The sequence below is a fragment of the Pelodiscus sinensis genome, chromosome 2 (assembly GCF_052426305.1).
Source record: "Pelodiscus sinensis isolate ZL-2025 chromosome 2, ASM5242630v1, whole genome shotgun sequence".
NCBI lineage: Eukaryota > Metazoa > Chordata > Testudines > Trionychidae > Pelodiscus > Pelodiscus sinensis.
In genome coordinates, this window is record NC_143053.1 from 261457266 (window position 1) to 261528774 (window position 71509).

A 71509-nucleotide genomic window follows, 5' to 3' on the forward strand; every position below is an offset into this window, starting at 1 on the left:
TAGGCCAGCTTGGGAAGTAAAACAGTTCAACAGTTACTGTGACCCTGGTTCCCCTGGCAACCACATTCCAAAGGGCCTCACTTTGATAAGGCTGGTACCAAACAACTAAACAACCACGCGGGATTGTTTTTACAATTTGCTTTATTCCTAGGAAATAACCTTGGTTCCAAAGGAGCCAGCTGGCTTTTAGCTCAGAGAATAGAGACTCGTATGTCCATCAGCGAAAGACCACTCTAGAAAGACCTTTACCAAGTTTTGCTAACCACCAACACCGCTGTGAAGTGCCAAGAACTGACTGTTGGCCAATGCTTCTCACTGCAAAAAGATCCCTCCATCTCGAAATGATCCTACCCCGATTGCTGATAAGCCTCTCTCTTCTGGTCCTGCTTTCCTACCTGCTGGACACCAGAAGAACCAAAATATTACAGGGTGATGTGCTGGTAACCTCTCCCCTGCATGATGCTGAACCACGACTGTTTCAAGAAAAAAAAAGAGGAAAAGTCCACTCCTCTGACACCGCCAAAGCCCAAAGATTTCTGACTACAAAAGGACATTAAGAACTGACCTTGGTGAAAGAAGCGAAGTATTGTATATTGCCAAGGAGAAACTTGTGGGAGTGGTTTGGGTTTCTCCCTTTGATCTGGACTCTGTGCTTATGGACAGGTACTATCAGCATGTACCTGCCCTCCCTAATTTGGTTACTAATTATGATATGTTGTATGATGTTACTAAAATTATAGAACAGCCCCCATCATATATTGGGGATATTAATGATTATATTGCTTTTGCTTATTAAAAGTTTCATATTTGATTGTTGTTGTAAGGGATGTGGTGGTAGAGATAGCTTTTGTGTTTGTGCTAATTGTGTAATGTTTAATGAAGGTAAAGGTTTGGAGGGATAGTTGTGCTGTGGGCACAAAAGGGGGGATTGTGGAGGCAGGAAAAGGGAATAAGGGAATTTGTGTGCAGCCATCTTGGTCTTGTTAACAAGAGAGCAAAAGTCAGGCTAAGTCTGTGGCCTGACAACGCGAGATCTGTAATTAGACGCTGCCTTCGCCTCTCGCCTCCATACGGAGATAAGGATAGAACGCTGACTCTGGCAGGGACCTTGAGATAAGGAGCATCTGGGTGGAACTAAATAACTGTTAGCCATTGGTGTTTGTAATGGGAAGGAGACATTGTTATTGTTATTATATCTAATGGACAGTATAGAAACTGCTTCACAATTGCTTGTATTCGAAGATCTGCCTCGGGGGGGGGGCTTCCCCCTCTGTCCGAACCAGTTTTTCCCTTGCTGCAGCTCGTAATGAAACTGCCTCTGGCTACTTGTTGCTTACAAACTCAGAGTGAGGACAATGTTTTCTTCCACAGCTGCAAGGAGGGGATGGGCTACCCCAGGGAAAATGGGGGCGGGGGTGGAGGCGACTGTGCCCCGCACAGGAGGGTTTGCTCTTTCCCAACCGTACTATATGCTGCCCACGGCGGCCAGGATCACAGCAGGGGTTGCTTCTGGGAGTGGGGCACGGGGCAGAGCCAGGGAACGAACATTCCCAGCCACCCGGGCGCCTCAGTGATTCACGGTTTGCTGTGTCTCTTTGCAGGTGGTCAAGTCCATTAACCGGGTGCTGCTTCGCAGGGTGGTCCACCTCGACAACCTGGACGCCTTCATCCAGGGGTTCAGCACCCTCGGCTTCCCCAGCTGTGGGGGGGCCATCAACGGGACACACATCCCCATCCGTGCCCAGGAACACCAGGCCTCCCAGTACATTAACTGCAATGGGTACTTCTCCGTGCTCCTGCAGGACGTGTGTGACCCCCAGGGCCAGTTCACGGGCATTAATGTGGGCTGGTCCGGCAAGGCACATGACGCCAGGGTTTTCTGGAACTCCTCCATGTGCCAGATGCTGCATGCCAGGAACTTCTTCCCCGACCGCCACATCAGGATCGGGGACGTGGACAAGCCTGTCTGCCTGGTGGGGGATGTGGCCTACCCCCTACAGCCCTGACTCATAAAGCCGTACATGGGGCACCTCAACCCCTCCCTCCAGGCCTTCAATGTCAGGCTCACCAGGGTCTGCATTGTGGTCGAAGGAGCCTTTGGATGATTGAAAGCCTCCTCACCTGCCTCGACCTCACTAACCACAATATCCCTGCCATGGTGGCAGCAGGTTGCGTGCTGCACAATTTGTGTGAGCCGAGGGAGGAGGCTTTCCTGCCAGCCTGGGTGGCTTAGGGTGAATGCATGGCTGGCCACTACGCTCATCCCAACACCGCCACCATCCGGGAGGCCCAGCGGTGGGCCATCTGGATCCAGGAAGCCCTGTGGGAGAGCTTCCAGGTGAAGGAGGACTCTCCCTGCATGCCCCACTGGGGCCTTCTTCCACCCTCCCCTCCTTTTCCTTTCCCCTCCCTAACATCCCTTACTAATATTAAGTAAAGACACCTGTTTTGGAAAAAACAATCTCATTTTATTGTACATAACTGGGATTGGGGAAGAGAGGAAAGAGCGTGGGAGAGGGGAGGAGGAAACCTGGGAGGAGGGAGCTAGAAGAGGGAGGAAGGGAAGGGAAAGTTCAGGTTTGGGGGTCCTGCTGACTTTCCTGTCTCACAGTACTGCGGGTGCAGGGGCATCATGGGAGAGTGGATGTGGAGGGTGGGGCAGGAGGGACGGAGGGTGCAGAGGAAGCGGGAGGGGGAGCAGTGGTGGGAGGAGGAGCAAGAGCTGGGGTGGCTGCAGAGGTCGGAGCAGGAGGAGGGGGGAACCTGTCCACCAGAGTCTGGAGGTGACCTCTGAGGGCACGGCCCTGCTCCTCCAGCACCTCCAAACTCCGCTGCCGCAGCCTCAGGTCATCCCAGACCCAGTGGTTCTGGGTGCAGAGCTGGTGCTGCAGTAGCCGCAAGTGCCACCGGTGGTTGTCTTCCAGGTTGTGGGTGTGCCTGCTGGCCTGGGTGCAGGCAGCTGTTGCAGGTGGCGTGGTGTGACTTGCAGTCCCAGGTGATGCGGCTGTGGTGAAACAAGAGCAGTGGCCAATTCTCCCTGGGGACACAGTGGGTGAAACCCAGCCCCCCTCTGCAAGGTGATGTCGGCATGTGAGGAACAGGCCAGGGCACCTGCATGACACCCAGCTGCTGCTCCATGGTGGGCAAGGCCCAGGTTCACGGTCCCTGGGCTCCCTCTCCCCCCACCCTCCCGAACACATAAGGGGAGCATGATGGCACTCACATTTGGAGCCCTCCTCGGCATCGGACGACACAGGCGATGTGCTCTGTAGGGTGCCTTGGAAGTCCTGAGTCCTGGGCAGGCTCCCTAGAGGCTTCTGGCTCTCGGCCTCCTCCTCCTCCTCATTGGTGTAAGGGACGGGTCCCTCTGCCCTGGGGCTGATCACCACCCGGAGGGCATGGACGGCGTGAGCCCCCAGGATGTGGTCCAGGGCCTCAAAGTGGGGGCAGGGCTCCGGGTCGGCCCCTAGCTGGGAGGCCCTGGAGTAGGCCTGCCTCAGGTCCTTGACCTTGGAGAGGACCTGCTCCAGGGTCCGCATGTGGCCTCTGGTGGCCAGGCTGGCAGCCATGCGGCTATAGACAGCTGTGTTCCAGCGGCTAGTGTGGAGATTATGGATGTTGGAGGCTTCCTCCCAAACCTCGATGAGGTCCATGATCTCCCCACTAGAGCAGGAGGGTGCCCACCTCTTGCAGCTCTGGGCAAGCTCCTGGAAGCCGCTACCCTGGTCTTGGGAAGAGGCGGAGGGCTGGGTGAATGAGGAGTACAGCTAGTTTGGATTAGGAAGCGGATTAGCCGCGCGGCACAGGGTTCGAACTAGCCGGCATTTAAAAATGGCGCCGGCCGGGTTTATGCAAATGAAGCCCGGGAAATCAAATCCTGGGCTTCATTTGCAATTGAGGATGACTACATTACCCCCGCTAGTTCGAACTAGCGGGGTAGTGTAGACATACCCCCTCTTTCCACAGCCAAGCTTAGCACCATGCCAGCACCTCCCCTCTCTCACAGACCAGCTGAGCCTGTCCATAGCACGTCCCCCATCCCATAGCCCAGCTGAGCCCATTGCCTGGTGTGACGGACCAGGCTGTGTCTGGCCACCGGTGAGGGCGTGCCCTCAGGGCGAAATCCTCAAATTCCATGGTGGCTCCTTACAGCCTCCAGACTGGTGACCTTTCCACACAGGCCACAAACCAGTCCCACAGAGCGCTTCAGCAGCCTGCCTGAAGCCTCAGGAGCAAAACCCCTCCGACACCCCAGCAATATCCGTGCCGCAGATGGCCCCGGGCCTCATACGCAGGTGGGGGGTCCTAGCACCCAATCCCACCTACCCCGAACAAGTTCTGTCCGGTTCCAAGAAACCAGCCACAGATCCCTGGTCAATTTACCCTTTGGACCTTACCCACAAATCACGCTGAGCCAATCCTTTAGCATATAACATCTGAGAGTATGTCTTCACTACAATGTTAATTCAAACTAACAACCGTTAGTTTGAATTAACTTTGATAGGCGCTACACAGGCAAACCGCTAGTTCGAACTTAATTCGAACTAGCAGAACACCTAATTCGAAGTAGGTAAACCACATTCTACGAGGACTAACGCCTAGTTTGAATTAAGTAGTTCGAATTAAGGGCTGTGTAGCCACTTAATTCGAACTAGTGGGAGGGTAGCCCTCCCCAGCTTTCCCTGGTGGCCACTCTGGGCACAACCAGGGAAAATCTTCTGTCCCCCTCCCGGACCCGGAGCCTTTAAAGGGGCACGGGCTGGCTATGGTGCCCGTGCCAGGTGCAAGCCTGCCAGCACCCAGCCAGCAGACCCTGCACCTGGCACGGCACGAGCCAGCCACCCGCTACCACCCAGCCCTCCCCCTCTTCCCGGGACCAGGCTGGCGGCTCCCGGGAGCCTGCCCGGGGCCACAAGAGGCGGGCGCCCACCTGGTCTAGTGCGAACCTCATCCACGACGTCCGCACTAGGCACAGTAAAGTGGCCGTCTAGGGCAGGAGAGCTGCCAGCCTGGCCACCTAGGAGCAGGTTTGCATGAAAATCAAAGTGGTCCAGTGAGACCCCCGAGCCTGAGCCCTGAGCTTAGAACATAAAAACATAAGAACAGCCATACTGGGTCAGACCCTTATTCCTCTTAAAATCAGGAATAAGGGATCTTCCGGAAAAGGGTTTATTTTCCGAAAGCTCCTGTCTAGTCTGGCGCTTTTCTCCGGCAAAGCCCCGAGCTGGAAAAAAGCGGCCGCCATGCTCATGCAAATGCCGTGGGGGATATTTAAATCCCCCGCAGCATTTGCAATTCCAACTTGTCTTATTAGCATCCCTTTTCTGGAAAAGGGTGCCAATGTAGACACAACCTAAAGGTTTATTGCTACAAGAAAGAAAAGCATGAGAGAGAGGTTGCTAAAGTATCATACATTACATGCATCGAATCTCCCATTTCTCGATGCAGGCTCTAGCAGAGATGTTACAGCTACTGGCTTAAAAGTCCTTGTTGTGCATCCTAGGTCAGCATGGGTCCACAGTTCTTTTCATCTCTTTAGTCCCTGCTCTGCTGCCTTTGGGATGAAGTGCTGAGCTGAGTACAAAGATGGAGTCGACCACGTGGACCCTTTATACAATAAGGTGGGTGCATAATTGGCTGGATAACCGTAGTCAGAGAGTTGTTGTTAACGGTGCTAAATCCTGCTGGAAAGGGATAACAAGTGGAATTCCGCAAGGGTCTGTTTGGGACCCATACTGTTCAATATCTTCATCAATGACGTAGATATTGGGATAGAGAGTACGCTTATTAAGTTTGCAGATGATACCAAACTGTGTGGGGTTGCAACTTCTTTGGAGGATAGGGACATAATTCAAAATGACCTTAACAAGTTAGAGAAATGGTCAGAGGTAAACAGGATGAGGTTTAATAAAGAGAAATGCAAAGTGCTCCACTTAGGAAGGAACAATCAGTTCCATACATACAAGATGGGAAGTGACTTTCTAGGAAGGAGCATGGCGGAAAGGGATCTAGGGGTCATAGTGGACCACAAGTTGAATATGAGTCAACAGTGTGATGCTGTTGCAAAAAAAGCAAATATGATTCTAGGTTGTATCAACAGGTGTGTTGTAAGCAAAACTCGTGAAGTCATTCTGCCGCTCTACTCTGCACTAGTTAGGCCTCAGCTGGAGTACTGTGTCCAGTTCTGGGTGCCACATTTCAAGAAAGATGTGGAGAAATTGGAAAGGGTACAGAGAAGAGTGACAAGAAAGATTAAAGGTTTAGAGAAGATGACCTATGAAGCCAGGCTTCATGAACTGGGCTTGTTTAGTTTGGAAAAAAGAAGATTAAGGGGGGACATGATAGCGGTTTTCAAATATCTAAAAGGGTGTCACAAGGAAGAAGGCGAAAATTTGTTCCTCTTGGTTTCTGAGGACAGGACAAGGAGTAATGGGCTTAAAGTGCAGCAGGGGAGGTTTAGATTGGACATTAGGAAAAAATTCCTAACTGTCAGGGTGGTCAAATATTGGAATAAATTGCCAAGGGAGGTGGTGGAATCTCCCTCTCTGGAGATATTTAAGAACAGGTTAGATAGACATCTGTCAGGGATGGTGTAGACGGAGCTTGGTCCTGCCTTGAGGGCAGGGGGCTGGACTCGATGACCTCTCGAGGTCCCTTCCAGTCCTATTATTCTATGATTCTATGATTCTATACATCCTTCCTGGTCTCTTCTTGGCTGCAGCAGGTCACCTGGCCCACGGCCTATCCCTGTGTTCCCTGCTGGTAGCCCTTAGGTATTGGTCACCATTTCCGAGGTGTGTCCTTGGCCCATTGAGTGCTATTGTCCCACAGGGGCTCGGTCATTAGCATGTCCATAGGCCAGGCCCTGCCCAATGCTTGACCACATTCAGAGAGACTTCCAGTCTCCATACAGATTACAGATTCCTAACCACACACACAGACATTATACAGATATATGAAGAGCAGATACAGAATCTGAGGAAAGTAAGCTTTTGTATGACCCCTCACATGGCCCCCTTTGTACCTCTTCTGGGGCAAACACCCCCCCATGGGTGCAGTAGTGACCTGGCTGTTCCCCTCACAATCCAATAACGTGACACCTGGAACCTCCCATCTCCTACAGACCAGCTGATCCCAGTGCCTGGCACCTCCCCCCTCTCCCACAGCCCAGCTGAGCACCACTCCAGCACCTCCCCCATCCCATAGCCCAGCTTAGCCTAGTGGATGGCACCTCCCCCATCTCATAGTGTGGATTCTTCCATACCAAGTGCCAGACTCTGCACTTGTCCTTGTTGAATCTCTCCAGATTTCTTTTGGCCTAATTCTCCAATGTATCTAGGTCACTCTGGTCCTACCCCAATTTGTCTGAGTAGAACCTAAGAAATAGTCACTAGCTGTAGCTTCCTGAATTGGGCAACTGTGTCCTTTTGAACCTTTCAGCTAAACCATTTGGCGCTGAATGATATGGGGCAGCCTTCAGCTGTTTTACAGCCTCCATATATTCACTGAATGCTTGAATTGCATCATGTGCAGCTGCAACATTTTGGCACGCTTGCGCCAGGCCTCTGTCTGCCTAGGGCAGGGCACACTAAGAGTAACCCCAGGCCTCTGTATGCAGTACCCACCCTCCCTGCCCAGGGCAAGTGACAGGTGCATGGCTCCCCACAGACGCTTGGGCTCTTACAATGACCTGATTCTGGTTTGTGGCCTGGATAAAGTACAGGAGTTCAGGGGATGAGGAGCCACAGCCAAGTCACATCAAGAGCCTCACAGGAGGCTGTGGGGAGCTGCATACCCTCCATCTGTCCTCAATGATAGGGCCAGGAGCACAGGGTGCTTTCAGGCCTCCCACATCGGGCAGGTGGTGAATTCCCAGTTCCCTGAAGCAGCCCAGACTCCCTGGCCACTCTTACCTGAGCTGGGCTGCAGCTTCCGGTCTGGAAATGGGGCTCAGACTCAGAGGAGGATGAGGAGGCTGGAGGCCAAGCCCAAGGTGAAAAGTGGAGGCCAGGCTCTTCCATACTGAAAAATTGCAGGGCCATGGCACCTTGTCCTCCCCCGATTCTGGTGACCCTGAATGTGTGTTCCCCTTGCTCAGGACAATCACTTTTCTGTCATGTGGAGTCACTTGTGAAACTGCTTGGACTGTCTGCCTTAGACTGAGGTGTGTGACTATGATGCCAGTTTTAGTTTCCAATCACCCTCAAATTTGTCAGTGATAAAACAGCCCCTTTACACTGGGATTTTGCCCTACTGTGATAGGGCATATGGATCACACATTTTATAGCAGGTGCTCACCCTCCCCTCAGGACTCTCGGCCAGGCAGAACCCACAGTCTAGATCTAGGCCTAACTTGCTTGGATTGGGCCTGTGAAGCTTGGGACTCCAATCACGGTGCCAGTTGTGTGGCTGTAGCACCAGCACTAGCTTTCACCTCAGTGGGGGAGAGCCCTGAGCCTGCCAGGCTGTATCAAAGAAAGCTGTGACCCGTAGGTCCCCTATCCCTGCTCTAGTAAATCTCTGCTGTTTCCTTACAATATTTCCAAAAACAAGTAGTCCTGTAGAACCTCGGGGTTTGTCTGCACTATGGGATGAGGTCAACCTAAGATATTCAACTTCACCTACATTAATTGCAAAGCTGAAGTTGAAATAGCTTAACTCAAATTTCAGTGCTGTCCACACTACAGGAAGTCGAAGGGAGCACTCTCTTCTATTGACTTCCTCTACTCCTCATGGAAACAGGACAGCTGGCATCAACCAGAGTGCTCGGTCAGGTTGAATTAGCTGTCATCACTAGACTCACTAGTTTGAACCCTGGAAGATTGACAACAGTAGCTTCAATCTTCTTGTAGCATAGACATACCTTGAGGGTATATCTAGACCAGTGTTTCTTAATGGAGGTGCACTGCAGAGAGCAGAGTTCAAACTGGCTACCCTTAAAAGGGGCAAGCCTATTTTTTTCCAACTATACCCTGGGGTCTTTTTTCTTTTTTTGCTCAACCAAAAAATCCTTGGTGCTCCCCATAAAAAACACTGGACTGCATCCTCTTTTAAAAGAAGCGTTTTTGGAAGACCTACTCTGAAAAATCATCTTTCAAAAGAGAGCATTCAGACTGCACAAGTGCATAGAAAAGGCAAACTTCTTTTGGAACGAGAGAGTCCGGACCCACTGGATGCACTCTCACATTAAAGGCCACCCAGAATCACTTCAGCCAAAGCATTAGGTCAGCAGTTACTTCTGGGTGCAGTTGCCTTAGACAAATGCTTAAAGGGACCCTCCCATACAGATGTTTCTCAGGTTCTGATGTGAGCTTCCCTACCTCCCTGAAGAACAGAAGAGGCTAAAAGAGGTAAAAAACAAGGGTGGTGTCATGCTAGGAGTCTACTACAGCCCACTTACCCGGGTGGAAGAGGTGGATGAGATTTTTTTAAACAACTAACAAAGTCATCCAAAGCCGAAGATTTGGTGGTGATGGGGGACTTCGACTATCCAGATATATGTTGGAAAAATAACACAGTGGGGCACAGACTATCCAATAAGTTCTTGGACTGCATTGGAGACAACTTTTTATTTCAGAATGTTGACAAACCTACCGGGGCGAAGCTGTTCTAGATTTGATTTTAACAAATAGGGAGGAACTGGTTGAGAATTTGAAAGAGGAAGGCAGCTTGGGTGAAAGTGATCATGAAATCACAGAGTTCACAATTCTAAGGAAGGGTAGAAAGAAGAACGGAAAAATAGAGACAATGGATTTCAGGAAGGCAGATTTTGATAAGCTCAAAGAGCTGACAGGTAAGGTCCCATGAAAAGCAAGACAGACAGGAAAAACAACTGAGGAGAGTTGGCAGTTTTTCAAAGGGACATTATTAAGGGCCCAAAAGCAAGCTATTCTGCTGCACTGGAAAGTTAGAAAATATGGCAAAAGACCACCTTGGCTTAATCACGAGGTCTTGCATGATAAAAAATAAAATAAAAAGGAGTCCTATAAAAAATGGAAAGTAGGACAAATTCCAATGGATGAATATAGGCAAACAACACTGGAATGCAGGGGGCAAGGTTGGAAAGGCAAAGGTACAGAATGAGCTCAAACTAGCTGCAGGAATAAAGGGAAACAAGAAGACTTTTTAGAAATACAGTAGAAGCAAGAGGAAGACCAAGGACAGGGTAGGCCCACTGGTCAGTGAGGAGGGAGAAACAGTAACAGGAAACTTGGAAATGGCAGAGATGCTCAATGACTTCTTTGTTTCGGTCTTCACTGAGAATTCTGAAGGAATGCCTAAAACAGTGAATGCTGGTGGAAAGAGGGTAGGTTTAGAAGATAAAATTTTTAAAAAGAACAAGCTAAAAATCCCTTAGAAAAGTTAGATGCCTGCAAGTCATCAGGGCCTGATGAAATGCATCCTAGAATGTTCGAAAAGCTGATAGAGGAGGTGTCTGAGCCTCTAGCTATCATTTTTGGAAAATCATGGGAAACAGGAGAGAGTCCAGAAAACTGGAAAAGGGTATATATAGTGCCCATTTAAAGAAAGGGAAATAAGAACAAACCAGTAAACTAAAGATCAGTTAGTTTAACTTCAGTGTAGGGAAGATAATGGAGCATGTAATTAAGAAAATCATCTGCAAACACTTGTAAGGTGGTAAGGTGATAGGTAACAGCCAGCATGGAGTCCTCAGCCTGGGGTTTTATAGCTCTGGCCTTGCATTCTGATTTCCTGTCAGGTGGCTGGCTCAAAATGGCTCCTGGACGGGTTCTTCCTCCTTGGGGTGAGTGGGAACTCCCTCAGCTGTTCCTTCCCCTCCTGTGCTCCAGAGTAGCCTTTTTCCTCTCTCCCCTGTCCTGCCTCTTTGCTTCTCCTGCTGTCTGGCCAGCTCTTCGGGAGGGTGGTGGGCTGCTGGCTCTCTCCCCCATCTGGAGGGAGAGCTGAAGAAGACCCGCCACCACCAGCACCACCACCCTTCCTTGGCTGGCTGCCACCCTGCTCCTGCTGCTGCTGCTGCTGCACCTGTGCCCCGTCGAGGAAGCGGATTTGTGGAGGGGGTTTGTTTGTTAGGACTGAGCCTGTAATTCTGTGCTCCTGGGATGGTGAGTTGCTGTGAGGGGTGCTGGGTGAGAGGCAGAGGATGTCACATGGCCCCTATATACCTCCTTCCTCCTCTCTCTTTGGCTGCAGAAGGTCACCTGGACAGTGGCCTATCCCTGAGTTCCCTGCTGGTAGCCCTTAGGTATCTGTCCCCATTCTTGAGGTGTCTCCTTGCCCTATAGAGGGCTATTGTTCCATGGAGACTTGCTCATTAGCATGTCCATAGGCTGAGCTTCTTCACCCATTGCTCAACCACATACAGAGAAACATTCAGTATCCACGCAGAATACATGCTTTTAACTCCACACACAGACATTATACAAGTACATGAATAGCATATGTAGAATCAGTATAAGATAAGCTTTCATTTGACACCTCGCATGTCCCCTTTGTACCAACTTTTGGGGCAACCCCCCCCAGGGGTGCAGCAGTGATCTGGCTGCTCCCCTTAAAATCCAGTAATGTGACAGACCCACGTATGCCATGACCCCAAAGGGAGGTACACATGTTTTCACCCTGCTGCACCATCTGGCCCACATGTGATTGCATCACTCAGCATCCTTGTGGATCTTCAGAGTGAGAGTTTGCTGTATGTCTCTCAGGATTCAGATTAACTGTCGTATGAGGTCATGATGGACCCTCCAGTGCTTGCGGCTCCCCTTGCTTCGATCAGCTGCCTGGGCTGGTGTGGATTGCCTCTCAGCAATGGCTGGTCTGACTGTGGAGGACACGAGGGAGAGGCGGTCAGTCATCCATGCAGACACTGTCCCTGAGGGTGCGCCCTCCTTTGTGAGCAGTGAGCAATTGTTCTAGGAACAGGGGATGGTTATGTCCCCAGAGTAAGGTCATATGTGGAGCCCCAAGGTACCCAGGGGACCATCCTGCCTGCTTCCCTCTCCTCCCCCATGGACAAGCAGGCCAGGGAAGTGTCAGGCCAGAGTGGGCTCCCACAGATGGGAGAGGGGCATGGAGCGGCCTGGCTCTCCCTGGGGCCCACAGATACACACATGTGCACTGAGCAGCGCTGTCTGTGGGAGTGGGTGGTGCCTTGTGTGTGCAGGCATGGCCGTGTGCTACGTGTGACACTCATCAGTCTGTGTGGGGTCATGTGTGTGCCCTTGTGCTCAGTCTGCTTCCGGCAGTGCCTGGTGGGGGGAGGACATCCCTCCAGGGGTCAGACGTGTGTGGGGCCTCCCCCCAGACTGTGAGCAGCAACCCGTGTGTGCTCCGGAACTGGCTCCTGGGACCACGTGGTGCACACTGCCGCTGCACATGCTTGCACATGCATGGTCAGCTGCATGAGTAGTTAATGCCTCGATACCTTTCGTCACCATGCAATTTTGACAGGTGCCCCGCCACCTGATGTCACCTACACCCGCCCTCCCCCTGACGTCAGGGCCTGACGTCCCCCTTCCTGACCCCTCCCATGGATGACATTACCTATCCCCGCCCCTTTATACAGAGTGGGGTTCCAAGATGGCGGGGCCGTCATTTTTCCAGGGTTCGGGGGTGGGGGGCCTCCTATGAAAAGAAAAAGAAAAGAAAAGAAAAAAGAAGGGAGCTCTCGGACGGACCGCCTCGACCCGCGGGGGCCGAAAGAGGGAATGGCCGGAAGGCGGCCGGAGAGGCCTAGCCATTCGTTAGGCGGAGCCAATAGAATTTTATCACCGTCCTCAAAGCCGGACCAATAGATAGATGTTAGAGGGTGGCGTTAGCGTGTTTTTTATTTTGTATAAAAGCGGGTTAGTTTTAAAACCAAACGACACGGACCTATGGGCGGGCCCCAATACAGATCTATGGCCGGGCTAAAGGATTTTGCAGACATTAAGGAAACCGAGCGCTTTTGGGGTGCCCTGAAGGCTACGCCGCTGGCTCATATAAACATTCCTAAAGACAGAGAGTCGAAAATGTGGGGCGGTTTGACGCCCGTGAAAAAGAAGAAGAGCTGCGGGGAGGAAAGCCCTAGGACGCCTACGGCAGATGAAGAGCTGAAAACGGCGGTAAGCGGCTTGGCGGGGTTTTGCAGCAAAAGGTGGACAAAAGCGGTCGCGCGATACTAACGTTATATTTTTATAGGTTAGCGCTCCAAAAGCAGAGAACACGCGCGAGGCGATGGTCCCCGAGGAAGAAGAAGAAGAAGAAGAAGACGTCGTGTACGAGGACATGGGCCCCAAAACACGGACCGCTGTAAAAGAAGGAGAAAGCGCAGACATGGCAACGGGTCCCGAGGAAACAGAAAAAGTATACGGGGCCATGGGTCCCGAGCCAGGGGCCGGGGCGAGCGATAAGGAAAATCACCCGCCGCCGCCGTCCGAGGGGCCGATAAATTCCCCGAATTCGGGGGCAGAGGCAGAAGAGCGAGAGACGGTAAAAGCAAAATTTATTTTATTAAAAAGAAATAAAATACGGCTCTAAACAACAAAAGTTAAATCTCGTGTTTAATAACAGGAAGCCAACGCGGGATATGACACGGACGACGGGGTGATTGAGGTAAAAGGCTTTATTTTTATGGTAAAACGAGGGTCGCAAAAAAAAAAGATGTAATTTTTGGTGTGTTTGTTTGTAACAGCCGACCTCTTCAGAGGATGACGAGAGCGGGGCTCGGACGGGGGTAGCCGTGATATGCACTTGCTGCTTTTGCGTGAGCACAGAGGAGAAAAAAAAAAGCAACGGAGAAAACAACCAGGATGAGAGAAAGCTGGTTATGGACGATATCGTTACTGCCGTGATAGTAAAAGTGTTTTACCATTGTTTGAAAAAGGTGATGTTTGAAACCTGCGCGCCGTGTGCGGAAAAATACCCCGATCCGTTTAATTTTAACATTTTGTTTTGGAACTGCTCAGAGGAGTTTTACCAACTTAGACGTATCGCTTCTAAGTTGGATGTCGCGTGGGTTTTGTACATTATTATGGCCGAAGGGCACAAATGGGATAAGCTAAACGTAACCTCCGAAATGGTAGCACACGTTATTAAAATGCTCAGGGAGGTAGCAGAGAGCGCAGACCCCACGACCTATTTGATAAACCTGTCAAAAAAGGTGATGATAAAGGCAGGCCGCTCGGCATGCAGGAGGATCGGCAGAATTAACCCCAACAGTTTTTACGCGTCGCGTCGCGGGATTGAGGGGGTTCAAAAAAAATTGTTTTTTGATTAAAGCATTATGTGTAGGCGTGTAGGCCAAAGGCTTATGTATTCAATAAAGCAAAAGAAAAATGTTGTAAAGTGACGACACTGTATTCAATAAACGATGAGAAATATCCTGGTGCCTGTGTGCTTATTAAAGCAAGCGGAGGGGCGGTGCGGGGGTTAGACATGGCCGCCGGGCTAAAAGCGGTGTATTATTCTCCCGGGGAAGCCGGTAGTTTTGGGGGCGTGACGCCCCTATATCAAGCCGCTAAAAGGTGACACACCGCTTTAAGTAAAAAACAGGTCGCCGACTGGCTCGCGGACCAAGATGCTTACGCTTTACACAAGCTGGCAAGAATTACGTTTAAAAGAAATAAAACCGTGGTGTCCGACGTGGACGCGCAATGGCAAGCGGATTTGGTCGACATGACACCCTACGCCGGTCACAACGACGACCGTAAATATATTTTAACGGCGATAGACATTTTGTCTAAGCACGCCTGGGCGGTGTCGCTAAAAAACAAAACGGGGCCCGAAGTAGCTAAGGCGTTTAAAGCGGTCTTTGAACAAGGCTGCGTGCCTCAAAAATTACAAACAGATAGAGGAAAAGAATTTTTAAACCGGGCTTTAAAAACTTTACTAAAACAACACGGAGTGCGCCACTTTGTTACCAATAACGAGGTGAAGGCCGGGGTGGTGGAGAGGTTTAACAGGACCCTGAAATCCAAGATGTGGAGGTATTTTACCGCCCATAACACCTCCTCCTCCACCAGGAAGCTCTCCCGCAGGGCTTCCCGGATCCGGACGGCCCCCTGCTGGGCTTCTCGGACGGCGGCAGTGCGGGGCTGACCGTAGTGGCCAGCCATGCGGTCAGCCTCAGTCATCCAGGCAGGCAGGCAGGAAAGCCTCCCCCTTTCTCTCACACAAATTGTGGAGAACACAACGTGCCGCCACCATGGGAGGGATGTTGTGCTCAGCGAAGGCATCGAAATCTGGCTTTCAATCATCCAAAGGCCCCCTCCACCACGATGCGGGCCCTGGTCAGCCTCGCATTGAAGGCCTGGTGGGAGGGGTTAATGTGCCCCGTGTAGGACTTCATGAACCACATCCCCGACCCTGATGTGGCAGTCGGGAAAAAAGGGTCCCGTCCTGCAGCTGCTGGCACACGTAGGAGTTGCAGTACACCCGTGCATCGTGTACTTTGCCGGACCAGGCCACATTAATGTCTGTGAACTGGCCCCGGTGGTCACACATGGCCTGCAGGATCACGGAGAAGTACCCCTTGCGGTTGACGTACCGGGATGCCTGGTGTTCCGGGGCACGGATGGGTATGTGCATCCCCTCGATGGACCCCCCCGCAGTTGGGGAAGCCCAGGATGCCGAAGCATCCGGGTCAGCGAGGCGGACCACCCTGCGGAGCAGCACCCGGTTGATGGCCGTGACCACCTGCGGAGAGAGACACAGCAAAGCACGAATCAGTGGGGCGCCCAGGTGGCTGGGAGCGTTCGTGCCCTGGCAGTGCCCTGTGCCCCACTCCTGGAAGCAACCGCCCCGGGCGGCGTGTAGTACAGCCGGGAGAGACCAGCCCCTCCGCTGCGGGGCACTTTCGCCTCCTTCCCCTCTCCCCCCGTTTTCCCTGGGGCGGCCCATCCCTTCCTTGCAACCCCCCTCCCACCCGGTACAGTGGCCGACGAGTGCCGTACCTCCATGAGCACCGCTCCGACGGTGGATCTCCCCACGCCGAACTGGTTCCCGACGGATCGGTAGCTGTCCGGCGTGGAGAGCTTCCAGAGGGCGATGGCCACCCGCTTCTGGAGGGGGATGGCGGGCCTCATGCGAGTGTCCCTTCTGCGCAGAGCAGGGGCGAGCCACTCACAGAGCTCCAGGAAGGTGTCCCTCTTCATCCCGAAATTCTGGGTCCACTGTTGGTCTTCCCAGCGCTCCAGGACGATGCGGTCCCACCAGTCACTGCTGGTGTCCAGACGCCAGATGCGGCAGGGCACACCAGCCTCCGGCCGCCGCCGCGGCTCCTCCATGGCCACCAGGGCTACCAGGCGGAGAGGCAGGGGGCTGACGTGCACCACGTGGTGCCAGGCAGCCTCTAGCCATTGCTGGCAGGCTTGCAGCAGCAAGTCCAGAACGTGCACCAGAAGGTGCAGGGCGAGCCGTGGCTCCATGTTGCCACCTGCGGCGGCCCCCCCGAAGGGAAGCACCGACACAGACGGGCACAGAGACCAACGCTTTGCTGTCCCTCGGCGAGGTTGGCAAGCAAGCAGGAAAAGCTGAGAACCGCTGTCCAGGGGGGTCCCTTTAAGCTTGAGCCTCAGGTAGCCTCAGACAGCAGCCACACAACGCAACTACTGACCTGATGCCCTGCCAGAACCGGTTTCAGCTGCCCTTAAATGTGCCCCTGCGTCCAATCAGTGTGGACGTGCTAGTTCGAATTAGCAAAATGCTAATTTGAACTAGTTTTTAGTTCTAGATGCACTAGTTCGAATTAGCTTAGTTCGAATTAGCGCTGTAGTGTAGACATACCCTCAATCATTTAGATATTGGCATAGAAAGTACACTTATTAAGTTTGCAGATGATACCAAGCTGGGAGGAGTTGCGACTGCTCTGGAAGATAGTGTCATAATTCAAAATGATCTGGACAAATTGGGAAATGGTCTGAGGTAAATAGGATGAAGTTTAATAAAGACAAATGTAAAATGCTCCACTTAGGAAGGAACAATCAGTTTCACACATACAGAATGGGAAGCGACTGTCTAGGAAGGAGTACGGCAGAAAGGGATCTAGGGGTCATAGTGGACCACAAACTGAATAGGAGTCAGCAGTGTGATGCTGTTGCAAAAAAAGCAAACATGATTCTGGGATGCATTAACAGGTGTATTGTGAGCAAGACAAGAGAAGTTATTCTTCTGCTCTACTCTACGCTGGTTAGGTCTCAGTTGGAGTATTGTGTCTAGTTCTGGGCATCGCATTTCAGGAAGGATGTGGAGAAACTGGAGAGAGTCCAGAGAAGAGCAACAAGAATGTTTAAAGGTATAGAAAACATGACTTATGAAGGAAGCCTGAAATAATAGTGTTTGTTTAGTTTAGAAAAGAGAAGATTGACGGAGGACATAATAGCTGTTTTCAGGTATCTCAAAGGGTGTAATAAGGAGGAGGGAGAAAACTTGTTCATCTTGGCCTTTGGGGATAGAACAAGAAGCAATGGGCTTAAACTGCAGCAAGGGAGGTTTAGGGTGCACATTAGGAAAAAGTTCCTAACTGCCACAGTTGTCAAACACTGGAACTTTTATTATCACCACAATACTCCTTTTACAAACATAATGACTAGATAGAAAAGGAACATAAACACTGTCAAATTAAGTGTAAAAATGTACAGGTAGTCCCCGACTTATGCGGATCCGACTTATGTCGGATCCGCACTTACGAACTGGGCTTTCTCGCCCCGGAGCATGCAGGCAGCGATTCGCCACCTCAACCTCCGGGACAAGAAAAGCTGCTCCTGGTGCCCCTGGTCTGCTGGGGACCGCCTCCAGCAGACCAGGGACACCAGGAGCGAAGCCGCAGCCATGGTGGGGTCCCGCACCTCTGAGGCTTTGCCAGAGCAAAGCCTCAGAGGCGTGGCACCCTGCTGCCACTGCGGCTTTGCTCCCCATGTCCCTGGTCTGCTGGGGGGGGGGCGCAACTAGGGTTCCCCCCCCCAGCAGACCAGGCTTTTGTTGTGGACCCTGGGGCAGAGCAGCTGGGGCGCTGCCGGTTTGTCCCGCAGCGCCGCTCTGGGCACTACTGGACCAATCCTGCAGCACCCCAGCTGCTCTGCCCCAGGCATCCCCAAGTCAGCCGCTGCTGAAACTGACCAGCGCTGACTACAGGAAGGCGGAGGCAGAGTTGCTCTGTCCCAGGCTTCCTGGAATCAGCCGCTGATCAGTTTCAGCAGCAGCTGATTTGGGGACGCTTGGGGTTCTTAAGTTGAATCTGTATGTAAATCAGAACTGGCGGTCAGTTTCAGCAGCGGCTAAATCTGGACGCCAGTTCCGACTTACATACAGATTCAACTTAAGAACAAACCTACAGTCCCTATCTTGTACATAACCCGGGGACTGCCTGTAATAAGAAAAGCAAAACAAGATTTTGAGGAACAGCTAGCCAAAAACTCAAAAAGCAATAGCAAGATGTTTTTAAGTACATTAGAAGCAGGAAGCCTACTAAAAAAACAGTGGATCTCCTAGATGATCGAGATACAAAAGGAGCAATCAAGGACTATTAAGAAACTAAATGATTTCTTTGCTTCAGTCTTCATTCCCAAATCTGCACCATCCTTTGTGGGTGATAAATCTGAGGAACTGTCCTGGATTGAAGTATCATTAGAGGAGGTTTTGGAACAAATAGAAAAACTTAATGTTAACAAATCTCCGGGACCGGATGGCATTCATCCAAGGGTTCTAAAAGAACTCAAATGGGAAATTGCAAAACTATTACCTGTGGTTTGTAACCTAGCCTTTAAATCATCTTCTGTATGTAATGACTGGAAGATGACTGGTCTTTTCAGCTTAGAAAAGAGGAGACTGAGGGGGGATATGATAGAGGTCTATAAAATCATGAGTGGTATGGAGAAGGTGAATAAAGAAAAGTTATTTATGAGTTCCCATAATAGACTAACTAGATGACACCAAATGAAATTAATGGGTAGCACGTTTAAAACGAATAAGCGAAAGTTCTTTTTCACACAGCGCATAGTCAATCTGTGGAACTCCTTGCCAGAGGAGGCCATGAAGGCTAGGACTATAACATAGTTTAAAGAATCAGAGGGGTAGCCGTGTTAGTCTGAATCTGCAAAAGCGGCGAGGGGTATTATGGCACCTTATAGACTAACTGAAGTGTAGGAGCATAAGCTTTCGTGGGCAAAGACCCACTTCGTCAGATGTAAAGTTTAAAGAGAAGCTAGTTAATTTCATGGAGGTTAGGTCCATAAAAGGCTATTAGGCAGGGAATAGAAATGGTGTCCCTGGCCTCTGTTTGTCAGAGGCTGGAGAAGGATGGCAGGAGACAAATCATTTGATCATTGTCTTCAGTCCACCCTCTCTGGGTCACCTCGTGCTGGCCACTGTCGGCAGACAGGATACTGGGATAGATGGACCTTTGGTCTGACCCAGTGCGGTCGTTCTTATGTTATGTTGTTCTTATGCTACCTGGTTAGATATAGGGATATAGTTAACCCGTTAGTCCCCAGGCTGCTGGCCATCCCTCATGATCATGATAGAGGCCCTAAGGGAGAGATTCTCTGAAGAAGCCCAGTAACTCTCCCAAGGGCCTCCCCACTGGGTGCCTGTGCCTTGCTCCCAAATACTTTTCCCACCACAACCCCTCCCTGCCCCCACTATGTGTACAATTAATGAAGACATACGTTTTGCTTTCAAAATAAACTTTGTCTTTTGTTCTTTATAATCAAAGTAACTGGGGCAGAGAACCCGGAAGGGAGCTCAGGGTTGGGAGTGGCACATGGAGCCCCTGCAAAGGAGAGAGGGAACGGGGACAGGAACCTCGTATTCCATTACATCCCAGAGGGTCCCTGCCACACCATCCGGCCCACATGTGATTGTGTCACTCAGCATCATTGTGGACTTTTGGGGCCAGAGTATGCTGCATATCTCGCTGGACTGCGGTGTGCTGTCACATGAGGTCGTGGTGAAACCTCCAGTGCTTGCGACAATGCTGGCTTTGGTCGGCTGCCTGGGCTGGTGTGGATTGCCTCTCAGCAATGGCTGGTCTGACTGTGGAGGACACGAGGGAGAGGCGGTCAGTCATCCATGCAGACACTGTCCCCGAGGTCGTGGCCTCCTCTGTGAGCAGGGAGCAAATGTCCTAGGAACAGGGAATGGTGATGTCCTGAGATCAAGGACACGTGAGGTGCCCAGTGGACCATCCTGCCCACTTCACTTCCCCCACCATGGACAAGCAGGCCAGGGAAATGTCAGGCTAGAATGAGCTCCCACAGATGGGAGAGGGGCGTGGAGCGGCCTGGCTCTCCCTGGGGCCCACAGAAACACACACCTGCACCAGGCAGCGCTGTCTGTGGGAGTGGGTGGTGCCTCGTGTGTGCAGGCATGGCCATGTGCTACATGTGACACTCATCAGTCTGCGTGGGGTCATGTGTGTGCCCTTGTGCCCAGTCTGCTTCCGGCAGTGCCTGGCGAGGGGAGGACATCCCTCCAGGGGTCAGACGTGTGTGGGGCCTCCCCCCAGGCTGTGAGCAGCAGCCTGTGTGTGCTCCAGGACTGGCTCCTGGGACCACGTGGTGCACACTGCCGCTGCACATGCTTGCACACCCAAGGCCAGCTGCATGATGTCTGGGCCGAGCATGTCCAGCAAGGACTGTGCCCCATTCCTGTGCTCCTGCCTTCCCTGCCCTGTGTGTGTGCCAGCCCGACAGCACTCACCTGATGTTGCCTCCCCAGCATAAGATGATGCTTGGGAGATGTCCAGTGCCTGGGGTACTGGCTCCAGGCTGAGGGTGATGACACTGCCGGTGTCCTTCTCGTCCGGCAACTGCTGTTCCTCCTCATCCTCCTCCTGCAGGAGCTCCTGCCAGGCAACCTGGGTGTCTCATGGCCTGAGTCCAGCAGGGCAGCTGGGGACAGGTCTTGCCCACCACCCAGAATCTGGTAGAGCTCTTTGTAATGGGGCAGGAGTGGGGTCCTTCCCCGGAGTGGGAGCTGCGCTCCTTGGCCTGTGTGTGGCCTTGTCACAGCTCCTGCACCTTGCTCCTCACTTGGTCAAGGGTGCAAGGCTGGTGTTCACTCTGGCATTTCTGTGGTGTGACTGGAGTTCCTGGAGGGACGACTCCTCTCCCCACAGCCCTCACGGGGCCTGGATCTCAGCCCCTGGCCAGGATGGTGCCCAGTGTTTGGTGCCCGGGGTGGGTTTTAAGGCCTGTCTGGAGACAGGAGCTATAGAGCTGTGATTAGTGTGGACACAGTGTCCGCCGGAACACCTGTGCCTTTTCCTGGAGGCCTCTTTTTTCCAAAGAACTGCCTTTTCCACAACCACACACGCCTTTTCCAAAAGAGCTCTTTTAGAAAAGGCATTATTCCTCATAGAATGAGGTTTACCAATATTTGAAAAATCCCCGCATCCTTTTTATTTTCTTTGGAAAGAATGTGATTGGAGAGTGAACGTAGGTGAAGTTTTTTCAGAAAAGCTTCTGTTTTTCAAAAAAAACAAACAAACCCAAAACCCTGTAGTCTAGACACACCCAGAGGGTATGTCTACACTGCAAAGTTAGTTCGAACTAACTTTCTTACGCGCTACACTAGCTCTCCGTTAGTTCGAACTTAATTTGAACTAACGGAGCGCTTAGTTCGAACTAGGTAAACCTCATTTTACGAGGACTAACGCCTAGTTCGAACTAGCTAGTTCGAATTAAGGGCTGTGTAGACCCTTAATTCGAACTAGTGGGAGGCTAAGGCTTCCCAGGTTTCCCTGGTGGCCACTCTGGCCAACACCAGGGAAACTCTATTGCCCCCCTCCCGGCCCCGGAGCCCTTACAGGGCCACGGGCTGGCTACTCACTTTGTGCCAGTTGCAAGGCTGCAAGCACCCGTGCCTGCACAGACTGCACCTGCCACAGGATGAGCCAGCCATCCGAGGGCTCCCAGCCCTCCACTGCTCCCCAGGACCAGCCTGGCGGCTCCCAGGAGCCTGCCCGGGGGTGCAAAAGGCGGGCGCCCGCCTGGTCAAGTGCGGAGATCGTGGACCTCATCAAGGTTTGGGGGGAAGACTCCAATGTCCATGATCTCCGCACTAGCCACCGGAACGCGGCCGTCTACGGCCGCATGGCTGCCAGCCTGGCCGCTAGGGGCCACCAGCACAGCCGGGAGCAGGTGCGCTGCAAAATAAAGGACTTGCGGCAGTCCTACTCCCGGGCCTGCCTGCCAGGGGCCGACCCGGAAGCCTGCCCCCACTTCCATGCCCTGGACCGCCTCCTGGGGGCTCATGTCGTCCCTGCCCCCCGGGACGTGATTGACCCTGGGGCAGAGGGACCGCTCCTGGACACGGAGGAGGAGGAAGAGGGCTCTGAGAGCCAGGAGCCTGCCGCCAGCTTGCCCAGGATCCGGGACCCCCGAGGCACGCCACAGACCCGCTCGCCTGCATCGTCTGAGGCCGGGGAGGCATCCACCTGTGAGTACCATCGTGTTCCCCTTATGTGTACGGGGGGCTGGGGCGAGAGGGAGCACCGTGACCGTGCGCCTGGGCCTTGCCCACCACGGAGCAGCAGCTGGGGATCCTGCAGGGGCCCTGGCCTTGCAGAGGGGAGCTGGGTTTCACACACCTGGGCCCCTGGGGTAATTGACTGCTGGTCTTCTTGCACCACAGCCGCAGCACCTGGGCCTGCAGGGCGCACCACCCCGCCTGCAGCAGCCGCCCGCGCCCGGGCAAGCAGGACAGCCAGGAACCAGGAGGACTACCGGAGGCGGCACCTCCGGTTCCTGGATCGACAGCTCCGTCTCCAGGACCACTGGGTCCAGGAGGACCTGAGGCTGCGCCGGAGGAGTCTGGAGGCCCTGGAGGAGCAGGGCCGTGCTCTGCGAGGCCACTTCCAGAGCCTGCTGGACCTCTTTCCATTTCCTCCTCCCCCTGATCCCCCTCTTGCTCCCCCTCTTGCTCCCCCTCTTGCTCCCCCTGCTCCCCCTGCTCCACCTGCTCCCACTCCTGCTTCCGCTCCTGCTTCCTCCACACCCCCTGTCCCTCCTGCCCCCCCTCCACAACCATTCCCCACCGACGACCCCGGACCCACAGTGTGGCAAGACGGGAGAGGCAGCTGGACTCCCACCCCTGAGCTTTCCTTTCCCTTCCTCCCTTCTCTCCCCTTCCCTTCCAGCTCCCTCATCCCAGGTTTCCCCTTCCCCTCTCTCACCCTCATTCCTCCCTTCCCGCACCCAGTTATGTTCAATAAACAGACGTTTTTGTTTCAAAAACAGGTGTCTTTATTGTACAGTAGATAGGGAGGGGAAAGGGGAAGGGGGGTAGGGTGGAAGAAGGCCCCAGTGGGGCATGCAGGGAGAGGTCAGTCCTCCTCCTCCTCCACCAGGAAGCTCTCCCGCAGGGCTTCCCGGATCCGGATGGCCCCCCGCTGGGCTTCCCGGATGGCGGTGGTGCGGGGCTGACCGTAGTGTCTAGCCATGCGGTCAGCCTCAGCCATCCAGGCTGGCAGGAAAGCCTCCCCCTTCCGCTCACAAAAATTGTGGAGCACACAACATGCCGCCACCACGGGAGGGATGTTGTGCTCGGCCAGGTCCAGACAGGTGAGGAGGCATCGAAAGCAGGCTTTCAGTCGCCTGAAGGCCCCCTCCACCACGATGCGGGCCCTGGTCAGCCTGGCATTGAAGGTCTGGCGGGAGGGATTGAGGTGCCCCGTGTAGGGCTTCATGAGCCAGGGCTGCAGTGGGTAGGCGGCATCCCCCACGAGGCACACGGGCATGTCCACGTCCCCGACCCTGATGTGGCGGTCGGGGAAGAAGGTCCAGTCCTGCAGCCGCTGGCACACGGAGGAGTTGCGGTACACCCGTGCGTCGTGTGCTTTGCCGGACCAGCCCACATTAATGTCCGTGAACTGTCCCCGGTGGTCACACACGGCCTGCAGGATCACGGAGAAGTACCCCTTTCTGTTGACGTACCGGGACGCCTGGTTTTCCGGGGCACGGATGGGGATGTGCATCCCGTCGATGGCCCCCCCGCAGTTGGGGAAGCCGAGGGCGCCGAATCCCCGGATGACGGCGTCCGGGTCGGCGAGGCGGACCACCCTGCGGAGCAGCACCCGGTTGATGGCCTTGACCACCTGCAGAGAGAGACACAGCAAAGCGCCAATCAGTGGGGCACCCGGGTGGCTGGGAGCGTGCGTGTCCTGGCAGTGCCCCGCGCCCCACTCCCGGAAGCAACCCCCCTGGTGGCGTGTAGTACGGCCGGGACAGCCCGACCCCTCCGGTGCGGGGCGCTTTCGCCTCCTCCCGACCCCCCTTTGTCCCTGGGGCGGCCCATCCCCTCCTCGCAGCCCCCTCCCCCCCGGCTCGGTGGCCGACGAGTGCCATACCTGCATGAGCGCCGCTCCGACGGTGGATCTCCCCACGCCGAACTGGTTCCCGACGGATCGGTAGCTGTCCGGCGTGGAGAGCTTCCAGAGGGCGATGGCCACCCGCTTCTGGAGGGGGATGGCGGGTCTCATGCAAGTGTCCCTTCTTTGCAGGGCAGGGGCGAGCCACTCACAGAGCTCCAGGAAGGTGTCCCTCCTCATCCTGAAGTTCTGGGTCCACTGTCGGTCCTCCCAGCGCTCCAGGATGATGCGGTCCCACCGGCTCCTTCACGGCCCCCAGGGTGGCCAGGCGGAGAGGCAGGGGGCTGACGTTCCCCAGGTGGTGCCAGGCAGCCTCGAGCCATTGCTGGCAGGCTTGCAGCAGCAAGTACAGAACGTGCACCAGAAGGTGCAGGGCGAGTCGTGGCTCCATGTTGCCACCTGCGGCGGCCCCCCCGAAGGGAAGCACCGACACAGACGGGCACAGAGACCGACGCTTTGCTGTCCCTCGGCGAGGTTGGCAAGCAAGCAGGAAAAGCTGAGAACCGGCTGTCCAGGGGGGTCCCTTTAAGCTTGAGCCTCAGGTAGCCTCAGACAGCAGCCACACAAAGCAACTACTGACCTGATGCCCTGCTGGAACCGGTTTCAGCTGCCCTTAAATGCCCCCCTGCGTCCAATCAGTGTGGACGCGCTAGTTTGAATTAGCAAAATGCTAATTCGAACTAGTTTTTAGTTCTAGACGTGTTAGTTCGAATTAGCTTAGTTCGAATTAACTAATTCGAACTAAGTAAGTTCGAACTAGCGCTGTAGTGTAGACATACCCAGAGAGACTAACAAATATGCATATAGAATCATGAGCTTTTGTAGGAACAGCCCACTTCCTCAGATGAGTAGTAAGGGAGGAAAGGGGAAGGTCCCTCATAATTTATAACAGAAGAAGAAGGGAGAGTGGGGAAAAGGGACCTGTCAATTGTAGTGCCAGTGCTAATGAGGCTAATTGAGTGGGCTGGGAGGGCCCATACTTAGCTTTTGGTGTTAATTGGGTGTTGAATGGAAGGAAAGCAGATTTTATAATGGCCTATCCATTTCATGTCTTTGTTCTAGTCAGGAGGGATAGGGTCAAATTTGCATATGAAGGCCAGTTCCAAAGTCTCCCTCTGTAGTTGGTTTTGGAAATTCCTTTGTAGAAGGATGGCTACTTTCAAACCCATGACTGAGTGTCCAAGCAGATTAATATGTTTCCCCGCAGGTTTCTGTGTATGGCCTTTTTGAATATTGGATTTGTTTCCATTAATTCTTTCCCATGGAGGCTGACCCGTTTGGCCAGAGGGGCATGGCCAGCATTTGATGGCATAGATCACATAGGTGGATATGTAGTTATTTCAGCCTCTGATGTGGTGGCTGAGGTGAGTTAGATTGGTGCACTGCCAGTGTAAACACCACATTGCTTCTATCCACTATTGCTGGCTTTCAGAAGCCATCCCATAATGCCCCATATTCATAGCAGAATCAGTGCAAGTGATCCTGGTGACAACAGCCACCTGCAACACAAGAAGCAAAGTTTAGTTGCTCACAAGAGATCTAATTCTATGCCCCCCATCACTGAACTTTGTTACCTCTTAAATCAACCATAGAACCGTAGAACCTCAGGAGGTCATCAAGTCCAGCCCCCTGCCCAAGGCAGGACCAATCCCAACTAAATGATAATACTATTGTGTTCTACAGATTTGTGTTACTATAAGCAATTGTAACTGAGAAAATGCAGAAACTTTGGAGAAAAAGTGAACATCAGTACATGGGAGCTGCCATTCTGGGTCAGCCCAGACGCCCATCTCACCCAGTGTCCTGTCTGACCACAGCTGCCAATGCCAGGTGTCCCAGAGGGAGTGAACCAAACAGGGAACCACCAAGTGATCCCTCCCTGTCATCCATTTCCAGACAAACAGCAGAACAGGACTGTGACGGGACAGACCCTCTCAGCACGGGGGTGCAACCCCCGGCCGCGCTATACAGCGGGTTGCCGGGTGTCAGTGGGCTTTGCCCAGGCTGCTCAGAGGCCGCACAGCCCACTCCGACCAACGACGCATCGGTCGGCGCCGGCTGGAGGCAGCTGGGGTGCAGGACGCATCACCACGGCAACGCAGGGCTGGCCGGACACGAGGGGCGGAGCCGCCGGGAGCCACCGGGGTCACAGCCCCGGCGCTGGATTTAAAATGGCCCCGGGGTGGGATAAGTGGGGAGGCGAAGGTAATCGCCTCTGCAGAGACCTGCGGGAGGGTAAGCGATCGGCGGACCCAAAACCCGACTTCCCTGGACCAGGCACTGGGTGCGGACCGTACATTGGCGGTAAGCTAGCCGCCCGGAGATGCCAGGTATAAAGGTACACTGGCGTGGGCGGGGAAGGAAGCAGCCCAGGGCAGAGTCTGGATTGACTGGTGGGCTGACGTGTTAAGGGTATACACCCCATCAGCCGGGTCGGGTCAGGTTAGATCCGAACCCTTAGGGCCCTGGGCTGGGGTCCATGAGAGGGGGCGGGCCCGGGCCCCCTTTTCCCTCCCGCCTTGCTAGGGAGCCAGAAACCAAAGACAAACTCGTCCGAGGAAAAACGTAGGGAGTATTCACTTACTGGAGAGGAGTGACGCCCGGGGGGGGGGGGGGGGGGGGGAGATGTCCAGGGTGTCACAAGGACATAACAAAATATTGCATGAGCTGAGCATCATGGTTTCTTACAGAGAATTTGGAAGGCATAGTGTTGTATTTTTACAGCTACGGTATATCTGTGATATCTGTAAGTCCCATTTTTTGGTACTTACAAGTATCACAAGCAGCTAAGGCTTACTGGGTAAAGAGAAGAAATGAAAAACACCCAACTGCTGCTGTGAAAGCCACTCTACCATCAAAAGGAGGGTGTGTTAACAATCCAGGAAATTAAGTTGCCTAAACATAGTCAAACAAACTTTTCAAAAAGAAAGTTACTTACAAAAAGATGCCAATGACTCAGCCCCTGCCTCGATTTATAGACCCTAATCCAAATTCTTTGGTCCGTCAGACTCATAGACAATGTGCTTTTAATTTCTAAGTCAACAGGATAAAAGGTCACTGAATAGTTAACTGGCAGTTAATGGATCGTGGTAAACTAAATAATTAAATGAATTGCATCTGAGCATTCTGAAGAAAAGAGGAAGTGGAAAAATGAATTGCTTTTACCAGAATAATATTAAAGTTAAAACTAAACCTTTTTAAAAAGTTAAAATCTCATCTGACTACATTGAGTGCTAGAGTAGAAGGAAAAGCAAATTCTTGCTTACCACTAACCCCACCCCCACAAAACTTGTAAGTGGGAGGCAGTAGGAAAGGAAATGAGATTATCATCTGGAGGTGAAATTCAAGAACAGTAAAACCTGTGTTATCCGGCACGCCCGGAGATTACACGTGACGGTAACCTAAACATTCTGGTTATATGGGGGCATAAGAACATAAGAATGGCCATATTGGGTCAGACCAAAGGTCCATCTAGTCCATCTAGTCCAGTAGCCTGTCTGCCGACGGTGGCCAGCACAAGGTGCCCCAGAAGGGGTGGACCAAAGACAATGATCAAACGATTTGTCTCCTGCCATCCCTCTCCAGCCTCTGACAAACAGAGGCCAGGGACACCATTTTATCCCCTGGATAATATCTTTTTATGGACCTAACCTCCAGGAAATTATCTAGCTTCTCTTTAAACTCTATTATAGTCCTAGCCTTCACAGCCTCCTCTGGCAAGGAGTTCCACAGGTTGACTACACGCTGTGTGAAGAAGAACTTTCACTTATTACTTTTAAATGTGCTACCCATTAATTTAATTCAGTGTCCTCTAGATCTTATATTATGGGAATTAATAAAGAACTTTTCTTTATTTACCCTCTCCACACCACTCATGATTTTATAGACCTCTATCATATCCCCCCTCAGCCTCCTCTTTTCTAAACTGAAAAGTCCCAGTCGCTTTAACCTCTCCTCATATGGGACCCGTTCCAAACCCCTAATCATTTTAGTAGGCCTTCTTTGAACCCTTTCCAAGGCCAAAATATATGTTTTGAGGTGAGGAGACCACGTCTGTACACAGGATTCATAGAATCATAGAATCATAGGACTGGAAGGGACCTCGAGAGGTCATCGAGTCCAGCCCCTCGCCCTCAAGGCAGGACCAAGCTCCATCTACACCATCCCTGACAGATGTCTGTCTAACCTGTTCTTAAATATCTCCAGAGAGGGAGATTCCACCACCTCCCTTGGCAATTTATTCCAATGTTTGACCACCCTGACAGTTAGGAATTTTTTCCTAATGTCCAATCTAAACCTCCCCTGCTGCACTTTCAGCCCATTACTCCTTGTCCTGTCCTCAGAAACCAAGAGGAACAAATTTTCTCCTTCCTCCTTGTGACACCCTTTTAGATATTTGAAAACCGCTATCATGTCCCCCCTTAATCTTCTTTTTTCCAAACTAAACAAGCCCAGTTCATGAAGCCTGGCTTCATAGGTCATGTTCTCTAAACCTTTAATCATTCTTGTCGCTCTTCTCTGTACCCTTTCCAATTTCTCCACATCTTTCTTGAAATGTGGTGCCCAGAACTGGACACAGTACTCCAGCTGAGGCCTAACTAGTGCAGAATAGAGCGGCAGAATGACTTCTCGTGTCTTGCTCAGAACACTCTTGTTAATGCAGCCCAGAATCATGTTTGCTTTTTTTGCAACAGCATCACACTGTTGACTCATATTCAACTTGTGGTCCACTATGACCCCTAGATCCCTTTCCACCATGCTCCTTCCTAGACAGTCGCTTCCCATCTTGTATGTATGGAACTGATTGTTCCTTCCTAAGTGGAGCACTTTGCATTTCTCTTTATTAAACCTCATCCTGTTTACCTCTGACCATTTCTCTAACTTGCTAAGGTCATTTTGAATTATGTCCCTATCCTCCAAAGAAGTCGCAATCCCACCCAGTTTGGTATCATCTGCAAACTTAATAAGCGTACTCTCTATCCCAATATCTACATCATTGATGAAGATATTGAACAGTACGGGTCCCAAAACAGACCCTTGAGGAACTCCACTTGTTATCCCTTTCCAGCAGGATTTAGAACCGTTAACAAAAACTCTCTGACTACGGTTATCCAGCCAATTATGCACCCACCTTATCGTGGCCCTATCTAAGTTATATTTGCCTAGTTTATCAATAAGAATATCATGCGAGACCGTATCAAATGCCTTACTAAAGTCTAGGTATATGGCATCCACCGCTTCTCCCTTATCCACAAGGCTCGTTATCTTATCAAAGAAAGCTATCAGATTAGTTTGGCATGACTTGTTCTTCACAAACCCATGCTGGCTATTCCCTATCACTTTATTACCTTCCAAGTGTTTGCATATTATTTCCTTAATTTCCTGCTCCATTATCTTCTCTGGGACAGACGTTAAACTGACCGGTCTATAGTTTCCTGGGTTGTTCTTATTCCCCTTTTTATAGATGGGCACAATATTTGCCCTTTTCCAGTCCTCTGGAATCTCCCCTGTCTGCCATGATTTTTCAAAGATCATAGCTAAAGACTCAGATACCTCCTCTATCAGCTCCTTGAGTATCCTGGGATGCATTTCATCAGGACCTGGTGACTTGCTGACATCTAACTTTCCTAAGTGATTTTTAACTTGTTCTTTGTGTATCCGATCTTCTAAACTTACCCTCTCTCTGCTTGTATTCACTACGTTAGGCACACCTCCAGACTTCTCGGTGAAGACCGAAACAAAGAAGTCATTGAGCATCTCCGCCATTTCCAAGTTTCCTGTTACTGCTTCTCCCTCCTCACTAAGCAGTGGGCCTACCCTGTCCTTGGTCTTCCTCTTGCTTTTAATGTATTTATAAAAGGTCTTCTTGTTTCCCTTTATGCCTGTAGCTAATTTGATCTCATTTTGTGCCTTTGCCTTTCTAATCTTGCCTCTGCATTCCCGTGTTGCTTGCCTATATTCATCCTTTGTTATTTGTCCTACTTTCCATTTTTTATATGACTCCTTTTTTATTTTGAGATCATGCAAGATCTCCTTGTTAAGCCAAGCTGGTCTTTTGCCATATTTTCTATCTTTCCTACACAGCAGAATTGTTTGCTTTTGGGCCCTTAACAACGTCCCTTTGAAATACTTCCAACTCTCCTCAGTTGTTTTTCCCTTCAGTCTTGCTTCCCATGGGACCTTACCTACAAGTTCTCTGAGCTTATCAAAATCTGCCTTCCTGAAATCCATTACCTCAATTGTGCTGGTCTCCCTTCTACCTTTCCTTAAGATCATGAACTCTATTATTTCATGATCACTGTCCCCTATACTGTCTTCCACTTTCGAGTTCTCAACTAGTTCCTCCCTATTTGTTAAAACCAAATCCAGAACAGCTTCTCCTCTGTTAGCTTTTTCAACCTTCTGAAACAGAAAGTTGTCTCCAGTGCAGTCCAGAAACTTATTGGATAGCCTGTGCCTCGCTGTGTTAGTTCCCAGCATATGTCTGGATAGTTGAAGTCCCCCATCACCACCAAATCTTGGGCTTTGGATAGTTTTGTTAATTGTTTAAAAAAGGCCTCATCCACCTCTTCCACCTGGCTAGGTGGCCTGTAGTAGACTCCTAGCATGATATCACCCTCGTTTTTTACCCCTTTTAGCTTAACCCAGAGACTCTCTACACAGCTATCTCCTACATTCATCTCCACTTCAGTCCAAGTGTGTACATTTTTAATATACAAGGCAACCCCTCCTCCCTTTTTTCCCTGTCTGTCCTTCCTGAGCAAGCCGTACCCTTCCATACCAACATTGCAATCATGCGTCCCATCCCACCAGGTTTCTGTAATACCAATGATATCATAGTTGTATTTATTGGTTAGCAATTCCAGTTCTTCCTGCTTATTACCCATACTTCTCGCATTTGTATATAGGCATCTAAGATACTGATTTGATCTTGCCTCCCTGTTGTGCCCTGACCCTCCTTTCTCCTTGCCATTATAGGCTGTAGTCCCCCCCATTACCAACCCATCTCCCAGTCCCACACATGCAGCACTTACCTGTGGGCTTTGCTCACCTGCCCCCGACAAACCTAGTTTAAAGCCCTCCTCACAAGGTTAGCCAGTCTGTGTCCAAACAAGGCCTTCCCGCTCCTGGAAAGGTGAACTCCATCTCCGCCAAGCAGTCCCTCCTGGAAGAGCACCCCATGATAAAGGAAGCCGAATCCCTCCTGGTGACACCATCGTCGCAGCCAGGCATTCACCTCCAGGATGCACCTCTCTCTGCCCGGGACCCTACCTTTGACAGGAAGGATAGAAGAGAATACCACCTGTGCTCCAAACTCCTTCACCCGTACTCCCAAAGCCCTGTAGTCACACTTGATCCGCTTAGTGTCACACCTGGCAGTATCATTTGTGCCCACGTGGATGAGTAGCACGGGGTAGTAGTCAGAGGGCCGGATAATCCTCGACAATGCCTCCGTAACATCTCGGATACGGGCCCCTGGCAGACAGCATACCTCTCGAGATGAGCTGTCAGGGCGACAGATGGGTGCCTCCGTTCCTCTCAGAAGAGAGTCTCCAACCACCACTACCCTACGTTTCCCCCTCGCAGTGGTGGCAGGAGACTGCTCAACCTTGGTGGTGCAAGGCCTGGTCTCCTCCACTGTGGGGGGTGACTCCTTGTCTCCTGCTGAAAGTAAAGTGTAACGGTTATGTAACAACACAGTGGGAGGGTTAGGAGCAGGGGTGGAACACTGCCTGCTGCCGGAAGTAACCAGCTGCCAGTTCTCACCCTGCACCACTGCCTCCTCCATAAGTGGCTGGTCAACAGTCCCACATCCTAGGACAGTGACCTCCGTGGACTCCACAGGAATACTGTCCAGGAATTCCTCATGGCTTTGAATGCTCCTCAGCCTGGCCACCTCCTCCTGTAGCTCTCCCACCTGCTGCCTGAGAGATTCCACCAGCAGGCACCTTTCACAATGGTTGTCTCCCCCAGCCTGGAGATCACTCAGTGGGAATTGCAAGCCACAAATACAGCAAGACCACACCAGGACCTGGGTAGAGGCATCCATGCTCAGGTTCTCTGTCTGGATACAGGCACAGGTGGAGGAGACAGGAGAAGTACTGGCACAAGCGCTTCGGGTCTTCATCACCATCAGTCACTCCCTCTGCTCAACTCCCTCTTCAACTCCCCTGTCTGCAGTCCCCTCTTCAACTCCCCTGTCTGCAGTCCCCTCTTCAACTCCCCTGTCTGCAGTCTCCTGTCCGCTTCGCTCCCCTGGTCGCACTGCTCTGGCTTTTTAAAGCCTGCTTGCCTAGGTCAGGCCTGCCCCCTTCTGAGTCACACAGGGGAAGGCTGAGCCTGAGGCTAATCAGAGGCAATCAAGGGAACAATGGCAGGCTCTCAGTCCCAACTGCCACAGAAGCTGAAACTGAAACTGCTAGCACTCACCTGGAATCAGACTCTCAATTCACACTTCAAACTGTAAAATTCAAACAGTCAGGCACAGGCACACACTCACACCACAGCTTGTACTCTCACCAGGTAGCCTCTTCGGCGATGGGGTCGCTTTTCTCTCCCTCTTCAACTCCCCTGTCTGCAGTCCCCTGTCCGCTTCGCTCATGCAGAGCACTTTCGCCTCCTCCCCCCCGTTTTCCCTGGGGCATCTCATTCCCTCCTTGGAGCCCCCCTTCGCCTCTGGCCCAGTGGCGGGTGAGTGCCGTACCTCCATGAGCACTGCTCCGATGGTGGATTTCCCCATGCCGAACTGGTTCCCGACAGATCGGTAGCTGTCCGGCATGGAAAGCATCCACCGGGCCATGGCCACCCACTTGTTTAGGGGAATGGCGGGCCTCATGCGGGTATCCCATCACCGTGGAGCTGGGGTGAGCCACTCTCAGAGCTCGAGAAAGGTGTCCTTCTTCATCCTGAAGTTCTGGGTCCACTGTCTGTGTCCCCAGCACTCCAGGACAATGCGGTCCCACCAGTCCCTGTTGGTGTCCAGACGCCAGATGCGGCGGGGCACGCTGGAGTCCAGGTGCTGCTGCGGCTCCTCCACGGTCTCCAGGGACACCAGGGGGAGGGGCAGGGGGCTGACGTGCACCAGATGGTGCCAGGCAGCCTCCAGCCATTGCTGGCAGGCTTGCAGCAGCATGTCCAAAAACTGGAACAGAATGCCGAGGGGCATCTCTTGCTCCATGGTGCCAACTGCAGTGGTGTCCCCAATGAGAACGACCGAAACAAGCAGTCAGAGAGGAAAACGCTTTGCTGTCCCTCGACAAGGTAGGCAGGCAAGCGGAAAGGCTGAGAACTGGCTGTCCAGGGGGGTCCCTTTAAGCACGAGTCTCAGATAGCCTCAGACAGCAGCCACACAAAGCAACTACTGACCTGTTGCCCTGCCGGAACCGGTTTCAGCTGCCCTTAAATGTGACCCAGCGTCCAATCAGTGTGGACGCACTAGTTCGAATTAACAAAACACTAATTCAAATTAGTTTTGGGGTCTAGATGTGTGATTTCAAATTAGCTTATTTCAAATTAACTAATTCGAAATAAGTTAATTCAAAATAGCAGTAGTGTGGACATACCCTTGCATCTCTGGAGATATTTACATGTAGGTTAGATAAATGTATATCAGGAATGGTCTAGACAGTATTGGGTTCTGCCATGAGGGCAGGGGACTAGAGTGATGACCTCTCTAGGTCCCTTCCAGTCCTAATGTTCTATGATTCTATGATTATTTTTTATGGTCAATTGGAGAGCAAAGTCACAGGGTTAAATTTGCCAACTCCCTTAATGCACACATACTAATTAAACCTGTGGCAATTCCCATTTTCCTGTTATCGATTGTGCTCTGGGTAAAATCTTTTCTTATGGGATAGATTCATTATCACCCTGCGATGGACGCCCCTCCTCCATAGACACGGACATACAAAACTCACAAGTGCTTTGAACAAATTATTTCATGTAACCCATCAATCTTCATGTTGTGATCCGCTGGATCTGTTCATCTTATTTTGCTGTGTGTAATGTTCTGGTTGTCAAAGTAGACCTATGGAGTGGGGAATAATTTATGACTGGTAAATGTGTAAACTAAAGTCATCAAGGGAGGCCTCAGTGTCTGAGCAGTCACAATTAAATGGCCTTTTGTCCTTAAGGATTAGCAGTGATTGGTAGGAAGTGGCCAGGTGTCTCCAGGCTATAAGGAATCTTTAAAAAGATTAGGAAGGGAGGAGATATTTTCGTTGGGCTGGGCCACACCTGAAGGAAGAAGCCAAAGACCCCAGGGTAGGGAGAGCCCAGGTTTGGAGGGGCAGCTGGAAAAGAGGTTTTAGGGTGAGTTTGAAGAGTTTGTACTGAGGGTTCAGTGTAGAATTAGCCAAGAGTTTTGGTTTTTTGTTTGGTTGGCTTTTTATTTGTAACCCTGAGGGGGAAATCTCCTTCCCCTGGGGTACAGAGCCCCCAGATGGGTCCGAGGCCAGAGGTCAAATCAAATCAGTGAGGCAGGAGAGAAATCTAGAAGGAAAAACTTTATGATGCATGCATGAAGGCTGTCACACCAAGAGTGAAAAACAGCCCAGAGAGACAGGTTCAAGGATTCTTTATACAGTATGTTCAGACAGTTCAGTTGGTGATTGTTTTCTTTAACATATCAAGTCTCAGCAGAAGTACTCTGAGATGTTTCTGTTCACCCCAGGAGGGCTAGAAGTAAGTTTTTATAGTACAAAGCCACATGAGAACTTGAGTGGAGGAGTCTACAAGGCAAACTGTGACAAAGATAAGAGTTTATATGACGGATTGTGACAGACTAGGAGTCTCCATGAAGTTGAGATAGGAGGCATTGTAAGGGTCTTGATTAGAGTTAATTTGATTTCACTCTGATACAGGGAGAGAGATCTGGAAAACTTTTAACCCTTCCAGCAGTTTTCTTTCAGAGAGTTTTGATTTCTGCACAGTCCCCCCTTTAGACACAATTGGAGTTATTTGATTTTTCTCCCACACCCACAGTAAAACCTGTGTTATACGGCAAGCCCGGGGATTAGGGTGTGCTTTTAACTAAAAACTTCTGATTAATTGAGGTGGGAGGGAGTGGTGTGTGGGCCAGGATGTGGCCTGCTGGGGGGGCCATGAGCCAGGGGGGCAGGACACAACCTGGGGAGGGAGCAGGAGGCAGAGATGCATGGGAAGCAGAAGCCACGAGGGGACTGGAGTGTCGGTTGGAGCCATGGGGGGGAAGCCAGCCTGCAGGGGAGGCAAAAGCCGTGGGGGTGGGTGAGGCTGGGTTGCTGGAGGGAACCATGGTGGGAGCCGGTGGAAGCCACAGTGGGAGCCAGCCTTCCGGTGCAGAGGGTGGAAGCCACAGGGAGGCTGGGGTGACGGCAGGATCCACGGGGGGAGCCGGCCTACCAGGGGATGCTGGCTTAAAAGGCCCGTTTCTTTCTTTTTCTTTTTTTTCCTTTTCCCATTGACAGAAATGTGTCAGTTTCTACAATTTTCTGGATCCTGAAGTTCCAGATTTCACAGGTTTTACTATACTTTGCTCTGCCAGGTCTCACTTAGTACCACTTATATCCTACTGCTTGTGGGGTCTTCTGTGACTGCACCTCATCACACGCCCTATCAAGGGAGGGGAACGATAGCCTGGTGGGCTAGTTTGCCTTTGTTATATTCATGCAACTGTATTCCTGCTTCATAACCGTAGAACCATGGACCCCTAGGACTGGAAGAGACCTCAGGAGTCATTGAGTCCAGCCCCAAGGGAGGACCAATCCCAACTAAATCATCCCAGCCAGGGCTTGGTCAAGCTGGGACTTAACATAACAACCTCAAGGGATGGGAACTCCACCTCCTCCCTAGGGAACCCATCCCAGTGCTTCCTCAGCCTCCTGGGGAAACAGTTTTCCCCCATATCCAACCTAGACCTCTGTCACATTACTGGATTTTAAAGGGAACAGCCAGGTCACTGCTTCACCCACGGTGGCGGGGGGCGGGGGAATTTGCCCCAAAGTCTATACAAAAGGGGCCATGTGAGGTGTCAAATGAAAGCTCATGTTCTACTGATTCTATGTACTGGTGTGATGTCTGTATGTGGAGTTATAAATATGTACTCTGTGCTTATCATAGAATCATAGAATCATAGGACTGGAAGGGACCTCGAGAGGTCATCGAGTCCAGCCCCCTGCCCTCAAGGCAGGATCAAGCTCCGTCTACACCATCCCTGACAGATGTCTATCTAACCTGTTCTTAAATATCTCCAGAGAGGGAGATTCCACCACCTCCCTTGGCAATTTATTCCAATATTTGACCACCCTGACAGTTAGGAATTTTTTCCTAATGTCCAATCTAAACCTCCCCTGCTGCACTTTAAGCCCATTACTCCTTGTCCTGTCCTCAGAAACCAAGAGGAACAAATTTTCTCCTTCCTCCTTGTGACACCCTTTTAGATATTTGAAAACCGCTATCATGTCCCCCCTTAATCTTCTTTTTTCCAAACTAAACAAGCCCAGTTCATGAAGCCTGGCTTCATAGGTCATGTTCTCTAAACCTTTAATCATTCTTGTCGCTCTTCTCTGTACCCTTTCCAATTTCTCCACATCTTTCTTGAAATGTGGCGCCCAGAACTGGACACAGTACTCCAGCTGAGGCCTAACTAGTGCAGAGTAGAGCGGCAGAATGACTTCACGAGTTTTGCTTACAACACACCTGTTAATACAACCTAGAATCATATTTGCTTTTTTTGCAACAGCATCACACTGTTGACTCATATTCAACTTGTGGTCCACTATGACCCCTAGATCCCTTTCTGCCATGCTCCTTCCTAGACAGTCGCTTCCCATCTTGTATGTATGGAACTGATTGTTCCTTCCTAAGTGGAGCACTTTGCATTTCTCTCTATTAAACCTCATCCTGTTTACCTCCGACCATTTCTCTAACTTGCTAAGGTCATTCTGAATTATGTCCCTATCCTCCAAAGAAGTCGCAACCCCACCCAGTTTGGTATCATCTGCAAACTTAATAAGCGTACTCTCTATCCCAATATCTACATCATTGATGAAGATATTGAACAGTATGGGTCCCAAAACAGACCCTTGAGGAACTCCACTTGTTATCCCTTTCCAGCAGGATTTAGAACCGTTAACAACCACTCTCTGACTACGGTTATCCAGCCAATTATGCACCCACCTTATCGTGGCCCTATCTAAGTTATATTTGCCTAGTTTATCAATAAGAATATCATGCGAGACCGTATCAAATGCCTTACTAAAGTCTAGGTATATGACATCCACCGCTTCTCCCTTATCCACAAGGCTCGTTATCTTATCAAAGAAAGCTATCAGATTAGTTTGGCATGACTTGTTCTTCACAAACCCATGCTGGCTATTCCCTATCACTTTATTACCTTCCAAGTGTTTGCATATGATTTCCTTAATTACCTGCTCCATTATCTTCCCTGGGACAGACGTTAAACTGACCGGTCTATAGTTTCCTGGGTTGTTCTTATTCCCCTTTTTATAGATGGGCACAATATTTGCCCTTTTCCAGTCTTCTGGAATCTCCCCTTATGCTGTGAAGGTTCTCTATCTGAGGCAGAGCAATGAGCCAGGAATGTCCAGTGAATGACTATGCCAATTAGCACTGTTTCAGGGACAATGGCTCTCAAGGACATTGGAATTTGAGAACCTGTGACAGGGATGAGTCTGTGATATGGGACATAGGGATGGGTCACTTGGCGATGTGACCTGCTCCAGCTTGGAAGGTACCAGGAATGGATACAAGGTGCCATTAGATAAACTCCATCTTCTCCCCAATCTTGCTACTGATCCCAGATGCAGCCTTGGGGAAGGATTGTTGGCCCATGCGGACATAGGATGTACTCCAGAGACTTTTAAGCTAGCAGTTTGTAGAATCTCTGCTGAGAGCCTGCATCAGGAAATTAGTGATTGGTGCATGTAATGCTATTTCCTTAACTTGACTCTCAATCTATTCTTTCTTTTATTAACAAATCTTTAGATTTTAGATTCTAAAGGATTGGCCCAGCGTGATCTTGTGGGGATGATCTAAAGTGTAAATTGACCGGGAATCTGTGGCTGGTTTCTTGGCACTGGAAGAACCCGTTCAGGGTAGGTGAGACTGGGTTTTATAACCTCTCACCTGTGTGTAAGGCCTGGGGCTGATTGTGGCATAGGGAGAGCTAGGGTGCCTGAGGGGTTTGGCTCATGAGGCTTCCTGCTGGCTGGATTTGCAGCTGAAGCACTTGGTGTAACTGGTGTGTGACCTGTTTGGATAAGGTTTTCAGTCTAGGGCTGTAAGCTGCCCTGGTTTTGAGCAATTTCTCCTGAGTGGACACCCTCAAATGTGCCCAGCCCCGACCCGGTCCGTCACAACCTCCCCCATTGCAACTTGAGACCATTGCTCCTCGTTTTGCCCTCTGCCACCACTGAAAGAAGCCTCTCCCCATCCTCTTTGGAACCCCCCTTCAGGAAGTTGCAGGCTGCTCTCAAATCCCCCCTCACTCTTCGCTTCTGCAGACTAAACAGACCCAAATCCCTCAGACTCTCCTCATAGGTCATGTGCTCCAGCCCCCTAATTAATTTGGCTGCCCTTCACTGAACCCTCTCCAATGATGAACCCTCTCCAATGCATCCACATCTTTTCTGTAATTGGGGGCCCAGAACTGGACACAATACTCCACATGTGGCCTCACCAGAGCCAAGTAAAGAGTAATAATGACATCTCTGGATCGACTGTCAATGCTCCTCTTAATGCAAACTAATATGTCATTCGCCTTCTTGGCTACAAGGGCGCCCTGTTGACTCATCTCCAGCTTCTCATCCACTGTAACCCCCAGGTCCTTTTCTGCAGAACTGCTACTTAGCCAGTTGGTCCCCTGTGAATTATATTCATTCTGTTAAAAGGATAAGAACATAAGAACATAAGAACGGCCGTACTGGATCAGACCAAAGGTCCATCTAGCCCAGTATCCTGTCTACTGACAGTGGCCAGCACCAGGTGCCCCAGAGAGGGTGGACCGAAGACAATGATCAAGCGATTTGTCTCCTGCCATCTCTCTCCAGCCTCTGACAAACAGAGGCCAAGGACACCACTCCTACCCCCTGGCTAATAGCCAACATGGGATGGGTTGTCTTAGAATATTAGGACTGGAAGGGACCTCGAGAGGTCATCAAGTCCAGTCCCCTACCCTCATGGCAGGACCAAATACTGTCTAGACCCGTGGTCACCAACCAGTAGATCGCGATCTACTGGTAGATCTCAGGAGCTCCAAGAGTAGCTCTTGAGCCCTCTCTGAACTGAGCACCTGCACAGTACATTTACATTAGATTTCCTCGTGTAATGTAGGCGGGGCTTCAAGGAAGGGGCGGGGCAGGAGATCTTCGCCTGTTCTGAGATTTAAAAAGAGATCTTGGGTGTAAAAAGTTTGGAGACCACTGGTCTAGACCATCCCTGATAGACATTTATCTAACCTGCTCTTAATTATCTCCAGAGATGGGGATTCCACAACCTCCCTGAGCAATTTATTCCAGTGTTTCCACTGGAAAGATCCACAGTTAGGATCTTTTTCCTAATGTCCAACCTAAACCTCCCTTGCTGCAGTTTAAGCCCCTTGCTTCTTGTTCTATCCTCAGAGGCCAGGAAGAACAAGTTTTCTCCCTCCTCCTTATGACACCTTTTTAGATACCTGAAAACTGCTATCATGTCCCCCTCAATCTTCTCTTTTCTAAAGTAAACAAACCCAATTCTTTCAGCCTTCCTTCATAGGTCATGTTTTCTAGACCTTTCATCATTCTTGTTGCTCTTCTCTGGACCCTCTCCAATTTCTTCACATCTTTCTTGAAATGTGGTGCCCAAAACTGGACCAATACTCCAACTGAGGCCTAACCAGTGCAGAGTAGATCGGAAGAACGACTTCTCGTGTCTTGCTCACAACACACCTGTTAATGCATCCCAGAATCATGTTTGCTTTCTTTGCAACAGCATCACACTGTTGACTCATATTTAGGTGCAAACTTAATAAGTGTACTTTCTATACCAATATCTAAATAGTTGAAGAAGCTATTGAACAGAGCCGGTCCCAAAAGAGACCCCTGCGGAACCCCACTTGTTATGCCTTTCCAGCAGGATTGTGAACCATTAATAACTACTCTCTGAGTATGGTTATCCAAACTGTTATGCACCCACCTTATAGTAGCGTCATCTAAGTTGTATTTGCTTAGTTAGTGATACGAATATCATGTGAGATCGTATCAAATGCCTTACTAAAGTCTAGGTATACCACATCCACTGCTTCTCCCTTATCCACAAGACTCGTTATCCTATCAAAGAAAGCTATCAGATTGTTTTGACATGATTTATTCCTTACAAATCCATGCTGTCTGTTCCCTATCACCTTGCCACCTTCCAAGTGTTTACAGATGAAATACTTAATTACTTCCTCCATTATCTTCCCTGGCACAGAAGTTAAACTAACTGGTCTGTAGTTTGCTGGGTTGTTCTTATTTCCCTTCTTATAGATTGGCACTGTATTTGCCCTTTTCCAGTTTTCTGGAATCTCTCCTGTTTCCCATGATTTTCCAAAGAGGATAGCTAGAGGCTCAGATACCTCCTTTAACTTTTCTAAGGGATTTTTAACTTGTTCTTTTTTTTTATTTTATCTCCTGAACCTACCCCCTTCCCACTAGCATTCACTATGTCAGGCATTCCTTCAGACTTCTCAGTGAAGACCAAAACAAAGAAGTCATTAAGCATCTCTGCCATTTCCAAGTTTCCTGTTACTGTTTCTCTCTCCTCACTGACCAGTGGGCCAACCCTGTCCTTGGTCTTCCTCTTGCTTCTAATTATTATTCTATTTATAAAAAGTCTTCTTGTTTCCCTTTATTTCCGTAGCTAGTTTGAGCTCATTTTGAGCCTTTGCCTTTCTAATCTTGCCCCTGCATTCCTGTGATGTTTGCCTATATTCATCCTTTGTAATTTGTCCTATTTTCCATTTTTTATGGGACTCCTTTTTTATTTTTTTATCATGCAAGATCTCATGGTTAAGCCAAGGTGGTCTTTTGCCATATTTTCTATCTTTCCGATGCAGCGGAATATCTTCCTTTTGGGCTCTTAACAATGTCCCTTTGAAAAACTGCCAACTCTCTTCAGTTGTTTTTCCTCTCAGTCTTGATTCCCATGGGACCTTACCTATCAGTTCTCTGAGCTTATCAAAATCCACCTTCCTGAAATCCATGGCCTCTATTTTACTGTTCTTCCTTCTACGCTTCCTTAGAATTGTGAACTCTGTGATTTCATGATCACTTTCACCCAAGCTGCCTTCCACTTTCAAATTCTCTCCCAGTTCCTCCCTATTTGTTAGGATCAAATCTAGAACAACTTCCCCCAGGTTGCATTGTCAAACTTGAGAAATAAAAAGTTGTCTCCAATGGAGTCCAATAACTTATTGGATGGTCTGTGCCCCGCTTTGTTATTTTCCCAACATATATATGGATAGTTGAAGTCCCCCATCACCACCAAAGCTTGGGCTTTGGATGATATTGTTAGTTGTTTAAAAAAAGCTTTGTCCACTTCTTCCACCTGGGTAGGTGTCCTGTAGTAGACTCCTAGCATGACATCACCCTTGTTTTTACCCCTTTTAGCCTAATCCAGGGTATGTCTACACTGCCACCCTAGTTCGACCTAGGGTGGCTAATGTAGATGTTAAAAGTTGCAAATGAAGCCCGGGATTTAAATATCCCAGGTTTCATTTACATCTTGCCGGGGGCTGCCATTTTTAAATCCTTCTTAGTGTGGACTCTGTGGCCTTAGCTACACGCAGCATGGAGTAGGTAGTTCGAATTAGAATCTCTAATTCGAACTACCGGTACTCCTCGTGGAACTTCCCCCTCCTCAAAAGGTGGACATCATCTCTGCCCAGAAGTCCGCCCTGGAATAGCATCCCATGGTCGAGGAAGCCAAAACCCTCCTGGCAACACCATCCTCACAGCCAGGCATTCACCTCCAGCATGTACCTGTCTCTTCCCAGGCCCCTACCTTTGACAGGAAGGATCGAAGAGAATACCACCTGCGCTCCAAACTCCTTCACCCCGACTCCCAGAGCCCTGTAGTCACACTTGATCCGCTCAGTGTCACACCTCACAGTATTAGTGCCCACATGGATGAGTAGCATGGGGTAGTAGTCAGAGGGCCGGATAATCCTCAACAATGCCTCCGTAACGTCTCGGATACGGGCCCCCGGCAGACAGCACCTCCCGAGATGAAATGTCAGGGCTACAGACCAGCGCCTCTGTCCCCTCAGAAGAGTCTCCGACCACCAGAACCCTAAGTTTTCTATTCGCCGTGGTGGCAGCAGACCTCCCCGCCTTGGGGGTACCAGGCTTCTCCTCCGTTGTAGGGGGTGGTTCCTTATCTCCTGTATAACAGTTTTCTAGTACCACGAAAGGAGGGTTCAGAGCAGGGGTGGAGTAGTGCCGGAGCAGTGCCTGCTGCCAGAAGTAACCAACTGCCAGTGTCCACCCTGAGCCGTCTCCTCCTCCACCAGTGGTGTGCCCGCAGTCCTGTGTACTGAGACAGCTACCTCAGCTATCTCCACATGTACACAGTCCAGGAATTGCTCATGGATTCGGGTGCTCCTCAACCTAGCCACCTCCTCCTGTAGCTCTGCCACCTGCTGCCTGAGAGAGTCCACGAGCAGGCACCTTTCGCATTGGATGATCTCCCCAGCCTGGATATCAGTAAGTGGGAATTGCAAGCCACAGTCCCTGCAAAACCACATCAGGATCTGGGTAGAGGCATCCATGCTCAGGTGGTCTGTCTGGCTACAGGTGCAGGTGGAGGAGACAGAAGCGGTGCTGGCACAGGTGTTGCGGGTCTTCCTGACCATTGTAGGCCTCCCTCTGTCAAACTCCCTTTCAAACTTCCCTGTCTGCAGCCCCCTGGTCGCTCTGCTTCTGGCTTTTGAAGCCTGCTTCCCTAGGCCAGGCCTGCCCCCTCATGAGTCACACAGGGGAAGGCTGACCAGATGCAATCAAGAGAGCAATCAAGGGAACAAAGGGTCAGGCACTCAGACCCAACTGCCACAGCAGCTCAAACTGAAACTGCAGTCACGTGAAATCAGAATCCGAATTCAACAAACAAAATTCAGACAAAATGTATAGATCAAGGATTATTTTCATTATTCTGCAATACAAATAACATCTATCTATCTACTGTGGCAAGGTCAGTCCCACTCCTGGGACCCCGACCCCTGCTCAGCCCACTGTCCCACAGTCTAAGGCTGTATCTAGACTGGCATGATTTTGTGGAAATACTTGTAACGGAAAAGTTTTTCCATTAAAAGTATTTCAGCAAAAGATCATCTAGATCGGCACGGATGCTTTTGCGCAAAAAGTGCTTTTGCACAGAAGTATCCGTGCCCAGCATAGACGCAATTTTGTGCATGAAATCTCTTATGGCCATTTTAGCCATCGGGCTTTCTTGTGCAAAAAATTAAGGTGCCTGTCTACACTGGCCCTCTTGCGCAAGAAGGCTTATTCCCTGAGCGGGAGCATCAAAGTATTTGCGCAAGAAGCACTGAATTCTTACATGAGATCGTCAGTGTTCTTGCGCAAATTCAAGCGGCCAGTGTAGACAGCTGGCAAGTTTTTGCACAAAAGTGGCTGCTTTTGCGCCAAATCTTGCCAGTCTAGACGCACCCTAAGAGTCACAGTACATGGCTGACTCGGCTTGGTTTGGGGCCTGTCGCCTTCTTGTAGTCTTTGCTGCTCTTTTGGTTTCCCGGGTCTCTTTCTCAGGTGCCTATCTCTTTCTCCAAACTGTCTCTCAGTTCTCCAAACTCCTCCTTAGTTCTCCACACTCTTTCACAGCTCTCTCCCATCACCCACAGGGAGGGTTCTTAAATAGACCTGCAGGCAGCCCCAATTAATTTCACCTGGACCTTAATTGATTTTGCAGCCGCCCTGACCCAGCTGCCCCTAATTAGCCTGGGTTGCTGACTCTCTCCTTCTCTTTCCCCTTCCACCAAGCTCTGGAACTGGCTGCACCCCCCAGCTCTGTTTCCTGACTGGAGTGGAAAAGGAACCACTCTTCCACTGAGCACGGCAGGCTGCTGGTCTGGGCTTGTTGTGCTTTTTCCTTCCCTGCACCCCTCCCCTCCACTTTTTGGGAGGGGTGTGGGGGGGGCCACTGGGGTTGTGGCAGGCAGGCCCTGGCTACACTCTGGGCTAGGTCCTCTCTTCTTTCTGCCTACTCTGTCTGCAGGCAGCCTTTCCCCACCCCCACCCCTCAGCTGGCTGCAGGAGCTGCTGGGGGTGTGGGGGTGGACGGGGGGACTTTGCTGCCTCACCCTGGTGGATGGAGCAGGACCCCCATTTTCCATCTCTTTGGTGACTGCCTGGCCCCTTTTTCACAGTTGCAGGCCTGAACTTCACCGTTCCTGCAGCTGCTACTCCCTCTGGAGTGGAGGAGGTAAGGGGGCTGCTTTACAGCAACTCCTGGGGTTCTTAATTCCCCTCCACAAGTTTGTGGGGGGGTGAGTGTTTGTGAGGGGCCTCTTGCCATCTGGGACCCTAGGTGGCAGCTGGCACAGCTTTTGTGGGGTGCTGGGACTGGGGGTGGTTCCCTCTGCTCCCTGCTGTCTCCCCTGCATTTCTGAGGCTGCTGTTGCTGCTCCCTCCCCAGCCTCAGGTGCTGCAGGGGCCATCTCCTTCCTTGGCCCCACTGCTTGCCTCCCTGCCCCTCCCTTGCTCTGGTGGGTCCTGCAGCAGGTACAGAGAGCCTGTGGGCACACTAGCTTCCTTCCCCCCTCCTCCCCCCCCGACCTGAAGTACCTTGCTGCCCTCCTGCTTTCTTGAGTAGGCCCCTCCTCACAGCCTGCATTCCCCTCTCCTCTACCCGTGTGCCCATGCCCCCTCTGGCATCTCGTTCGGCGCCTGAGCCCCCCTCTCTTCTTTAGTTACCCCCCCCCCCACACACACACACACACCGTTTCACTTCCCACATGCCTTTCAATGATTGACCCTCTCACATTCCCAGTGCAGCCGGAGGAGCCGCTCTTACCGTCCTGTGCTGGGAGCTGTATTCCTCACTCCTTCCATTTTCCCCTTTCTGAACAGTCGCCCTCCACCCCACTTCCAGCCTAGTGGGGGGGAGCGGTGAGCCTCCTTCCTCCCCTCCCTCTCCCTCCTTGTTCCCTCCCCTAATTGTTTGTTTGTTTGTTTGTCCTTCCTTCCCACCTATAACCACAATGGAGGGGTTGTCCAGCGACACCCCTGCCAGACCTTCCTCGCCCACCCCTAAAAACAAGAACCCCTCTGAGGCTGCCGAGCCCCCCATCACTATGGTAGAGGGAGCGAAAATGGACAAGGACCCCGGGGCCTCGACCGCTTCTGCCGCGGCACCTCCAGTCACCTCTAAAGAACTTCCCCTGAAGGGTAGGAAGGGCCGGGGGACCAAGAAGGGCAAGAGCCCCGCCCGGAAGGCAAAACCTCCTGAGGCGAGGGCTCACTCCCCGGCCGCGACCCATCTGCTGGCTGCGGCCCCCCCCTCCTTCCCTCTCCCCTGTTCCTTCCACCAGCTCTGGGGGCAACGGTGTCCCGGGCCCCAGGGCATACGCCCAGGTAGCCGCCACCCTCCCACCTGCCGCCTCCCAAGCCGCCTCCCGGAATACCATCCCCAGCGGCCGCGGCCCCTTTCCCACCCTGACCAGGAGGCACGGGGTCCGTTGTCTCTTGGTGGCGGCCTTGCCCCACGTGGAGACCTACGTGCGGGCGTTGGCACGCGTGGTGGGGCCCGCGGCCGTGGTGGCGGCCTCTAGGATGTTCGGGAAGGTGGTATTCTTCCTGGCGTCCGAGGCCGCCGCCCAGGAGGCCGTGGAAAGGGGTTTGGCGGTGGGGGGAGTCCACATTCCCCTCGAGCCTTTGGAGGATCTGGGCGTACGGGTGGTTTTGTCCTCCATTCCTCCCTTCCTCCCCAATGCCGCCCTACTGCCTTTCCTCTCCACCCCGGGGAGGCCTCTCTCAGTCCTGAGTCCCCTTCCTCTGGGCTGCAAAGATCCTACCCTCCGCCACGTCCTCTCCTTTCGCCGGCAGGTACAAATCCAACTACTGCCGGCAGGATGTGGCGGAGAAGCCCTCGAAGGGTCATTTCTGGTGCCCCATCAACGGGCCCGGTATCGGGTATACTACACCATGGGGGAGGCCCGGTGATTTCTCTGTCGGGCGACGGGGCACATCCGAAGGGACTGTTCCCTGGCCCGGTTTGGAGAGGCACCCTGGACCCCCGACGCCCGGGAGGGCACCGGCCCTACCATCGCCGGTGGCCCTGACGGTCCGAACCCTGGGGTCGCCCCTCCTCCAACCGTGACCGTCGTCAATCCCGCTTGGGTTCCGCAGGGCCCAGACGAGCGTGCGGGTGCTGTTGCTGCCACCGCCAAAAGCGGCAAGGCCGGGTCCGCAGAGGAGAGGGCGGCGGAGTCAGTGACGGGACTCGGGCAGGACCTACCTCAGGGGGAGGCGTCCCTTTCCCCTGCTGCCCAGCCCTCATCTATCCTTGCCCTCCTACCAGCGCCCTTGTCCCCTGGCTCTTCCTCCAATCAGGGCCAGCCCCCTTCTTCTGAGGGATGGGAGCTTACAACAGGGAGGCGCCGAAAGCGTGCTCGGCATTCCACCCCGCCCACTGAGGGGGAGGAAAACCTCCCTGCACCTATGGGGATGGACGCTGAAACCATCCCACCCTCTGAGCCCTCGAACGATTCACAGCACCGCGAAGTGGTTGAGGTGACCGCGGCGGTTGCAGGAGAGGTGAACACCTCCCTCCTGGGGTCCCTGCAAGAGGGGGCATCTGTGGAGGATGCTCCCACTGTTCCCACCTCCGCTGAGGGGGCAGCCGCTGACCTTGCCACTGACAAAGATCACCATCTGGTGGCGGGCAGCTGGCTCGCCTTCCTCTCTCAGGAGGTGGAGGCTTTGGGGCTGACCCCGGCTGCCTCAGAGGGGGATCATCAGGTCCTGGAAGGAATACAACAGACGTCTCCTTCCCCTTCTGACTCGCTGCTATCTCTTCTCCCTGCCTCTGAGTTGCCCCAGGGTGCGACCGTCTGCCCGGCCATCGGCAGCGTTTCGGCTGCGGCCGCCGAAACCCTTGAGGCTCTCAGTGGAAGGGAGGTCCCGTTAATATCCGTCACCCTCGGTGCTGAGGCCTCTGGTGCTGCACTCTCTGTGGCACTGGAGCCCAGCAATGGGGAGAGTATTACTACCCCTACCGTTGCCACCGATTCTCTGCCCTGCAAGGAGGCACCGCATCCCAATGCCTCCTTCGCTGAGGCTTCTTGCCCACCTCCTTCTCCTGATCCCTGTTCCAACCCCCTCCCAACTGAGCTTCCCGCCCCTCTTCCTCCTCCTCCCCCCCATCCTTGTCTCTTCCCCAATCCTCCACCGCTTCTTCCCCCTACCCCTCTTCCTCGTCTCCCTCCCTTTCCTGATCCCCTGCCTGAACTCTTCTCTTCCCCTTACTCTGTTACTGCCGCCCCTGGGGTTGCCACATTTACTCTAGACGTTGGCCCCCGGGAGGCGGTTTTCATTTCTCCTGCTCCCAGCACATCTGGGGCCGGTCTCCCTCCGCAACTGTCCTCCCAGCAGGGACTTCAGACACCCCGCAACCTGGTGTCGATGGGTCACAGGACTCAGGGAGAGGTCTGGCCCCAAGGCATTGGAGGGCCCGAGGCCCGGATGCCAGATGCGCTGAAGGGCGAGACGCGTGATTTCTTGGAAGATATCCGAGGCTCCAAGAACAAAGTCGCTCTCGCCCTTCAGTGCTGGGGAGATTTTCATCTCATCCTACAAATAGTAAGGGCCCTCCTAGGGGAGGGTAAAGGGACCGGGCGGCGGGAGGCCGCAGCTTACCAGCGGGTCCGCAGCTTCTGTGACGCCCTTCTTACCTTTGGGCACGGTCACGGTTTGCTGCGAGGCCCAACGGAGGCCGCTGGCACTCCCGCCAAGAAGGATCTTCCCCAGCCCTCTCGATGCCGGCGCTCATCATTGCCACTCTAAACACCCGGGGCTGCAGGTCCAGCCTCCACAGGTGTCAGGTACTCTCCTTCCTTCGGAAGGGGAGGTACTCTGTCGTATTCCCCCAGGAGACCCACGCAGTGCTGGCCGCGGAGGCTAGCTGGCAGCTGGAGTGGGGGGACAGGGTTTATTTCAGCCACCTGTCGGCCCGTCAAGCCGGGATGGCTACCCTGTTCTCCCCAAACTTGCAGCCCGAGGTGCTGGGGACCACCGAGGTCGTGCAGGGTCACCTGCTACATCTCTGGGTTCGGATAGAGGGGCTGATATTAAATCTTGTCAACATCTACGCCCCGTCATCCGTCTCGGAGAGGCTCTGCTTCTATCAGCGGGCGTCTGCCTTCCTCGGCTCTTTGGATCCTGGCGAGTGCCTGGTTCTGGGTGGGGACTTCAATTGCACCCTCGAGGACCGGGACCGTACGGGGCCCGAGCAGTGCCCGGCCGCCGCGGACGTCCTCAGGGAGATAATAGACCATCACTCCCTAGTGGATGTCTGGCGTGACCTCCACCTGGGTGAGGAAACGGTTTTTACCTACGTCCAGGTGGTGGGTCATCGGTCTTTCCAATCCCGGTTGGACCACATTAATCTGTCTCGCAATCATCTCTTCCGGGCCCACTCCTCTGGCATTAGGCCGGCCCCGTTCTCGGACCACCATTTAGTGGCCGTGAAGGCCTCTCTTTCTTCGGAGAGGCCGGGGCCGGCCTACTGGCATTTCAATAACAGCCTGCTGGAGGATGTGGGCTTCGTAGTGTCCTTCCGGGAGTTCTGGCTGGCCTGGCGCGGGTGGCGGTGCGCCTTTCCCTCGGCACGGCAGTGGTGGGATGTGGGGAAGGTGCGCACGTGGCTCTTCTGCCGGAACTACACCCAGGGGGCCAGCCGGCGGAGGGATGCGGCCATAGAGCAGTTGGAGCGGGATGTTTTAGAGCTAGAGAGGCGGCTTGCCACCGGCTCTGAGGATCCGCCCCTCTGCGGAGTGTACCGGGAGAAGCGGGAGGAACTCCGGGCCCTCGAGGACCTTCGAGCCCGGGGTGCCTTTGTTCGTTCTCGTATCCATCTCCTTCGGGAGATGGATCGAGGTTCCCGCTTCTTCTATGCCCTGGAGAAAAAGAGGGAGGCTAAAAGACAAATCGTCTTCCTTCTGGCAGAGGATGGCACCCCCCTCACGGATCCGGTGGAGATGCGCAAGAGGGCTCGTGCCTTCTACGCCTTTCTCTACTCCCTGGATCCGACCGACGCCGACGCCCGCAGGATTCTCTGGAACGAACTCCCGACGGTCAGCGCAGGCGACCGGGACCGGCTAGAGCTGCCTCTCTCCCTGGCCGAGTTCTCTGAAGCCCTCCATCTCATGCCCACCAATAAATCCCCGGGCATGGACAGGCTGACACGTGGAGTTCTACCACGTGTTCTGGGACGTCCTCGGCCCGGACCTTACCAAGGTCTGGGTCGAGTCCTTGGAGAGCGGGGTCCTCCCTTTATCGTGCAGGCGAGCCATGCTTGCCTTGCTGCCCAAGAAGGGGGACCTCCGCGATCTGAGGAACTGGCGTCCCATCTTGCTCCTCAGCACGGACTATAAAATCGTTGCCAAAGCCATCTCCCGAAGGCTAAAGTCTGTGCTGGTGGACGTGGTTCATCCAGACCAGACCTACACCATCCCGGGCCGAACCATCTTCGACAACCTCTTTCTGGTCCGGGATCTCTTAGAGCTCGGGTGTAGGGACGGTCTGTCGTTCGCCCTCCTGTCCTTGGATCAGGAGAAGGCGTTCGACCGGATGGACCACAGGTACCTCCTGGGCACCCTGCGGGCCTTCGGCTTTGGGCCCCATTTTGTGGGGTTTCTCCAGGTGCTGTACGCCTCCGCAGAGTGCTTGGTCAAGCTCAATTGGACCCTGACTGCACCGGTCAGCTTCGGGTGGGGAGTACGTCAAGGCTGTCCGCTGTCGGACCAGCTCTACACTCTGGCCATGGAGCCCGTCCTCCATCTCCTTCGCAAGAGGTTGACGGGGTTGGTGCTCCGTGAGCCGGAGACGAGGCTGGTCCTGTCGGCGTATGTCGACGACGTGCTCCTCATGGTCCAGGACCCGGGAGACCTGGCGCGGGTGGAGGCTTGCCAAGCCGTTTACTCGGTGGCCTCCTCCGCCCGGGTCAACTGGGTCAAGAGCTCTGGCCTGGTGGTAGGGGCCAGGTGGCAGGCGGGCTCCCTCCCACCCGCGCTTCAAGCCGTCCGGTGGAGCGCGGGTCAGCTGCTCTATCTCGGCGTTTTTCTCTCTGCCACGCATCCCTCTCCGCCGGAGAACTGGCAAGGTTTAGAGGCCAGGGTGGTTGAGCGGTTGCAGAGGTGGACGGGATTGCTCCGGTGCCTCTCCCTGCGTGGGAGGGCACTGGTACTTAACCAATTGGTCCTATCCATGCTCTGGCACCGTCTCAGCACCCTGGTCCCGCCCCCGGGTTTCCTGGCCCGTATCCAGCAGCTGCTGCTGCGGTTCTTCTGGCCAGGACTGCATTGGGTCCCTCCAGGGGTTCTCCATCTTCCCCTGGAGGAGGGAGGGCAGGGCCTGACGTGTTTGCGCACGCGGGTTCACGTCCTCCGCCTCCGGGCCCTGCAGAGACTCTTCTTTGATGCAGGTAGTCCGGCATGGAGCACGTTTGTGCACGCCTTCCTTCGCCGCTTCTGAGGGCTCCGATATGACCGGCAGCTCTTTTATTTGAGAGGTCTTCCGCGAGACCTCTCCGGGCTGCTGGCCTTCTACCAGGACCTCCTCCGCACCTGGAAGCTGCTTGCGGCGACCAGGTCCTTGGGAGCCACCTTGGGAGCAGGCCTCCTCGCGGAGCCCCTGCTACACAACCCCCATCTACGTGTGCATGTGGCAGAGTCTCCCTCGGCGCGTCGGAGGTTGGTCCTGGCAGAAACCACCAGAGTCGGAGACCTCCTGGACTACCGCCGGGGAGACTGGGTGGATCCTCGGGTGCTCGCCCAGCGCATGGGGTTCTCCAGCCTACATACTCCCCGGCGCATACTTCAGGAGGTGAAGGACACTTTGCCACCCACTGCTCAGGTTTACCTCGAAAAGGTCCTGTGAGAGGGTGCACCCCGCCCACCCCTCACTCCCAGCCCTCCCGAACTCTCCATTGGCCCCAAGCCCTGTGTACCTTCCCGACTGCCTCCCCCTCGTCATCTTAGCCGGCTGCACGCGATGCAGCCGGTCCCCTTCCGAACCGCGCCAAAGAGTCACCTGTACAGGCTCGTGCTTCACACGCTCCACTTCCCCACCCTTGTGTCCCGCCCAGACACCAAGTGGCGGGACCTCCTACCACCAATGGAGGGTGGGGAGCCCCGGTGGGCCAGCCTCTATTCGACCTTGGTTCCATGGCCCACCGGGGACATCTGTTGGAGAATCCTGCATGGCGCGGTGAGCACGGGCGTGTACTTGGCACGGTTCAACCCTACCCCCGACACGTGCCTTTTCTGTGGTGTGAGGGAGACGCTGGCGCACATTTACATTGAGTGCGCCAGGCTACAACCCCTCTTTCGGCTCCTCCAGAACCTCCTCTTGCGGTTCTGTGCTCTGGGGAACCTTCGGCCTCTTCCATACCAAGGGGCCCTGCTGAGCTACGTCCAGCCTCAGGCTCATCTTCCTCTCTCAGTGCTTCATTATCAGTGAGCTCAGTTTCCCCACTGGCCAGGGCCTGCCTTATGTTCTGGGTCAGAATTCAAGTGCCCAGTTTCTTGGCTGCCCTACTTTCCCGCCTTGATTTCCAGGGTTCCCCAGGCTCAGAAAATAGGTCCTGGGAAAATTCGTGGAAGCTTGGGAGGAGGCTCTCTTCCTTTCCCTCAGTTGTAGGGAGCAGGTCACTAAATCCAGGGAAGTCCCACCCAATCACAACTGCATATGGGAGCCCCGGAACTACCCCCACTGTGACCATTGTGACATTCCCCTGGATCTCTATTTGTACAGGGACAACAGGATAATTGACATCTCCATGGACACAGGAGATCCTGGTGCACTTGGCATGGGTCAGCAGGTCTGGTTCCATCAGCTGCCCAGAGTCCAAAGTGACAGCGCTCCCTGAATCCACCAGGGCTGTGGTCTCTACTCCATTCATCTTAACGGGTCGGGTGTACAGATGGGGGGGCCATTGCTACTGCTGCCAAATGTATGAGGCTGCAGGGGTCTCCCAGGTCTCCTAGGTCACACTGCATGGGTTCTGTTTTGTTTGGACAGTGTGTCGCTATATGCCCAATCTCCCCACATGCATAGCATTGATACCCTGCCCTGGGCATCCTTCTATTTCTTGGGCTACTGGGTTTTACCCCCTGACCTTCCTGCCCCCTGGTCTCCGAGTCCTTTCACGGCCTTGGGTTGCTCTTCTGTCTCCCTTTTCCTCAGCCACATCTTATTCGAGGATGCCAAGGGCCTTTGGGGCTAGTCCCATTCTCTTATCTCTCTGGACTTCTTTGCTGAGGGGTTGCAAGAGTCCTTTAGTCATTAATTGTCTATCCATGAGGGTTACCATGTTGTCATATGAGGACGGGTCATTCTGGCTGACCCAGACTCGCAGACTGGGTGGTAGGCCCCTCATAAACAGGTCCAGGACAATAATTTCCACAATCTTCTCCAGGCTGTAGGTCTCTGGCTGTAACCACTTTCGGGTCAAGTGGATCAGGTCAAACAGTTGTGCCCTTGGTGCTCTGCCCTCCCCATATCGCCACTCATGGAACCTTTGAGCTCTGATAGCAATGGTTACTCCTGACTTGGCAAGGATTTCAGCCTTCAGCTGGGAATACTTGGTGGTGGCCTCCTCCAGCATGTTGAAATATGCCTTCTGGGCCTCACCACCCAGAAATGGAGCCAGGATGCTGGCCCACTGGGCTAAGGGCCAAACTTCCTGCAGGGTTGTCCTCTCAAAGGCCAGGAGGAACGCTTCCACATCATCCTCCCTTGTCATTTTCTGGAGGAAACTGCTGGCCCACAGGGACCATGCTCCATCTGAGCCATGTACCTGAGTGGTCAGAGCCTTCATCTGCATTATTACCTCCTGCAAGGTGGCTCAATCCTGGGCAGCCTGGCTCATCAGCAGCTGGTTTGTCTCCTGCTGTAGTCGCACTGACTCTTGCTGGGCAGCCATCTGAACCCAGGTAGCTTCTTGATGTGCTGCAGTGGCTTGTATGTGGGCCTTTACTATATCCTCCATTTTGTTTTTCTCCCATCTTACTAGGGCAGCCTAGACAGCCCTGGGTGGGTCCGCTGTAAGGTCTCACTACAGCAAAGACATCCCGCTTCTGGCACCACGTGTGGCAAGGTCAGTCCCACTCCTGGGCCACTGACCCCTGTTCAGCCCACTGTCCCATAGTCTAAGAGTCACAGTACATGGCTGACTTGCCTTGGTTTGGGGCCTGTGGCCTCCTTATAGTCTTTGCTGCTCTTTTGGTTTCCCTGGTCTCCTTCTCAGGTGCCTGTCTTTCTCCAAACTCCTCCTTAGTTCTCCAAACTCTTTCACAGCTCTCCAAACTCCTTCTTGGTTCTCCACACACTTTCACATCTCTCTCCCCTCACCCACAGGCAGGGTTCTTAAATAGGCCTACAGGCAGCCCCAATTAGTTTCACCTGGGCCTTAACTGATTTTGCAGCCACCAAGCTGCCCCTACTTAGGATTGCTGACTCTCTCTGCAAGAGCTGCCTCTTTCCCTTTCCAACAAGCTCTTTAACCTGCCGTATCACCCCTGCTCTGTCACACTATCTATCAGGAGAATCATACAATTGTAGGGCTGGAAGAGACCTCGGGAGGTCATTGAGTCCAAACCTCTACCCAAAGCAGAACTATCCCTAATTAACTCATTCCAGCCAGAGCTTTTTCAATCTGGAATTTAGAAACCACCAGACATAGAAATTACACTGTTCCCTTAGGAAACTCTTACAGTCCTTCCTCACCCTCCTAGGGAAATAGTTTTTCCTAATATCAAACCTAGACCTTCCCCACTGCAACTTCAGACCATTGCTTTTCATTCTGCCATTTGTCACTACTGAGAACCTCTCTCCAGCCTCTTCGGAACCACCCTCAATGAAACTGAAGGGTGCTCTCCAATCCCCCCTCGCTCGTCTCTTCTGCAAACTAAACAAGCTCAAGTCCCTCGGCCTCTTCTCGTAGGTCATGTGCTCCAGTATCGTGATCATTTTTCATTCCCCTCCATTGGACCCTCTGGATACTCCAGATGTGGCCTCATCAGTGCTGAATAAAGGGGAATAAATATTTTCCTAGAACTACTGGCAATTTCCCAATAATGCACCCTAATATGCCACTAACCTTTTTGGCTACAAGTGCACACAGTTGACTCCTACCCAAATTCTCATGTTCCCAATGCTTGGGATTCTTCCATCCTATGTGCAGGACTCTGCACTTGTCCTTGTTGAACCTCATCAGATTTCTTTTGGTCCAGTCCTCCAATTTGGTTAGGTCACTATGGACTCTTTCCCTAACCTCAAGTGTGTCTACCTCTGCCCCTAGCTTAGTGTCATCTGCAAACTTGTTCTCCTCATCCTGGTCATTAATAAAGATGTAGAACTGATCCTTAGGGCACTCCACTTGAAAATGACCACCAATAGACATCAAGCGGTTGATTACTACCTGTTTGGCCTGTCAATCTAGCCTGCTTTCTATCCATCTTACTATCCATGTGTCCAATCCATACTTCCTTAACATGCTGGCAAGAAAATTGTGGAAGACCATGTTAAAACTTTGTTAAATTCAAGGTATATCACATTCACCAACTTCCCATGTCCACAGAGCCAGTTGCCTCATCACAGAAGTCAATTACGTTGCTCAGTAATGACTTGCTCTCAGTGAATCCATGTTGACTATTCCCGATCAATTTCCTCTCTTCTAAGTGCTTCAAAATGGATTCCTTGAGGATCCCCTCCATGATTTTTTCCAGGGACTGAAGTGAGGTTGACCGGTCAGTAGTTTCCTGGATTGTTCTTCTTCCCTTCTTGAAAGATGGGCACTGCATTTGCCTTTTTCCAAACATCTGGGATTTCTCCTGATCTCCACGACTTTTCAAAGATAATGGCCAAAGACTTCACAATGACACCTTCCAAAAGCCTCAGCACCCTTGGATGCATTAAATCTGGTCCTGTGGATTTGTGTACGTTCAACTTTTCTAAATAGTTCCTAACCTGTTCTTTCTCCACCGAGAGCTGCCCATTTCCTTCCCATACTGTATTTTCTAGTGCAGAAGTATGGGACCTGACAATATCTGTGAATCACAGAACACTAGGACTGGAAGGGACCTCTAGAGGTCATGGAGTTCAGTCCCCTGCCCTCATAGCAGGACCAAATACTATCTAGAAGACAAAGGCAAAAAAAAGCATTGAGTACTTCAGCTTTTCCCACATCATCTGTCATTAGGGATATGTCTAGACTGCATCCCTCTTTCAGCAGAGGGATGAAGATTAGGCAGGTCACATTGCAGATGAAGCAGGGATTTAAATATCCTGTGCTTCATTTGCATAAAAATGGCCTCTATGTTTTGCCGACTCAGCACTTTGTCAACAAAAGGCAGCAGTCTAGAGAGGGATCTGTCAAGAAAGAAAGCCTTTTTCAACAGATTCCCTTATGCCTCCAGCAAGGTTACCTTCCTCATCCAGTAGGGGCCCACATCCTCTCTGTTCAACCTTTTATTGCTAGCAAACCTTTCTTGTTCCCCTTCACATACCTTGCTAGCTACAATTTGAATTGGGCTTTGTCCTTCCTGATTATTCTCCTGCATTCTTGAGCAATATATTTATTCTTGCATTCTTCTTTGACTTCTTGGACCGAGCCGTCGATTAACAGATCTTACGTTCTATGACGCCGTTGGTGAGTGACTAAGCCAATCCTTGATTGGCAGAGCCGATTACAGATGTCACACAAAAAACGTCAACTGCAGGCATTGCATGTTCTTTTTGGATCCTACACTTTTCCTGTAGTGCCTGGATATGTTGACTCTCAAAGTAATTAAGAGCCTGTACAGTGGTTTGCTGCCAGGACAATCTGTCCTGAACTAGAGTTTCCAGATCATTGGGAGATATGCTGCATGACTTCACGTTGGCCTTAAGATGTACTTCTAGCGCTTATACTGACCACCGACAGAGCACTTTCCATGGGCAAGCTGGCCATAGAAGATCATCTTTGGTATCCATTGATTATCCATCCTCATAACAAGATCAATCCAGCTAAACTGTTTGTTCATAATCATTACTTCCTTCCCCATGGCACAACATAGCTTAAGAACCTCTGTATTAGGAATTTTGTCCCACCAATTCATGTGGGCAATCTTCCTCAGACAACACACATGGAACTGATCAAGCTTCAAAACATGGCGACGATATATTGTCCATGACTCCGAGCCATACTGCAAGATATTCAGGACAGCTACCTGATAAACCGCCATTTGGGTATGGAGTATAGTACCATGGTCATTCCATAGACATTTGGTCAATTTTCTAAAATCAGAGCTGGCTTTGTCTAGTCGAGCAGATACATCATGGTCCATGTTTGTGCTAGAGGACAGGACACTTCCCAGGTAGCAGAACTTGTCAACATTCTTAACCATAGGTGTGTGCAGGGGGTGTGCTGGGTGTGCCCAGGCACAACCTAATGTCTCAAAAAAAAGTGGCTTTGCATTTTAATTTAATCGCATGTTACGTTCTTTTAGTTTTAAGGTATGGATTATTCAATAAGTGCTGAATTATGGAATATAGATGGTGTAGAAATGTATAGAAAGCCCACATTCACTCGCAGCATGTCCTTTATGATTGAGTATTCAATAAATGTTCACCTTTAAAAAAAATATAAAATAAAATTGTCTGGTTGCACACCCCGATGAAATGTGCTATACACGTCTATGGCCTTAAGGACTGTACCAGCAGCAGTGATCACAGGAGTGTGGGGCTCTTTCCAGATGGGCTCAGGTATAACTTCTGACTTCTTGAGGTTCGCTGTGAGTCCAAAACAGTGAGCAGAAGTAACAAAGTGATCAAAAAGTTCCTTTGCATCCTTCACTGAATGAGCCAGCAATGCATAGTCATCAGCAAACAGAAGGTCACGGATAGTTGTAGTAACCACTTTGGTGCAAGCCTGAAGTCTCCAGAGATTGAAAATACTGCCATCTGTTTGGAACTGAATAGGTAAGCCCAATGTGCAGTCCTTAAAAGCAACTAACAGCATCATTGAAAAGTGATGTTGAACAGGAGAAGAGCAAGGACGCATCCTCGCTTTGTACCGGTTGATATTTCAAAAAGTGCTGATGTCTCTCTACTGTTAAGGATGTGGCCAAGCATGCCATCATGAAAAGACCGAACTATGTTAATACATTTTTCAAGACAGCCAATTTGCCCAAGTATTTTCTAGAGCCCATTTCTGTTGGCCATGTTCAACGCCTTGGTCAAATCGATGAAAATCACATAGAGGTCCTGATGTTGCTCTCTACATGTCTCTTGTATCTGTCTGGCTGTAAATATCATATTGGCAGTGCCTCGACCGGCATGAAATCCACACTGGCTTTCAGCAGTAATGCCATTTTTGAACATATGTAGCGAAAGCCAATTGTAAAGGATGCGGGCCCAGACCTTACCAGCTATAGAGCAGAGAGATGCCCCGATGGTCATCACAACACGCACAGTCACCTTTTCTCTTGTCTGTGTGTACAATCAGGGCATCTTTGAAGTCTTGGGGGACTAGCTCCTTCTCCCAAATGGTGCTAAACGAATGGTTGAGACACTACATCAGCTGGCCATCAGCAGCTGTATACATTTCTGATGGCATTGCCTCACTGCCAGGTGAAAATGTTCAGTCCAGAGCTCAAGGATTTTAGCACTATCAGTAATCAAAGTGAGACCATCAGCAGAGCACACTGGTGTACAGCCAGCAATGCATGGCCCACAGACTGTCTTCAGCCCACCATAGAATGCTTTAAAGTCTTGTCTGTCAGCTGCATCTTGGAGTTTAACTGCTTGGTATTTCCACCAGTCCTCTTTCATTTGCCTTAATTTGACTTGTGCCGCCTGCTTAGTTTGCATATATGCCTATTTCCTGGAGGCGTTCTCTTTGTTGTTGATCCAAGCCAGGTGTGTCACATGCATCTTAAGAAGAGTTTTGGTCATGTCTGTCAATTATCGGCAAACCAGTCCTTGTGCTTGTGATTTTTGAAATAGAGGATTTGACTTCAGTTCTGTAGGTCGTTTCTTTGTAGTTAATCCAATCATCTTCAATGGTGGGTGATCATTCAGTGCCCTAATTGCCAATGACCCAGGAAGCATCAAGACTGTATTGAAACAGCACTCGTGTCTTGGGTACATAGAGTTTACGTACATCCAACTTTTTTCAGCATACAACAGAATGATGATGTTTTGGTAGACAAAGTTGCAAGGAGACAACACTGTGTACTGTTTCCCACCAGTTCTGGTTTTGGGGAACCAGAACATGGCCACCTGTCAGCCCTGTGCACTTGGGTTGCCAGGGACTGAAACTCATGGAAGACCATCCCCTGCCCCAGGCCTCTGCTTGAATTACAGACAAAGCAAGGAAAAGGCCGGGGAAGACCCACCTGAACTCTTCCAGACAAGGATGATAGAACTAAGGAAACACCCCCTCTCCCCTGGCTCATCTGCATTGAAGATAGAACAGGGAGACACCAGCTCTTCCATAGACGGAACCACACTGAACTATGGGATACTGACAGCAGATGGGAAATTTCTGCTCCAGATGCTAATGAACCCAGGCCTGCTCACACCCAAATTAGTCATTATCAGACCAGTTCTAGTAATGGATCCCATTGATATCCAAATACTGACACTGCCTAGTGGCATTGTGAGCTCATTCAAGGAACATCACCCATAGCCAGGTGTGATCAGTCTCTATTATCTCGCCTCTTTTTACCCATCAACAAATCCAGTTTCCCCTTCAACCATTGTCCTATCCCTAGATACTCCTACCCTTGCCCAAGAAGAACTGTTCTGATGCCTGGATGGAAACTGCATCGATTCCATTGAGACTTCTTCATCTCCTGTCTGATCGTGCTGGGGCCTCTGCTCGGCTTGTCTCCTGCCCTCTGGATCCGGAGCTCCCATTGCCATCTGGGAACCCCAATCAGTCCAAGATCCAGGAGGGTTGAGCTCTCTCTCTCTCTCTGTCTCTCTCTTTCTCTCCCTCCTGCCCCCGGCCCACCTCTCAATCTAAGCACAGCCTCCTGACCCTGCCCTAATTAGACTGTTACATGGCTTGCTAGCCCTAACCTTTGTAATCAGTTTCAATTTAGATTTAATATTGTAACTGTTTTGTGTGTTTGGCTCCCCATATACATTGTGTGTGTGTGTGTGTGTGTGTGTGTGTGTATGATAAAATAAATAACTTTCATTGTTAAGCTGGTTGTGTCTCTCTCTCTCTCTCTCTCTCTCTCTCTCTCTCTTTTCTTTCTCTGTCTTACTCATTCTTTCTCAAGGGGTGTTGTTTTGGCTTCCCCATTCGCTCTGTAACAACACTTCTTGTACCCAAGCTAACGATCCCTGTAGTGCCCAAAATCCTGTGGGGTTTGCACATCCCATTGGTTTACAAGCGAATGACTGTGGTATGAGAGTGAGGATAGAGAGGTACTGAACCTAGGGGCTTATGAGGATGGCAGCTCGGCGTAGGAGAGATCTTTTGGGGTAGAAGGATCTGTTCTACATCCCTTCACCTGTGTGCAGTCCCTGGGCAGATCTTAGCACAGGAGAGCTAGGCTGTCCGAGGGGTTTTGCTCGTGAGGCTTCCTGCTGGCCAGATTGGTAGCTGAAAAGCTCGGTGTGACTGGTTTGTGACCTGTTTGGGGAAAAGTGTCCAGTCTAGGTCTGTAAGGAGCCCTGGTTTGGAGAAATTTAGCCTGAGTCAACGTCCTCAGCGGTGCCCAGACATGGACCAGTCCGTCACAAAGTCCCAGCACAGAAATCTGATTTACTGCACAGAAACTTGCTACATTCGACATGCAAGTGAGCAGAGTATATGCAAAGGACACGGAAAGGGAAGAGTAAAGGGCGGGGCAGAGTCCCAGGGCCCAGGCAGCTAATTCACCTACAAGGGGGTTCATTGACACAGTGTCAGTCCCATCCCTGAGACTCACAATCTGGTAAAGGAATAAACTCCCATGTGGCTATGGCTGGGCAATAGAAATCACCAATTAGCGTGCAAAAAAAATGTGACCATTGATTGCTGAAGCCCTGTCTGAGTGATAAAATACATACACGCAAACCTGAAAGTAAAACCCAAGATAAAGGACACAGTGGTGTCTTTCACAGCCAGCAACTCCGGGCATTGTCTGCTTGCCAGCAGGGCAACGTCTCTCCACTCCCTTCCAGGAACAGTCATATTCGGAGTGGAAAGCGAAAGTCTAGATACACCCAGTAAACTGTGAATTATTTACATACACTCGTGAACTCATTTACTACCCATCTAGTCATGGGGATGAAGGCTGTTGAGCAGATTGGCTCTCGGCCATCTCCTCCAGGACAGCACTCCCTCTAAAATGCTGTTTTCCTGAGGGCGAATCTGAGGAAGGGAGAAACATGGGGGAGGGACAGAAAGAGCAGGTAACATAAAAGTAAAAGGGTCTCTCTGGGGAAGCTGGCAGTGAAGAGGGAAACACAACCCTCCCTCTGGTCCTGTATGATCTCTCTCCACTAACATGAAAATCTCTCTCAGGCCTGAATGGAAATTTTGTAGGTCTGCCTTGATGAGTCGTATTTTAATAAGCAAATGAAATTCTCACATATTTCAATTCCTGCTAAAAGATTGAGGACTGATGACCTTCTCAGGTGTCTTCCAGCTCTATGGTTCTAAGATTCTGTGATATCCAGCTGTGGCGAGGCATTTGGCAGGAACTGCAACCCTGTGCATGGATGTGCTCTCTCTCATTGTCAATGTGATTCCTGCTTCAGCTCCTGCCTCTGTTCCCACTCCTGCCATTGCTGTAGCTCCTCCCTCTCCTCCTCCTAATCCTGCTCCCCCTTCTGCTCCTACCCTAACCCCATTCCCCCCTGTGGCTGCTAAGGCCCTGTAGCCAGACAGGAACCCCCCTGTAATATCCATTTTTGCTTGCCCCTCTCTGAGATGCCTGGAGCATACAGGGCACACAGAGCAGTAAAATCAGCACAGTCTTTGAAGCCTTGACAGGAGGCTTGGATATGCCAGCTCACAGTGACCCTGGACAACTGTAAGCAGAGATATGAGGGTGATTGAGCTAATTGCTGACCAAGAGGCTGCCGAGGAATGCCCTTGACTGAAACCCACCCTCGATACGAACACACACTCGTCTGGGGGGAGGAATCTCCTCTCCAGTAAAGAATGTCCAGTACTCACAATTTAGTTCTCTCTCTTGCAAGTGTAAATTAACCTGAAACTCCCTTGTAAGAACTGGCGTCACAAAGACGGACCAACACAATTTGCCATCTTACATAAGAAAAAGGATACGGGCCCCTATGGGTATAAAGATGGGTCCAGCCGTACACCCACTTTGAGTGTCAATCTACCATCTATCTTCTGGTCGGGTTAGGTGATTGGCCTCCAGAGGTTCCACGGGGATGCCCACCTCGTATTCGTCTTTCCTAGGAATTGAGGGACCAGCTCTGGCCTGATACGCTGGAGTCGAGAGTCATAGAAGGGGGTAAAAATTGTACCCGTATGTGTCCTTTGTTTAAGTATATATATAGACTTAGAGCTCTTTACAGATTAAGCTGTCACTTGGTACCATTATTTCTATTTTCTATCTTTATTTTCTTTGTAACCATTTTTAAGATCTACATTTGCTAGCTGTTAAAAAGTAGAGCAATAGCCATTGTAACCATATGTTTTATAAGCTTCTTTAATAAACCTGTAACTGTTTAAGCTTTAACCTGACTCCTTCAGTTGCTGTAACAGAACCAAGCACAATTTAAAAAACTCCAGCCGGTCATAAGGGACAGATACAGGCAGAGCTGGGCATTTGGATCGTGTCACTTCCAGAGGACAGATCCATAGGGGCACCTCTCAGCATTTCCTAGGCATCCCGCTGAGAAGGGATCATGTATCCTAGCAGTCAAAGTCTGAGGTGTAATAAGCTCTCCCTGTAAACTCTGGGGCGTCTGTCAGCCTGTTGGCTGCCTGCCGTGGAGGGACCCCGGTCCTAGCGGTCAAAGACACGGACATTAAACTTCTCGGGATGCCCGTTGGACTTCCCTAAGGCCGCCCGCTGTGACAGGACCTTGTGTCTCAGCAGTTGAAGACTCGGGTGTATCTCACACACACACACTGCCCTGACCATTGGCTGATGGGCCCCCACACCCATATCAGAGGGATCAGCAGAGCCAGCCACCACTCTCAGCCCCAGCCCAGAACCTCTTCTCACCCCTCTCCTTCTCACCCAGAACCTCTCCTCCCCTCTCAGCTCCCTCTTCCCAGGTTCTCTCCCCCACTCTTCCCACTCTCTCGCCTCTCCCCAGTTTCTTTGACCCCAAATAAAAAAACCCATTATTTGTAGATTTTTTCAAAAACATTTTTTTATTGTCTCAGCCAGGAAGGAAGAGGAGAAAGAGAGGTTTGTTGGAGGAAAGGCAGTGAGAGGTTAAGCAGAAACCTCTAATGGAGTGGCCCAGGGGAGAGTGTTACTGAGCCCCCACAGAGAAACTGTCCCTCAGGGACTCCCAGATGCACACGGTACTCTGATGGGCCCCAGATGGCAGCCATGCACAGCTGTTCAAAGGCCCTAGAGATGCATTCAGCCTCTGCTCCCCACCTGGTAGGAATGCCTCCCCATTCTGCTCACAAACATTGTAGAGCACACAACATGCAGTCCCCACTTGTGGAATGTTGTGCTCCCTGAGGTCCAGATGGGTGAGGAAGCATCTGAAATGTGCCTGCAAATGGCCGAAGGCTCCCTCCACCACCATGTAGGCCCTGCTGAGCCTGGCATTGTACCATTCCTGAGAGGGATTGAAGTAGTCAGTGTATGGCTTCACGACCCTAACACTGATGGTGCGGTTGGGAAAAAAGGCTCCGGAGTGCACTTTCTAGAACACGCTAGAGTTTCTAAACATACATGTGCCGTGTGCCTTCCCTGACCACCCAACATAGATGTCAGTGAACTGGCCCCAGTGGTCAGTCATGGCCTGAAGGACCATTGAAAAGTATCCCTTCTGGTTACTATAGCGAGATGCCCAGTGGCTAGGGGCCCGGATGGGGATGTGAGTGCCATTGATAGCTCCCCTGCAGTTGGGGAAGCCCATGTTGGTAAACCTGGCGATGATAGAATCCACATGCCAAGGTGGATGACCCTGCACAGCAGGATGGTGTTGATGGCCCACATCACCTGCAGAAGGAGACAAAAAGCTGAGATCCACAGGAGTGTCAGGGCCCGTAGGAGGTCCCCAAGTCCACTGTCCTCGTCCCCCTCCCCTCCCTTACTAGGAACAACATCCCCATTCATCCCAACCGCCGGCAGGGCTTTGTGAGGGTGGGGCTTGCACCACCACTTCCCACCCCACCTTTCCCTAGGGAACCACATTCCTGCTGTCCACCCCCCTCCTGGGACAATAGCCTGAGAATACCGTACCTGCATAACCACGGCCCTGATGATCGATCTTCCCTAAGCTGAACAGATTCCCCCATGGATCAGCAGCTATCCAGCGTGCTGAGGTTCTAGAGGGTGATAACAGGTCTCATGTGACTGTCGCGCCATCTGAGGGCAGGGGCAAGCCACTTACAGAACTCCAGAAATGTGTCTTTCCTCAAACTGAAATTCTGGATCCATTGCCGGTCTCCCCAACACTCCATGATGATTCAGTCCCCTAGTCGGCACTGGTGTCCAGATGTCACAGGTGGGAGAACACGATGGCCAGGGAAGGGTGGAAAGGATCCAGCTGCATGAGTTGCACTTACACAGACCCAGATAGATCTCATGCTCCTCGTGCTCCTCCCGGGTGTTGCTGAACACAGCAGTGCCATCTACGGAGGCCCTTGCAAAGCTGTGCAAACCATTTAACGCTTTGTTGGCCAGTCTCTGGAAAGCTGCCCCAGCATTTACCAAGCCAGAAGGCAGCACTATGAACTCAGAGAGCCCTAAGTCAGGGATCAAAGTGGTTCCTGCCTCTGGAAATTTCCACTACATGCATCTGACGAAGTGGGTCTTTGCCCACGAAAGCTTATGCTCCTACACTTCAGTTAGTCTATAAGGTGCCATAGGACTCCTCGTCGCTTTTGCAGAATCAGACTAACACGGCTACCCCTCTGATACTCAAGAGAGAGATTTTGGAGTCATTGTGGGTAGTTCTCTGAAAACATCCACTCAGTGTGCAGCTGCAGTCAAAAAAGCAAATAGAATGATAGGAATCATTTAAAAGCGATAGAGAATAAGACAGAAAACATCTTACTGCCTCTATAAAACCATGATACGCCCATATCCTGAATACTGCTTACAGATGTTGTCGCCTCACCTCAAAAAAGATATATCGGCACTGGGAAAAGTTCAGAAAAGGGCAACAAAAATGATTATAGATTTGGAACAGGTCCCATATGAAGAGAGATTAAAAAGACTTGGACTTTTCAGCATAGAAAATTGGAGACCAAGAAGGGATATGATAGAGTCCTGTAAGATCATGACTGCTGTGGAAAAAGTGATAAGGAAATGTTATCTACTTATTCCCACAATAAAAGAGTTAGGGGTCACTAAATAAAATTGATAGGCAGCAGGTTTAAAACAAACAAAAGGAAGTTCTTCTTCACGCAGCATAGAGTCAACCTGTGGAATTCCTTGCCGGAGGATGTGGTGAAGACTAGAACTTTAACAGTGTTCAAAAAAGAGCCAGATAGATGCATGGGGGTTAGGTCCTTCAATGGCTATTAGCCAGGATGGGTAGGAATGGTGTCGCTGGCCTCTGTTTCTCTGGAGGTGGGTGACAGGGGAAGTACCATGTGAGGATTACCTGTTGTGTTCCCTCCCTCTAGGGCATCTGGTTTTGGCCACTGTCAACAGACAGAATATTAGGCTGGATGGACCTTTGGCCTGACCAGGTATGGCCTTTCTTATGTTCTAAGTCGGCAATGAGGGCTACAGTGTTGCTGAACCCCCCTCCCAAACAGCCTGTGAAGAATTGGATCTGCTGTTTAGTCTGGGGCACAGACCACTTAACCATGGCTTCCACCTGAAGTGGGTTGGGGGACATTTCCGCCCCCCCACCCCCCAAGGCGGACTTTGGCTGCCCCTATCTTACACTTGAAGGGCTTTAGGTCAGACCCGCCTCTCGATGTATCGACAGCAGCACAAGCAGGTGCTCCTCGTGCTCCTCCCGGGTGTTGCTGAACACAGCAGTGCCATCTACGGAGGCCCTTGCAAAGCTGTGCAAACCATTTAACGCTTTGTTGGCCAGTCTCTGGAAAGCTGCCCCAGCATTTACCAAGCCAGAAGGCAGCACTATGAATTCAGAGAGCCCTAAGTCAGGGATCAAAGTGGATTTCTGTTGTGCCTCCTCCTCCGGGGGAATTTGCCAGCGTCCCTTGGTCAAATCAAAGGTGCTAAGGTATTTGGCCTGGCTTAGCACATCCGGCATGTCATCAGTTCTGGGCATGGGATACACATCCATCATAGAAACAGCAGCAAGCTTCCGATAGGCCATGCAGAACCTCACAGTGCCGTTCCTCTTGGAGACCAGGACCAGTGGGGACCCCCACGATCTACCAGGCTCCGTGCTTACCCCCAGATCTAACATGCTCAGTATCTCTGCAGGAATCTGCTCCTTCACCTTGCCAGTGGCTCTGTACGGCCTGGAAGGAGGGGGTTGTGCCCCTTTGGTGAGGATGTGTGTTTCCCCTGGCTTATCGGAAAATACCCCACTACACCTTTGCAGCACAGCGAGCACCTCTCCCTTCTCAGTGTGGGTCAGCTCATTACCGACATCCACATTTTCTAAAGAGGACCCCACTTTGCATTCAGCCAACAAATCGGTGAGGGGTGTGCCTCAGTTTCCCCTTCAATGCAGCAGAGCATGTTTATCATGGCTTCTCTATTGTGATAGGCTTTCAGCTGGTTCACATGCACCAGGTGAGTAGTGGCATCATCTTGGGACCTTTTAACTCGAAACGTATCCTCACTTGCTACTTCCACCACCTCAAAAGGCCCTTCCCAGGAGCTTTGCATTCTAAACCTCTTTGCAGGGCTCAGCATCATGGCCTGCGCCCTATGTCAAAAGTGTGTTTATAAGTGTTATAGTCATACCCGCATTTTGTCTGGCCTGACTACCCCGGAGGTTGGGGTGCACAGCTTCCATCGTGTCTTCTAACTACCTCCTAAGCCTTTGCAGATATTCAGTAAGGGTATGTCTACACTACCCCGCTAGTTCGAACTAGGGGGGTAATGTATGCATACTGAACTTGCTAATGAAGCCCGGGATTTGAATTTCCCGGGCTTCATTAGCATAAAGCCGGCGCCGCCATTTTTAAAAGCCGGCTAGTGCGAACCCCGTGCCGCGCGGCTACACGCGGCACGGGCTAGATAGTTCGAACTAGGTAGCCATTCCGAACTATCTGTACGCCTCTTTGCAGGGCTCAGCATCATGGCCCTGCGCCCTATGTCAAAAGTGTGTTTATAAGTGTTATTGTCATACCCACCTTTTGTCTGGCCTGACTACCCCGGAGGTTGGGGTGCACCGCTTCCATCGTGTCTTCTAACTCCCTCCTAAGCCTTTGTACATATTCAGTGACAGGCTGTAACTCTCCTCAGGGCCCTTCTGTGCCCCCAGGAACTTTATCCTGTATGTCTCAGGGGTCAACCCAAACTTGTGCAGCAGGGCTTGTTTGACCAGTTCATTGTTCCCCGGCTGCATCCCCTCCAGCTGGCCAAGCACCCCTGTTGCCTTCTGATCCCTGGGGGGACCTGGTGCAGCTCAGAGGCTTGCTGGAAGGAGTTAAAGAACCCATCCACACTCTCCATGTCCTTACACTTGGACAGCACAAACCTCTCAAAGTGACCTACTGGCCTGGGTCCCCTGAGCCCCTTCCCATTTTCTGAAGCCCCTTGGCTTCTCAGCTCCACCATGACCCGCACATGCTGCCGCTGTTCTCTATGGTCCTTGTGTTCCTTCTCCCAATCCTGCTGCTCCTTCTCCTGTGTCTCCAATTCCTTTAGCCATAGCTCGATCTCCAGCCACTGCAAATCCTCCGAGGGGGCCCCCGCCTGGGACAACCTACTGCCGGCCAAGTATGGCCTGGACAAGTGGCAATCTCCTGCACACTCTGTTGCCTCAGAGCCTGAAACACTCCCAGGGGGTGTCTGGTTGCTCCTGGCTGGGACAGGATCCAGCCCCCTGGAACGATCATTCTCTTCCAGCTGGGCAATTATCTGGGTTTTAGTCAATTTCCCCATGAGCAGGCCTCTCTCTTTGCACAGTTCCACAATGCCCGCCTTAAGGAGTAAGGTGTAGGCCATCTCCCTGCTGTTCCCAGGGTGCAGGCTCACAGGCCAATGCTGCAGCATTGCACAATTCCCAGGAAGAACCCCTCAGAGTGCCAGTCTCCTTGAGCGTCACTCTCTCTGGGTATGTCTACACTACAGCGCTAATTCGAACTAACTTAGTTCGAATTAGTTAATTCGAACTAAGCTAATTCGAACTAGCGCATCTAGACCTAAAAACTAGTTTGAATTAGTGTTTTGCTAATTCAAACTAGCACGTCCACACTGATTGGACACAGGGGCGCATATAAGGCTGGATGAAACTGGTTCTGGCAGGGCATCAGGTCAGGAGTTGCTTTGTGTGGCTGCTGTCTGAGGCTATCTGAGGCTTGTGCTTAAAGGGACCCCCCTGGACAGCCGGTTCTCAGCTTTTCCTGCTTGCTTGCCAACCTCGCCGAGGGACAGCAAAGCGTTGGTCTCTGCGCCCGTCTGTGTCGGTGCTTCCCTTCGGGGACGCCGCCACAGGTGGCAACATGAAGCCAGAGCTCGCCCTGCACTTTCTGGTGCAGGTTCTGGACTTGCTGCTGCAAGCCTGCCAGCAATGGCTTGAGGCTGCCTGGCACCACCTGGTGCACGTCAGCCCCCTGCCTCTCCGCCTGGCCTCCCTGGGGGCCATGGAGGAGCCGCGGCGGTGCCCGGGCACTAGCGTGCCCTGCTGCATCTGGCGTCTGGACACCAGCAACGACTGGTGGGACCGCATCGTCCTGGAGCACTGGGGAGGCCAACAGTGGACCCAGAACTTCAGGATGAAGAGGGACACCTTCCTAGAGCTCTGCGTGTGGCTCGCCCCTGCCCTGCGCAGAAGGAACACTCGCATGAGGCCCGCCATCCCCCTCCAGAAGCTACTGATCCGTCGGGAACCAGTTCGGCGTGGGGAGATCCACTGTCGGAGCAGTGCTCATGCAGGTACGGCACACACCGGCCACTGGGCTGGGGGAAAAGGGGGCTGCAAGGAGGGGATGGGCTGCCCCAGGGAAAATGTGGGCAGTGGGGGGGAGGAAGCGATAGTGCCCCGCACTGGAGGGGTCAGTCTGTCCTGGCTGTACTACACGCTACCCAGGGCGGGTTGCTTCCGGGAGTGGGACACGGGGCACTGCCAGGGCATTAACACTCCCAGCCACCCGGATGCCCCAGTGATTCGCGCTATGCTGTGTCTCTCTGCAGGTGGTCAAGGCCATCAACCGGGTGCTGCTCCTCAGGGTGGTCTGCCTCGCCGACCCGGACACCGTCATCTGGGGGTTCAGCACCCTCAGCTTCCCCAACTGCGGCAGAGCCATCGACGGGATGCACATCCCCATCCGTGACCTGGAGCACCAGGCCTCCCAGTACATCAACAGGAAGGGGTGCTTCTCTGTCCTCCTGCAGGCTGTGTGTGACCACCGGGGCCAGTTCTCAGACATTAATGTGGGCTTATCCAGCAAGGCACACGATGCCAGGGTGTACCGGAACTCCTCCATGTGCCAGAGGCTGCAGCCCGGGATCTTCTTCCCCGACCGCCACATAAGGGTCAGGGACGTGAACATGCCTGTGTGCCTGGTGGGGGATGCGGCCTACCCCCTACAGCCCTGGCTCATGAAGCCCTACACGGGGCACCTCAACCCCTCCCGGCAGGCCGTTAATGCGAGGCTGACCAGGGCCCGCATCATCATCGAAGGGACCTTTGGGTGACTAAAAGCCCGATTTAGATGCCTTCTTACCTGTCTCAACCTCGCAGAGCACAATATACTTCCTCTGGTGGCAGCATGTTGCGTGCTGCACAATTTGTGTGAACGAAAGGGGGAGGCTTTCCTGCCAGCCTGGATGGCTGAGGCTGAGGACATGGCTGGACACTACGCTCAGCCCCACACCGCCACTGTCCGGGAAGCCCAGCAGGGAGCTGTCCGGGTCCGGGAAGCCCTGAGGGAGAGCTTCCATGCGGAGGAGGAGGATTGAACTCTCCATGCATGCCCCACTGGGGCCTTCTTCCACCCTCCCCTCTTTTCCCTCCCTAACCCCCTTCCTAATGTCAAATAAAGACACTTCTTTTTGCCAACAAAAACCTCTTTTTATTTTACATAACTGGGGTTGGGGGAGGGAGGAATGAGGGTGGGAGAGGGGAGAGGGAAACCTGGGAGGAGGGACCTGGAAGGGAAGGAAATGGAGGAAGGGAAGGGAAAGCTCAGTGGTGGGGGTCCCGCAGGCTCTCCCATCTTACAGCACTGCGGGTGCAGGGGCGTTGGGGGGAATGGTTGTGGAGGGTGGGGCAGGAAGGATGGGGGGTGTGGAGGAAGCAGGAGGGGGAGCAGGGGCAGCAGGAGCAGGTGGAGCAGGAGCAGGAGGAGCAGGGGCAGGAGGAGCAGGGGCAGCCGCAGGAGCCGGAGCTGGAGGAGGCAGGAACCTCTCCTCCAGGGTCTGGAGGTGGCCTCTGAGGACACGGCCCTGCTCCTGCAGCACCTCCAAGCTCCGCTGGCGCATCCGAAGTTCCTCCTGGACCCAGTGATCCCACCGCCACTGGTACTCCTCCTGGTTCCTGGCTCTCCTGCTGGCCCGGGCGCAGGCGGCTGTGGCAGGTGGGGTGGTGCGCCCTGCAGTCCCAGGTGCTGCAGCTGTGGTGAAACAAGAGCAGCAGTCAATTCTCCCTGGGGACAAGGTGGGTGAAACCCAGCCCCCCTCTGCAATGCCAGGGCCCCTGTATGACACCCAGCTGCTGCTCCATGGTGGGCGAGGCCCAGGCGCACGGTCCCTGGGCTCCCTCTTCCCCCACCTCCCCGCAGAGCATGATGGTACTCACATGTGGAGGCCTCCCCGGCCTCTGATGACACAGGAGAGGTGCTCAGTGGGGTGCCTCGGGGGTCCTTGGTCCTGTGCAGGCTCCCGAAACGCTCCTGGCTCACGGCGTCCTCCTCCTCCTCCTCCTTCTCAGTGCCCAGGACTGGTCCCTCTGCTCCAGGGTCGATCACCACCCTGGGGGCAGAGACGGCATGAGCCCCCAGGATGCGGTCCAGGGCCTGAAAGTGGGGGCAGGCCTTCGGGTCGGCCCCTGGCTGGAAGGCCCGGGAGTCGGACTGCCGCAGGTCCTTAATTTTGCAGCTGACCTGCTCCCAGCTGCACTGGTGGTCTCTGGCAACCAGGCTGGCAGCCATGTGGCCGTAGACAGCTGTGTTCCTGTGGCTAGTGTGGAGATCGTGGACATTGGAGGCTTTCCCCCAAACCTCAATGAGGTCCACGATCTCCGCACTTGACCAAGTGGGCCCCTACCTCTTGCGGCCCCGGGCAGGCTCCTGTGAGCTGCCAGCCTGGTCCCGGGAAGAGGGGGAGGGCTGGGTGGCATCGGGTGGCTGGCTCATGAGGTGGCAGGTGCAGAGTGTGCTGGCTGGGTGCTGGCAGGCTTGGAACTGGCACAAACACTGTAGCCAGCCCGTGGCCCTTTAAGAGCTCTGGGGCTGGGAGGGGGCAGAAGAGTTTCCCTGGTGTTGGCCAGAGTGGCCACGAGGCAAGCTGGGAAGGGCTAGCCTCCCACTAGTTCGAATTAAGTGGCTACACAGCCCTTAATTCGAATTAGTTAATTCGAACTAGGCTTAGTCCTCGTTGAATGAGGTTTACCTAGTTCGAATTAAGCGCTCCGCTAGTTTGAATTAAGTTCGAACTAGCGGATCGCGTGTGTAGCGCCTATC

At 52.1% G+C, this 71509-nt stretch overlaps 1 pseudogene; it reads right to left on the bottom strand.

The window, feature by feature from the left end:
* Positions 1-19888: 19888 nt before the first annotated feature.
* LOC149525486 (uncharacterized) lies at positions 19889-48349 on the bottom strand (annotated as a pseudogene).
* Between the last annotated feature and the right edge of the window lie 23160 nt (positions 48350-71509).